At 33.4% G+C, this 51,498-nt stretch overlaps 6 protein-coding genes and 1 long non-coding RNA gene across 10 annotated transcripts; 4 read left to right on the top strand and 3 right to left on the bottom strand.

Annotated features, from left to right (window-relative positions):
• The first annotated feature begins 2,135 nt into the window (after positions 1 to 2,135).
• LOC121125442 (uncharacterized) lies at positions 2,136 to 5,014 on the top strand. The gene is made up of 2 exons (XM_040720645.2): positions 2,136 to 2,610; positions 3,283 to 5,014. Exon 2 carries the CDS (start codon positions 3,295 to 3,297, stop codon positions 4,648 to 4,650), a length of 1,356 nt encoding a protein of 451 aa, XP_040576579.1. The 5' UTR covers positions 2,136 to 2,610; positions 3,283 to 3,294; the 3' UTR covers positions 4,651 to 5,014.
• A 264-nt stretch (positions 5,015 to 5,278) lies between these two features.
• LOC139906096 (uncharacterized) lies at positions 5,279 to 8,047 on the bottom strand. The gene is made up of 2 exons (XR_011781359.1): positions 7,932 to 8,047; positions 5,279 to 6,118 (listed from the first exon to the last, which is right to left on the bottom strand). It is a non-coding gene; the product is annotated as an uncharacterized lncRNA (long non-coding RNA).
• A 5,506-nt stretch (positions 8,048 to 13,553) lies between these two features.
• Positions 13,554 to 46,561, top strand: bif (protein phosphatase 1-binding protein bifocal). 3 transcript variants are annotated; one of them, XM_071889186.1, is made up of 7 exons: positions 22,640 to 22,799; positions 37,298 to 37,495; positions 40,168 to 40,349; positions 40,419 to 42,717; positions 44,940 to 45,152; positions 45,776 to 45,869; positions 45,937 to 46,561. In XM_071889186.1, the coding sequence occupies exons 3-7, from the start codon at positions 40,171 to 40,173 to the stop codon at positions 46,170 to 46,172; spliced, it is 3,021 nt and encodes a 1,006-aa protein (XP_071745287.1). In that variant the 5' UTR covers positions 22,640 to 22,799; positions 37,298 to 37,495; positions 40,168 to 40,170; the 3' UTR covers positions 46,173 to 46,561. The 3 variants fall into 3 exon arrangements, with proteins under 3 accessions (XP_040576455.1, XP_040576462.1, XP_071745287.1); XM_040720521.2 differs by lacking the exons at positions 22,640 to 22,799; positions 37,298 to 37,495 and adding an exon at positions 13,554 to 13,944; XM_040720528.2 differs by lacking the exon at positions 37,298 to 37,495 and having other exon boundaries at positions 22,603 to 22,799.
• On the bottom strand, positions 14,240 to 16,097 carry LOC139905859 (WD repeat-containing protein WRAP73-like). The gene has a single exon (XM_071889645.1). It carries the CDS (start codon positions 15,678 to 15,680, stop codon positions 14,343 to 14,345), a length of 1,338 nt encoding a protein of 445 aa, XP_071745746.1. The 5' UTR covers positions 15,681 to 16,097; the 3' UTR covers positions 14,240 to 14,342.
• On the top strand, positions 16,132 to 19,606 carry LOC121125372 (uncharacterized). The gene is made up of 2 exons (XM_040720544.2): positions 16,132 to 17,561; positions 17,624 to 19,606. Exons 1-2 carry the CDS (start codon positions 16,241 to 16,243, stop codon positions 19,297 to 19,299), a joined length of 2,997 nt encoding a protein of 998 aa, XP_040576478.1. The 5' UTR covers positions 16,132 to 16,240; the 3' UTR covers positions 19,300 to 19,606.
• Positions 46,562 to 47,614: 1,053 nt separating the features above from the next.
• LOC121125395 (LETM1 domain-containing protein 1) lies at positions 47,615 to 48,541 on the top strand. Its single transcript, XM_040720593.2, has 2 exons — positions 47,615 to 47,945; positions 47,997 to 48,541. Exons 1-2 carry the CDS (start codon positions 47,762 to 47,764, stop codon positions 48,539 to 48,541), a joined length of 729 nt encoding a protein of 242 aa, XP_040576527.1. The 5' UTR covers positions 47,615 to 47,761.
• A 248-nt stretch (positions 48,542 to 48,789) lies between these two features.
• On the bottom strand, positions 48,790 to 51,152 carry LOC121125374 (uncharacterized). 2 transcript variants are annotated; one of them, XM_071889527.1, is made up of 6 exons: positions 50,726 to 51,152; positions 49,846 to 50,669; positions 49,721 to 49,781; positions 49,275 to 49,650; positions 49,169 to 49,207; positions 48,790 to 49,108 (listed from the first exon to the last, which is right to left on the bottom strand). In XM_071889527.1, exons 2-6 carry the CDS (start codon positions 50,438 to 50,440, stop codon positions 48,905 to 48,907), a joined length of 1,275 nt encoding a protein of 424 aa, XP_071745628.1. In that variant the 5' UTR covers positions 50,441 to 50,669; positions 50,726 to 51,152; the 3' UTR covers positions 48,790 to 48,904. The 2 variants fall into 2 exon arrangements, with proteins under 2 accessions (XP_071745628.1, XP_040576510.1); XM_040720576.2 differs by having other exon boundaries at positions 50,846 to 51,150.
• Between the last annotated feature and the right edge of the window lie 346 nt (positions 51,153 to 51,498).

Genomic DNA, 51,498 nt, shown 5'->3' with positions numbered 1-51,498 from the left:
CACAAAGATTAAAAATTCCCCAAAGTTTACTAGGGTATTCATAATTTTGAGGATAAGTCTATATGTTGCGTCATTTACTGGAGACAGCTGTTGACTGAATTCCTCTAATTTAATTCATTTATCATCTTTCGGTATTGATTTGTTTTTTATTGTTTTACTTCTATAACGTCTCAAATAATAATGAACAGAGGTGTATAAAATATGTTCTAAAAAGCAGGAGCAGTTTTTTCGAGCTGGCAATCTGAATAGGGTTTATAATTTCTAAAGCTGTTATCATTATTATTTATAATTACATCGGAGCTATGTAAGAAGTGCGACTTGTATCTATTTCCTTCCTCTCACAGCTAAGCTGTTCTTCTCCCAACCATTCTTCAAATTGTCAGGATTACCAGGTTCATTTTTGGTTTCTTTTATTTTTACACACCAGGAGATATATTTTATGTATCACTGTATTAATGACCAATATAGTTAAAAAACTACAGTCAACAGTTGACTTAATTCTGTCTCCTAACACACTCTGTGTAACTCTTATTCCAGAGAGCAGGTATGCCGTATGATCCAATTTTGATTTGACGGTAATTTATAACAACCAATTACATAGTGGAAACCCAAAACTTGCAGTAGAATTTAATTACGATTTTATCCACGTTATTTCTAATTACGAGGTTTTATTACGCAATCAAAAGATAGCTGGAAAAAAAATCAACAAGTTTTGTATTTTATCTCATGTCTCTAAGTGTAAAAATGTCAAAACATAACAAAAAAGGCAACGCCTGTACGATCTCCTCCGCGTCTGTGTCAGAACTGAGAAGCCTACAGAGTCCGTTAGCATCTCCATCTAGACACCTTACAATAGCCTACAACATCAACAAGTCCATTAAGGATGGAATGGTGTTAAAAGTTCCCATATAGCCAAGAAAAACCAAAACTTCTGGAGCAACAATATGCTTGACTTCTGGCCTGCCTTCAGCTCTGACCTTAACTCCATGGAGTTTGGAGCGTCTTGGAGAAGAATGTCCGTCGCACTTCTTATACAAATTTAGATTCACTTCAAGCTACCATCATGATAGCGTAGTACTCCATGGCCTCGGTCTTCATCGTCAAGAGCTGACGATCTGTTCACCAGCGTATCAAGGCTGTAAAAAAAAGACGTTTTGAATAAAATATAGCTAAATATAATATTTAAATTCCATAAGAATCACATTTGTCGTAATTTAGTGATGCTTCTGCAGGCTTTGGATCCCCACTCTGTAGATTTGTTATCATGTTAAATGAAATGTGGTCTCATATACATATATACTTTCATGTAGGGAGTTATGTGTGTTATTCTCCAATAATTGTAGATCGATGGTATAAGCGAGCGCTCAATACTTATTCACTCGATCGCTCACTAGCTGTATCATCATGAGGAATCCTATTTATCATTGTGTTCTTGCCCAATCATATGGGAATTCCCTTTTAAAAAAATTGAATCATTTTAAAAAATATGGGTAGGATCAAATATGAGAATGTATGAATAAGCATATACTAATTAGATACGGGGGACAATTTTGAGTGAGTCACTCACTCGGCCTCCTGGATGATGAGATGAGCGTTTATCTAACTCTATTTATTCCTCGTACTTCTTACCATCAATATACAGCTTCCTCATAAAAGAATAAAAAATTATCCTTCATTTATTATGTTAGTGTAGTATTATAAAAGAGTCATCCCGTTGCAATGTATCCCTACCCCACAAATGTCAGTAGCCCCAGAACTTTCTAATGATAATTATAAAAACAGATAGACAAAGATATTATTATGTTAGAGATTGTGTATCAATGTGCAATGCTTTTGCTATTGGACAAAGTCCAAGGAAACAAACAAACAAACACAATGGCCGGGGAGGAGGGGGATGCACTTTAATGATGATTAAAAACAACAACGGAACATCCGGCTTTTTACTTACTCTGGTATTTCTTTCTAGAAGAAAATATACATATTAATTATTATATATACTGTGGGTGACTTTCAAATCCATCAAACACCCGTTATTTTTTTATTCTTTTTAAAGAAAAAACACCGGTTAAACACATTAACAATTATACCGATAATAACAAAAGTTATCAAGAAAAGTACGTAGTCCTGAATCACTTAGGCTCCTTCTCCACTAAAGAGTTTGCGTGATACATTTTCTAGTCTCTTCTTTCAAATGCTTCTTAGCCCTAGCTATATAATCATGAGTGACTCATCTTCTCATTAAGAGGAATTATATATAGTACTTATATCTATATATTTAAATATTATAGTCTATGGATTTACATGGAATGAAAATGCTCCCCACGCTTCCCGGCCTGCCACCCTTAATGTTCCTCTTTCTCTCTCAGCCTATACGTACTACATTTATACATATATATATATACGTATACTAAACTTCCGTAATAATGAATCCATGACGGTAACTTGACTTAGTAGATCTCTATCCTTCACTTTGATAAGATACTTCGTGCTCCAGGATTTGTGCACTTCTCTTCCTATTGTGTTACATCTATAATTCTTCATACCAATAACAAGGGTTGCTATTGAGATAACAACAACTACAAGGACTTGAATTAATTATTTTCATAAGCTGTAAGTTGTTTTATAGAATTGTATTATTATATGAAATATCAGGGATTTGCTCCTCTCCCTCTTTGTATGATCCGCATCCTGCATTGATGTTACCCTCATTAATTATACTTATTTATGTATCATCTGCCTTGAATATGTGTCTGTCTCTAATTTGACGATCCTGATTTGTTTACTTTATATTTATATATAATATTATTATTTCGAGAATGGGTTAACATTTGACAAAATTAATATTAAAATTACTTATAATTTAATTTTGTAAGCGTGCCAAATTATATTATTAATGAGATGGATGGACAATGCACTGATCAGGAAGGGAGAACGTATGGGGTCAAAGAACACGGAATCTAATACACCTGAAATATTTAACTTTAACTGACATATATATATATATGTATATATTGTAGAGTACATTCCCCCATAGTTTCTTAGTTTAAAAGAAATTCTCTCCCTTGTATCAGGAAGGGGAAAGTCTATTTTTGTTGTTTTCGTTATTATTTTCGTGTTTTTTGCATGACTGCTCAATTTGTTCCCCTTTTCAAAGTATCCACTGAGCCCAACTATTTTTGTTACACAAATTATAAAAAAATTATTCATAATTAGTAACTTATATTAATATTTACATTTATTATTACTTTTAATTTTTTATTTTCTCTGGAATTTTTTATATAGATAATCATTATCATGGCCCCAACAGCAGCAAGAAACGTGGCTCTTACAAAAAAAGAGGACTTTTTCTCAGATCCTTTCTTCTCAGATCTCTTGACAGAGAGCGATGACTCCTTTCAAAAGCGTATAACTGTCTTCAAAGACAAGGGCGGAGCCCTTGCTCTCTCCAGAGGACAGCCCGAGACAGCGCACAATCTCCAAGTCTCTTGCTCTAATGATCAATTCCTTATTCAACTCGAACTTCCTGGTTTTTCTCCTGAGGACTTTACACTAAAGACCCGTGATGATGTTGTCATACTTGAAGCCATTCACTCCTCTCAAGGGGAAGTATCCACGTCTCGACGCTATGAAAAAGAGTTCAAAATGCCTCAAGGTGTTCTTCGGGATCAGCTCGCATCAGCTTATACTCCTGAAGGCGTTCTTACTATCTCTGCTCCTCGACAAATTGAAGCCCCCGAGGGTGCTACCATTGCTGAGGCTATGACGGCTGGTTCTCAAGCCTATACAACAGAGGATGGCACAAAGGTTGCGAAGGACAATCAAGCTAGCTCTCAAATGATGACTGCTACCTCGGAAAGTCCTGATGGAACCACCAAGTCCTCCATGTCTGTATCTAGCTCCTCCAGCAGCTCATCCACCATGAAGAGCTCTTCCAATATGCCAGGAAAAATGAGTGGAGATTTCCCTTCCATTGCTATGGGAGGAGGAGGTAGATCCAATGACATGGACTCTATGATGCAAAAAATGATGAGCCAAATGGACATGGGTGGTGCAAAATCCTCTTCTCCTTTTGGAGGCTCAAGTTTAATGTCCCAAATGGGTGGAACATCTTCGATGCAAAAGTCATCTTTCTCTTCCTTCTCATCCTCTTCTTCATCCACTTTCCAGAAGTCATCCTCTTCCATGCTTTCCTCAGCTGAAATGAATCCCTCTCTCAAAATGCAAATGCCTTCCTCTGTTGGAGGACTCAATATTGAAGAATTGAGCACTGCTGGCACGGATGTCTCCTCAATGACTGCTCCACCCCGCTACACTGTTACATCCCCTCCTCCCACATCCGAAGAAATTAAACACTCTGTATCAGGACCATCCACCCGAAAAACGTCCGATGCTTTCGCTCCAGATGCCTCTATTCTCCTTAAACTCAAGGAAGGAAACGAATACAAACTCGTTTTGAATATGCAACAATTTTCTCCAGAGAACATAATTGTGAAGCTAAATGACGAGAGAGAACTCACAATTTCCGCTGAAGAGAACAACGAAAAGTTTAGCCAAAAGCATCTAGTCCCAGAGGGAATCGACTTGGACCAATTGACCTCAAGTTTCTCATCAGATGGAATCCTTGTCATTAAGGCACCCAAGAAGAAATAAATTGATTGATTCCTCTCTATTGAATCTCAGTCAAGTTCGTGTGTTTTTACAAAGTAATGTATATTATTATACTGTTTAATAATATGCTACCAATCCCGTCTAATTAATTATAATTAATGTGAATTTTGTACATTAAGTAGTAATATATTTATATATGATTATTATGATGTCAGTATGATGTCCTCAGTTTTTAATTTATTTCCATTTGTTTTCTTGCAAAAAGTGATCATTCTTTTTAATAAGAAAGATTTTGATTCCATGTTTATAAATATAGAATGAATGTACATCTTAATTTGATATTCTTATTATTATAATATGACCATTTATGAAATAATATGATAATAAACCATAAAAGTAAATATCATCCAACTCTTTTCTTGCTATGAGTTCGTACATTATACATGCATAATTTTATAATTTAATTAATGGGATCAGGGATCGATCTATTATTATTTCAATATATACATATGTATTAGGTAGAGGTCAAGGTTGTTCCTCTTAATAACTAAAGAATAATACTTTATCAACGGACAGAGTTAATAAAGAAAATACCTTTCTTAACACGTAATTTCCATTCTCAATTTATAAATGACATCATTTTAGAGGAATCATACATAAATAGATATAATTTGTGGCTAATAAAGTATGCATTATTTGATTAATTTAAAAACAGCAACATTTTTATCAATTTGTACTTTTTGAATACTCCTGTCTCTTACTTATTTAATGTGAAGCTAATTTTTGATTTATTCATTTCCAGGGACAGAATTTGATAAGTGTTAATAAGAAAAATAAATAAAATAATTTGGGAATCATTTATCATCATCTATCAAAGATGGCGTTTCAGTGCTTATGTATTATTAGTTTATAGATTGATCGCTAGATGCTACTTCTTGTATTATTATCATTACTATTAGTCTATATATATGTTAATACTACTTAATCATCTTTAAGGTACGTGTATTAATTATGTCGTGGTTTGGAGAAGTACATTTGATGCAAGAGGTGGCAAATCTTATTGACTGTGAAGGAGGACTAATTATTTTGATTTTTTATGAGTGTACTATATACACTACACTACCACCCACCTTATTAGTTATTACACTATTTTTTTTCATTCTTAAAGCGGAGAGGCCCGACTGAGTAGGAGGATGTTGATAATATATTTCTAGAAGGAGCTAGGTGGTGGAGGAATATATACTGTAGAATTTGTTGAAGGTCGGAAAAGATACTCATGTAACACTTAATTGGTAACTCGCAAGTAACTATGATTGACATATTATATATGTGGCCATAGTATAGCCCATGGGTGCCGAAATCAAATGACCCTCCCCCCTTTTACTTTTTCGAAGACTAAGATTTAAATAAATTATGTTATTTGTTTGTCATCAATATATGATGACGTCATTTTGATAACTTTTGAATTGGTTCCGGACAATTCAGCGTGATGTGTTAGAATAAAAGCAACCTGAAAACAAAAATAAAATTGAGTAAATATTTGAATTTAAAACACTTGACTTATACTATTTATCAAGCCACCCAATCCCGCCATAGCCTAATGTTAGATAGGTCTTCAGGCTGAGAAGATTTGTAGGTCCTTTTACAATATACAAATCTATCCTAAATGAGAAATCCCCAACTTTATAGGGTTGGGCAGCAAAACGTGGACTGTTAATTAAAGTGTATTTTCTTATTACTATGAAAAGGTTTAGTAATTATTTTTTGATATTCTATTTCCACCGTCTTTTTACATAAACAAACTATACTAAGATCGATTTTTCTAACCCAATCTAGACCAAACTTATTTAAAGTACCAAATTAGTTCGATGCACTAAAAATTATACCGGTCTTAGACCAGTGCAGAACGCCAACACTACTTGGTACCTTACAACTAAAGAAAATAAATGTATTTTTATCAAAAAAAAACAACCTTGATTAGGTTTCTAGTCATTTCGTTATCATGAAGGAATAACAAGCATCTCAGATCTTCTAGATACTGGAGTTGATATGATGATGATTACAGACATTGTTAAGTGTTCTAGGAGCCTGGTTTTTAAGTTGGACAAGAAGGAAAAAATGGAGTAGACCTTCCCAGGATATCAAGAAGTGGAGGGCATAATTTAAAGGGGGATAAAAAGTTCTTCTTATAAAGGAGGGTCCCACTAAGTCGATGAATCGCCTCGCCAACGACTTCTCTGTGGCTTCTAGGACCATCAGGAAGGCTATAATGCACAACTTGGGATTAGTTTCTTTCGCAAGGACCCCACGCCACCTTCTAGAAAGGGCACGAAAGCCAGTAGACTCGAGAGGTGCAAGAAAATCCTCACATGGATCAAGGCAAAGGGGTGAATTGTGAAAATTTTCTCCGAAAAGAAGATTTTCACAGTCGATCAATTCCATAACCGCTAGAACGACCGCTGGCTTGAAGAAAAAAAGAGGTCTAAGGGGCTTATCACACCAAATATCTCGTCCAAACAATGGTCCTCGGTGTTATGGTCTCTTATTGAAAGAAGATGCCTCCGTTCTTTTTCAAGGCTGGATAGAAAATCGGCCAGGGAGCTACTATAAAGTGCTTAGGTGCCATAGATGAAGACCAAGTACATGGAGGGGAACTACGTGTGGACTCAGGACGGCGTCCCCTCTCACACGTCTACTAAGTGCCAAAATTTCTGCGCAAATAACATGGCTCGATTCTGGTCCAAAGTGATATAGTCAGTTTTTCATCAACTTCTGCTGCATGTCCTTCATCCGACGTGTAAAGGCTGTGCTGATAATGAAGGTACCCATATTTAGTGAAAAAAGTATTGCAAAAACTTTGTCTACATATTTTATTAACATTATTTTTTTGCCTATTATAGAAAATATAAAATTATTGATGTATTTCTAAATGCATCTTTAGAGTCCACATTTTGCTGTCTTCATAAATAGGTAGATATAAACGGCCCAATATTTCATAGACATATTATTTCGGTCAAATATGGACTTTATATTCAATTTAAAGAATAGTTTGATATGAATATCTTTCATTTGGTTCCAATATGCGCTTTCAAATGGAATTATCCACAATTTGTCTTTAATTGCGACCTAACTTCAATTTACGGTGCCTTTGAGTGATGGATTATATTAATTTATTCATAAAATGGAAATAACTTATTAGGGTAAGAATAAAAAATATGTAATCCATGCTCAATTTTGATGATTACATTATTACAAGGCTTGGAATGTTTATTACAACATTGAGCCGTATTCTGTTTTACAGAAATCTGAAAAAAAAAACTTACGAATTTGATGAGAATACAATTTAAATGATTACTCCTTTAGCTTAATACACCATCTGAGTCATGTATTTTTCCACCTAGAGAGACGGCCTAGAAAATAGAGAGAGTCTACTTTCATTAGAAATCATCATTATTTACTTTTTACACAAAACGTAGATGAGAGTTGAACATCCATTTTGAAATTCTTCAGTGGAATCGAAGATGTGGTCATAATAATATGTAAAAGGAGTGTTCTGTGTTCATTATCTAGCTCTCTCTAGCTCAACGTTCGCTATGATAAATGAAAAGGTTGCGTAACTGAAAAAGTAGAAAATGTCTTTAAAAAATTATCTATTGTAGGAAATATTTTTCCAGAAAAAAAAAATGTAAGTCAATAATTATAATATAAATAAGGAATTGTGATCTCAGACCATATGTAGACTCAATTTTAGAAGGAAGGCCGGATCGTAGGTATATATATTATTATTTTTGAATTATCTTCATACACAAATATTGATTATTATTTTAAAAAATGAAGTCGAGGAGGTTCTTCTCTCCCCCTATAAAAACAACCGAAACACACCCATATTCTGTAGGATTTACATAAAATATCTTCTAATAACTAACATGAATATAATTTTTGTTCAAGGTATTGAGAAAACAGTGCTCAAATTACTCATTAATAATCGTCGCCTTAATCCCAAATCGATTATATAATGCATTTATGAATGAATTTGTGCATTTTTAAAGAATAAAAATGGACAGGCTCCCTCGCGTTGTTGTCGGAGTTATTTTTAATAGAGTGTTATTGAAGAACACTTGAAATTCCTTAGCAGAGACTAAATAGCAATTTATATTTGACCTTATCTCCATAATAGTATATGTGTCAAGGAAAGATAACTAGTCGCATAGCAAAGATAAATTTTCTTACATACGAGGGATTAATACAATAAAATCAATTCATTATCAAATTTATGTTTTTCTATGACATACACAACAATATGTACATTGTACACGTATTTAATATACTTACTGGTGCGTCTGCAAGGAGAGAGCTGGAGGGGCTGTAGCCCCACCCCCAAATTGAGGAATTTTTTATTCTTAATATAAAATTTAATATTTGAAAAAAAAATTAATTAAATTTTCAAATTTTTTTGGAAATAGCTATAGGTTATTTAATTTTTTTTAAAAATAGCAATGGATTTTTCAAATTTTTCTCCGAAAAATTTAATATTTCAAAGTTAATTTTAGAATTTTTTCCAAAAAAATTCTATAATTAAATTTCAAATATAAAATTTTTTGAAGAAAAATTTGAAAAATTCATAGCTGTTCACAGAAATTAAATTTTTTAGGAAAAAATTTGGAAAATTTAATTTTTAAATTTTCTAGTAAGAATAAAAAAAATCCTTAATGTGGGGGGGGGCTCCTCCAGCCCTCCCCCTGCGGACTCACCTGAGGACCAACAGGCTTAAGACCGGCCCTAAGACTGAACTGGACCAAATAGATGAGGACTGACACTACTACATATGTCTGTATTGTTTGAATCTATTTAAAAATTAATTTAGTTCGTTTTCCCCCCAAAAACTACATTTGATTGCAACCTGTTTAATGTTGCAATCCTCCCCCAAGCCAGGGATGATTACTACAATTTAAAAATAATATTTGAGTTAAAAACTAGAATGGGCACTCAGTAGAGCGCAAAACCTTGACTAAAATCCAATTAAGTTATGTATCTCATTTTTTTCCAAAGTTATGATCAATTATACATTTTTACATTTTGTGTTACGTTGACCTTTGTCCTTGACCTTACAAAAATATTATGGCCTTTTACGGTGACTATAATTAACGTTTATCGTAAACCTGGTAAAGAAAACATAACTAATGCTTTTAACATCGTTGTGGAGGTATTTTAGAATATTAAATTCAATAATTATTTTTGAGGAATAAATCACTAGACCTTTCAAGGGGTTATATTCAGTATTATCGGTGTAATTCACTCTCACATATCTTCAGGGTCCTACTCAAACTAAAAAAAAACTTGCTTTATGTGAAGTGTTATTATTAGTGTTGGATTTTGGTTTGGAAATCCTAGGTCAATCTGAGACCATTATGATTTTTGTAACACCAGAATAACTCCATCTTTTAAATAAGTTCAGTCAAGATCGCTCCAAGGAAAAAATTGGTTTAGTTCGGTCACAAAAAAAAAACCTTATTTAAAATTCGGTCTAGACCAATTTTACATATACATTATTTTTGACGTCATATCTGCTTTCAAACTACGAACAAGGTACAATGATATCATACGAAGTTTAAAGAGGGATAGTTCAGAGAAATTTTCATCCTGTCGTCGTCCCTGAAATATGGAACTCCGAATTTGGTCATCTCTTGAAGGGGATTATCGAGTTAACAGTATATTTATTTGATTCCCTTTATCGTCCTTTGATTCTAACTCTTGGAGAACACATAAGTCCACTTGATCCGATTGTTATAAATTAAGAATGATCATACCTAAGCAATTCTCAAATTAAAAGTATATCTTAATTTCAAATTGTTATATATTTTAGTTTTATGCTTATAATTTCATATTGTAATATATGGACGGATAGGTTCTGAATGTTGTAATATATATACCTACAGTATTTGTTTTAGAACATATTGTGTACCTTTTAAGATTTTCAAGGTTATCCCGATATTTATAATCTATGTAAGATCTTTGTTTAATATAGTGGAAACATCAATTGACTGTCGATCTAGAAAAAAAAAAATAGTTATCTCATAATAAATGAGACCGAAACATATCGGTCTACGGTCCCTGAGTTCAGCTTGGAACAAAAACGATTTAAAAATATCACTTGAGACCGAACCAAAAAAACAAACCGGTGCTGGACCGAGCCTTAACAATACTAATTATAAAAAATAATTAAGAATATTAAACAATATCGGGATAACTGCAACACTTGTTGCAACTGTCCGTTATGTACAGTATGTGTAACCGAAATCTGAACAGATGTTAGTACAGTAATATTTGATCATATATCCCAAGAACAATAAGAGATAGAAGTTTGAAATTTTATTTAATAAATCATCATATAATGAAGTTATAATTTATTTATTATGATTCCCATTAGCTGCCACAGCAGCCTCCAAAGGGATCCTAAAGACTTCCTGATATAGACCTAATCCATTTTGACCCAGGCTGCAATGATGGAAGCCTTCAAATCATCCAAATTACTTTGGAAGGTTCAATGGACTTCCCTCTCCACAACGCTCCATTTGCTCTAATCCAATTGATTCAGATCCGGTGATAATGGAGGCCACATGGATGTAGGCCAAAATCACATAAATTGGACTCAAGTCAAACATTGGACTTTAAGCCTTAAAGTTGACCCAGAGTCCTCAAATCTGTCCTTAACTGCATATACAGTGGTGCAGGAGTACCAGTATCTTGGAAGCAAAATCAGGATGACATTTCCTTTTGTTGTTTCATGATTTAAACCAAAACAAAATGTTAAAAAAGTTACTCGGAAATTTTCTACATAAAATCATATTCTTTAGAAGTTTTAAAATTGTGACTCTACTCCTAACTCTCGATTTTCATAAGATTTCGGTAACGCAAATTGTACTAAGCGTTAAAATTTATCCTGAATGAGTGAATTTGGATAAATTTGTTTTAATTTACAGTAAAGTCCTTTTATTTGTTGGTCCGATTTTGACATTTTAATAGCTCACTGTTTTCCTTATTATTAACGAAAAAAGCGTTCTCATTGTTATAAACATTGGTAAATTAGCCCCCAAAATAGCTGACATTAATAATCCTGACATCACTTTGAAAACGCTCTTTTGTTTTTTGATCAAAAAAACAAACAAACAGTAATTAAAATAATTGTTATGTAAATTTTGTGTCTGTATATATAGTCTTTTAATATTCGAGAAACAGGACATATTAAACTATGTCCGGTCTCCCCTACACAATAATGTTCATATAGCATGGAACTTCAGTATTTGAGAAGGTTTTTCTCTCAGTGGAAAAGAAAGTTTCAGGTACATTAATGCTTCTTCTTCTATTCATGAGTTCATAATAGGTGTGATCAACGTTCAAATGTACTTATGTAGATGGTATTTTTTTTTTTTTATATTTTCAAATGAAATTCATTAAGAGAACAAGTTTGAAAGAATCCTACGAATAAACATTAAACATACACAAGGTGTGCCGCACATAAAAAAAACACATTAACGCCCAGAGCATTCAATTCCTTATTCTCTCCTGAATGATAGTAGGTTTTCGATAAAGAATTCAACATTATGAATGTAAAAGACTCTAAACCGTGTAAAATAATAGTTTACTAATTACACAATATAAATATATATTTAATCTTGTAAGACTAGCTCTAAATTCCATAGCTAAACAACAAAACTAGCGAAGCATTATCTTTTGTACCTTCAAATAAAATAATAATATTATATTAAAAGACTGTGTATAATTTGAATATTATCTCTAAAACCTATTAAACATAATTATCAGACTTGTCGTCCGAATTCCGTGAGATATATCTTGTCCACTTGACAATTTGGACATACTTTGTGATCATGAAGAAATCGTACATTTGGATGAAGTTGACATACTTCTAAGATCCTACCACATATATTACAAAGTATATTATCGGGAGGTCTTCTGCAAACGCAGTAAGGTTGATTCTATGGAGCCTTACTAATCTTTAATAAGCGAGAATACAAATTTTTATTCAAGCATCTCTCTTAATATGTGCTGTGTACAATTTGCGATTTTTGTAATAGTTGTTGTAAACTTGTATAAGCGAAATTGTACAAGTTACAATTTCTAGCCTTTATTTAAATACAAAATCAGCCATTTTAATTATTAACTATGAATGTATGCATTCATTTGATTTTGTTCTATTAAATATCAATGCATTTATTATGTATAACAGAGTAATAGAATTGTAGGAATTTGAACTTTATAATGTACCATAGATTACTTATCATTTTGTAATTTGCATCAAAATAACATCACTAATATATTGACCATCTAAGGAATAATCAATTATTGCATTATCTCCATCACAAGTACTATTAAATTATTCATCCTGTTTGTAACTTGTACAAATTCGCAATTTGTACAAGAACTATACATTTATAATTACAAGACTATGTCAATTAGGTATTTTTGCAAGAAAATAAAAGATCAATTTGTTAATTTTCTTCTCATTACAGTTCTTTAGTAAATATTAATTCAACTTCAAAGGTCCGGCTGATCAAACTCCACTTAAAGTAATAAAATTTAGCTTAAATGTAGTGATGCCTTAAGTTCTTAGTTAAAATACCATTCAATTCTAAAAACAAATAAATAAGTATCTCGCTTTTGAAATCCCTCTTAATCAACGGATGCAACTCCTGTTTTAATTGGTACCATGCCAGGTTCAAAACTAGTTCTTATACGATGAAGTCTATCTTGAGCTGGAGTACCTCTTTGGAGCCTCTCTTCATTTGACTTGTTAGATTATTTTCGACTCATTCTTTTTTTTAAATTCGTTAATAACGCATACACCGGGTCTCGCACGAGACAGCTGAAGTAATGACCAACAACAAATATACATATTTATTCCAAAGTTGAATGATCTTAACCGGATCAGAATGAGTGAAAAGAACTCGAATTAGACAACCAAAAAAGAAAGAGGAAATATTCCAATAGCCAATCCAGTTTATAATTGAACATTAGATAACTCTGGGACATGCAAAAAGTCCCAGAATAATTAATATCTTTGAGTCAGAGCCATAAGCTGGTTCCTAGTGCATTGTTGGGTGAAATAATGCTATTTAGTTACTCTAAGAATATTGAATATAGTTATTGAAACATTATAACTAATTCAAACTAAGCAACAAAAACTTGATAATGGCACAAATTGTTATCTTCCAAGGAACCTAGTTCATGCATTCAATCAATTCATCAAGCAAGGTGACCCATATTTTGATTCCCCAAAAAAATAAAGACAAGTTAGAAGCCTCATCTGTTTTCGAAAATGTAAGATAAAATTTTGATTAATTCTTGTTTTTATTGTATTATTTTTTAAAGGCGATATTAAACTGTTTATCCCAGGAATTGATAAAAAAAATCCTCGTGTGTAAAATGGGGTTTATCAGAGGGAAAGCGGTCACACTATGCAAGACCTACTAGAGAGAGAAGTCTCTCTAAGTTCCCACCCTATGTTAAAAGTCACAAGTTACACATTTCTCGAAAAGGTCACAATGTACTTAGGACATTTTAACTCGATCTAAGAATCTATTTTTCACCTGAAACAATTAAGTAGGAATCAAAATCGAAGGAATAAATATAATTGTGATTAAAATCATTGGGGAGAGGAGACTAGAGTTAACAAAATAAATAGTGATAATAATTAAATAAGATTGTTGAGGATGAATTCATTTACAGCAAATGAACCTTTCTGTTCCGACACAAGCAACGACTTTACCCAAAGGGTTCCATTTGACAGTAAAAATATTGATCTCAGACTCTTCATACGGAAGACGAGCATTTACCATTCCCATAGGCGTCCATACATAATGAGTTTGATTATGACCTGCTATTGAAAGTCGTGGTTTGTGAGGTTCCCATTCAAAGGACGTTATTCCTGGTCGCTTAAGAACGATTAAACCTTTTAGTTTGAGCTTTTGCACATCCCATACCCATAGTGCAGAGGCGCAGGCATCATTTTTGGCTGCAAGGTATCGGCCTGAGGAAGAAAATTTGATATCCCCGATCCCTAGAGATTTGTTGGATGCTTGGACGGAAGAGGGATTAACTTTTCGTGTACTTAGAAAAGCAGGACGGACAGAAACAACATCCATGTGTGTTTCGATACCACACACTTTGGAAGAGAGCTCAATAGCTGCCTCAGCATCAATATCACCGAGTGGTACATCATTTTCTTCATAAATATCCATGTCATTGGAGTCTAAATAAGAAGAGTGATCGAATAGCTCTGTCAAAACACTCCAAGAAAGAGCGTTGATTAAACGTATCTTTGCATCAAAGGATCCGATAGCTAGGATTTTCCCACTAGGATCCCACGATACAGATTTGATTCCCAAAGCTAAGTTGTATGCCGAATAATCCAAGAGACAGCGTCCATCGATAGAATAGACCAGGATGCGATAATGGAGGGATGATTCCCATAGTGCAATGACATCATCATGGGGAGACCAAGCCAGACCCACAATGTTAACACTGGGTAATTCAATGGAACGAAGGATTTGCCACCCTTCCAGAGAGTCGTATATAGAAAGGATCTCCTGTCCCTTGGATTCCACCACTGCTAGAAACTGTTTAGAAAAAGAAATGAGGTCCAAGTTCTTGGGGAATTTGATGAACGGCACGGATTTATTGAGGCCGGTTAAGTTCCAGATGGAGAGTCTAAGGTTAAACTCCGAGAGTGTGAGCACAGAGGAAGAGTCGGGAGAAAAGAACGAATGTATAACTTTGAGAAAGGATCCTTCACTGATTTTAGCATTCCAATCCGGATCATTCACGCGGAAAACTCGAGTGACACCTCCTGCATTATAGTTCATGCCAAATAGCTGTGAGTTTGGGGACCAAAATAGTTGGTCCACGGACTCCGAACTCACATAATTGGAAATTACTTTGAGAGAGGATGAATCTCGAAGAATAAGTCGATTTGCTGTGGCTGAAAGAAGGTAAAGGCCATTTGGACTCCATGAAACAAGTCCATTCATACAAGGAAAGGAAGAACTAAAGTTCATGAGGCTATCTATCCATGTAAACTAAACGAAATTTACTCTCATTCGACACACGATCCAAATTAAGACAGCTTTTGTAAATAATAAATATAAAATAAAAATATACATCACCAATGGCAAAATAAACGAGAAATTGTACATAAATAGTCAAAATATTGTACAAATAAAAAAATAGCCCTTAATAAAATTACAGCATCTTTACAAAAAAACAATTACTAATTAACACAACCTCCTTGAATTCAAAAGGTAACTAAAGGATTTGTTTACATTTATTAATTAGTTAATATGAACTTTAGCTGTATAACTTCATAAGAACATAATCTTATAAATCTATTTAAAAATTAAAGAATTAAATTTCTTGTACAGAGGTTGAATGTTAAGTATAAAATTGCGTGCTTGTATTGTTGGATAAGATTCCTCGAGGGTAAATACTAGCTGTATTTGTAGCTAGTACATAGTAACTTAGCTAGTGATTGAATTAATTTTAGAGAGAGGAGAAGAGAGTCCGCCATTTTGGTTGACAGATTTAGTAGTGGAGCAGTCCGATTGCGAACCTATAATTGATGGATCGAGACGAGCAAGGGACAACATTCAGTTTGTCTGCTGAAAATGAGGTTGGTAATTTTCGTCGAAGAGGCGATTCCGACGATGAGGAAGGGTTCTGCCTCGCTTGTGATGATTCTTTGACGCTGACAGAGGAGGATATGCTTCGACATCTAGTGGAAAAGCATCCTGAGGCTCAGAACAGAAGTATTCTTACGATTCATGAGGGACGAGGAGAAAAGGAGGACGAAGATGGGGATGAGGGTCTGGATGAGGAGACGACCGTGTTGATTGTAGCTAAATCTCCAGACAAAGAAGAGGGCGATGAAGAAATTGTAGATGAGGAAGGGATCCAATCCTATTTCAAGGAAACTGAATCCAAGGACATGATGGAATGTCGACTTTGCTCCGTCGTGATTCCCTCTTCGGATATCCTCAAGCACATTGTGGAAGTGCATCAACAAGTGGAAATCCAAGATGACATGGAAGAAGAAACTGCCAATTATATTTATCAGGAGGAGTCTCTTTTTATGGACCGCAAACGGGCCTTCCCAGATGAAGAGGATCATCAAATTTTTGAAGAGGATGAGGGAGAAGAAGGGGATTTCAAAAGAATGAGGCTTTCCGATGCAAAGCATAAGGACACTCGAAGTCTCACATGGCAATTCTTCGATAAAGTCAAGGGAGGGGACACAGAGGAAGTTCGTTGTCATATCTGTGACAAACGTTATCATACTGCAGGAGGATCAACAACTGTCATGCATCGTCATCTCAATAAAGAACATCCAGAGCATCTCAAGGAAATCAAAGAAGACATGCTCTCTGATGACCCTACCAAAAAGTGTCTCAAAACCACTTCTAGAAGTGTGGTTTGGACTTACTTTATCAAGGCACATAGTAGTAATATTGTTCTCTGTAAACTTTGTGGTAGGCAATATTCATCAACAGATTCATCTACTGGGATTATGCTTCGCCATTTGAGGAAACAACATGTTAAAGAGTATAAAGAAGAAATATTAAGACGTGAAGCAGAAGAAGAATCTCAGGAAACGTCTAGACCCACTGCCCTTCCTGCTAAAAAACCTCCTCGAAAAACTCAGAGCTCTAGAAGCTCTGCTTGGACCTATTTTACTCGAATAGGGCCCAGTTCTGTCAAATGTAACATATGTTCCAAAGATTATTCCAATATCGGGGGATCTACAAGCGCTATGATCCGTCATTTACGAAAGTCTCACAAAGATATAAGTATTGATGATCATATGAGCACGCCTAGTTCATCTAAGATGAAGTCAACTATTGATTTGGAAGGGGAAGATGGTAAAAAGGACGAAAGCCTAGTTGGTAATGATTATATTACTCTTATATTCTTTTTTTTAAATATTTAATTATCTTTATTATTCTAGATGATGACAGTTCTGTGTTTACTGTTGTAGTTAAAAGTAGTCAAGAACCCGTTATGGAGAAAAGTGCTATGTCCAATGATGTGGATAAATTTAGTGTTTCCGAGAGAATATTATTAGAGGGTATTGCACTTGAAGGCAAGGATTTTATTTACTCTGACGTACAGATAATTTGCCGGGAAGGACAAGTCATTCGTACTCATAAATTAATTCTGGCTTCTACAAGTTTATTTATGTATGAGTTATTAAAAAATATCCCTGAAACCGAAGAAGATGTTATTATATCTGCCCCAGACTTTAGTGGGGATCAATTAAAAGATTTTTTGGATAGAATCTATATTGGAGGGGATACTCTCACTGAAGGAATGCTTGAAATTGTTAATAACTTTCAGTTTAAAATGGATTTTATCGACTACCCAAATAGGAAAATGTTTTCTTCTGAATCGATGAAGGTATATGGCCAAGTTGATTGTCAAATAGTAGATATTCCAGATGTAAATGTTGATGATACACTTTTATATGATTCGAAATCTCTAAACGTTAATAACAGTGGAGTTATTCCCGTCCAAATAACATCTCTTGGTACAGTTATTAATGATGGAAATGAAGAATTTTCGTTAAATCGGGAAGTGACTGTTAAGATTGAAGATACTTCAATGCAAGTTCATGATCATACCAATGCGTTTGCTGCACATCCTAAACGTAAAAGTGCTATTTGGAACTATTTCCTTCCAACAGCTAATTGCAAAGAGAGTTCGTCTTGTATCGAGTGTAAAAGAGTCGTTGGATGTAAACAACGATCAACTTCGTCTATGATAAAACATTTGCAGAGACATCATGAGGATCTCTTTAAGAAATTTTGTCTTGAAAACTCAAAAACTAGCTCTTTGATAAAGACTCCTGTCATGACAAAAACTATAACGATAGATCCTGAGAAAGCAATTCTAGATAAAACGTGTTCCATTTGTTTTAAAGTTTTTAGTACAAAAAATAAAATGTTGATTCATCACAAGGCTGTTCATCTAAGAATCAAGGCATATACATGTGATATTTGTGGCAAATCATATTCTCGAGTGGATTCTCTTAAAGATCATGTTGCAAGTACACACTCCTTGGATGTGCCATCTTTTTTGTGCAAATACTGTGGAAAGACATTTAAAAGACGTGCAACTCGCTTTAGACATGAGAGATTTCATCGTAATGACAGACGTCATCAATGCTCATTCTGTCCAAAGAAATTTTTTACTAGTCAAACATTACGTAATCACGAAAGAACACACACTGGAGAAAAGCCCTACGAGTGCCATGAATGTAGTCGTCGCTTTACAATGCAACATCAATTGACGACTCACCTAAGAGTTCACACAGGCGATAAACCTTACAGATGTGTCTACTGCAATGAGGCATTCAAACACTCTTCTTCAAAAAACAAGCACATTTGTCTCTATATGCCTCGAGAAGAGGCCCATTCCATTTCAGCTGGAATTAATAAAAGGAAGCCCTTATCCTCTGCTTTAGGGCCCTCAATGCTAGAAGAAACCACTGAAGTTATTCTTCCAATCACAACAACTGAAATGGTTAATGATGGAGGGGACATAACAACGACATACCATACAGTCGTTAAAGATTCTGTACTGAAGGATATAAGTCAACACATAGACTTGACTGAAAACTCTTGAGAGCCGGAAATGAATTGAGTTATGAATGGCTTATATGTATAAATAGTACACCAGGAATCATTCTTGAAATAATTATATTCAAATTAATATCACTATTATATGTGTTCAGTTACGTATTTTTTATTTCTATGGGGGATGAGAGCTTTGATCAAAAATCTTCTAGACTACTGTGATAAATCTTTCTTTAGCATTCCTATGTGTTTTGATTTGTTATATTTTCCTCAACAAACTAACTGACAAACAAATAAATGGAATACCTTTGAAATTCTTTATTATAATAAAATTATACTACATAGTACGTACAAAATTTATTTGTGACCCACTTATTGTTCGTATATTCGTTGGTTTTTACAAATTATGTATTATTACTATATACACGTCTACTGTACATATATTTTAAATCTTCAAAAAACAAGTATAACCTGCTAAAAAATTAGTCTTAGTCTTGAAGGTCCCTCAATATTTTGATTTAAAGTTAAATAAAGCAAATCCTAATCTCAATCCATTCTCTAACAACACATGTTATCCTCATACTAGTATAGTTATTATAGGCACTAGGCAACATACAGCAATCAATATTTTATAGCGTATCAATAAAAGAGTGACAAAGGATTTGCAAGTAACTGTCACGTTGATGAATTTAAAAAAGTTCAAATAACAATATTTGAAATATTATTTTGTTTTTTAACACACACCTATTACTCCTACTTTTAACAACTTTGAGGGGAGCTTGCAAGTCCTTGACTCAATATTTACAAAAGTAGATCACAAATATGAAATTTCATATTTTAATTGAGGATTAATTGTATATACATATAAGTATTTGAATATGTACATATACAGAGATTTATGCTCGTATACACTCATCTACGAAAGCTTTATAGAGAAATGAATGATGGAACTTTCCTAAAACAACATATTCAAGGGTATTGAGTATAGGCAGTTAGAACATTGTACTAAGGGGGGTAGCCAAGTTTAAAAAAATACATTTTTGGTTTAGGTATATATAGTGAACCCCGTGGATAAAAGCAACTCCTCTGTTCTAGCACAAATGTTGCTGTTATCCGAAGTGAAGAAAAATCCCCTTGGCTGATAAATTAAAAACATTGGTACCCTACACAATGAAATAAGAGTAAATTATTTTTCTCTGTTTTTTGGCTAAGAAAGATTAATTATTATTATTTTCAAGTCAATTATACTGAACAAGACTACTTCCAAAATTATAATAAAGTAGACAAATGGCATAAGAAAACCAAAGATGCGTGGGAATTAAAAAAAATATTTTTATCAACCGATAATTTTTAAGAATTTTCTTCTCGAAAGTAAAGTTCAAACGTTGCACTTATCCAGATATTTTAGGCTCATGTTGCTTTTAAGCGAATGTGTCTTTAATAAACAGATTTGAGTGTATATTTATTTAATAAATCTTAAGAGCCAGGGTCCCTCACCTAACTACCTATAATCTCGGAATCTTATGAGTACTATAGTATATGCAGTACTACACCAGCTGTTATAGGGCCTATAACTTATAAGTTATAGCACAACCTCATCGTTAGGTTAAATAACATTATCAGAAAATAATAAAGTGGCATATTCTTAGTCAATATGTAAAATTAATGTTCTCTTCAATACTATATTGACAATACTATCAGCATGCATTGTCTCTTTTTGTCATTCTTTATTTAAGAAGTCGCGTCGAATAATGTGTATCTCCACAAATCATTTAAATTTTAATACTAAAATGATAACATTTTTCAGTTGAAATAGATACTTAGCCAGATTATTTCGACATATAAGCTTCAATACAAATTTCTACATAATCCCATAACAAAAAATTGGTAAAACAATAAGTCTTAGTAAGTTGTTTTATACTACGAATTTAAGGATCGATTCTTAAAGGAGTATGTACATTATCAATGAGTTCTACTAATATCTGGAGTTGACCAAGGGTCAATTACTTATTAACCTCATCAAGGGGGAAGTGTATTTTTTATGATTAAAAGTTTTTTTGCAAAATCTTATTGACTTTCTTCAATGTTTCTCCGTTTTTATTTCATCAGTATCCGAGAATTATGTGAAGTCACGTGCTACAATTAATATATCTCCCACAAAGACAACATTTTTGAACTGAAATAAAAAAGTTTTTGATTAAAAAAACTTGGGTAGAATGAGTGCTTTAACCTGTGAGTGGTACATATTTTAACATTTTGGTACAAGTCAATTACAAAAAAAATTACCAAAAATGATGTTTAGATCGAACATTATATTCACATAAGTGAGGCACCATTTTTTTTCGCAAAGGATATTCGCAATATATACATATATTGACATGATGTTATAATAAATATCTTAAAAGGGATTTTGAGATAACTCCTTAAATATGGTGAAATAGTCTCATGAATATGTATCTATATTAATTGAAAAATGTTCTAAGAATGTGCTACTCTATTATTTTCTTAAAATATAATTTATCCCGCCGACGAGGTTATGTAATTAGAGCTAGTGGTACTCCAGTTATTTATAGTACTCATTGAAAGAGTAGTACTTCCCCTGTAATTTATTTCCAATCTATGTTTCTTAATTCTCAAATTTAAAAAAACCCAACGCTACCAAAACTAGACTTAAGACTTCCACAAAACTAAGCAGAAAACTAAACCTTGGGTAAATATAATATATTTTTGTGAGCTGTCGATTTTTATACTGAATTCTCTTCTTTTTATTACTGATTTAAATATTTATTGGTGGAATCCGAATTAACTCTTGTTAAGCTAAGAACAATTTACTATTGGTTATTAAATTAAATTCAATAGTTAGGCGGGAAGACTTGACTAATGGCAATGTAAGATATGTATTACTTTTTTTCCTTCTCGTTTCTGAGTAAAAGGTTGTGAGATACAATAATAATAATAACCTAGTCAATGCTAGTTAAATTATATTACCCGGACACTAATATATATGCTCCATATATATAAAAATATATTGTCCCATATAATACGGGACACTTAATCTACGCTACATTGTAGCTACTTATTACTATTTGTTAGTCTTTGATTCAATGTTTAATCAATGAGAAATCATTTCCAAGAAGATATATATCTATAAGGGGATTATCTTAAAACATAACATAATATGTTCTCTGATGTATGTGTATGTTTGTGAATGGATGTATATAATAATTGCTATTTATTTTATTAGCGGTATATGTTATTTATAAATTTAAGATTAGAGATTTTTATTAAGTAAGTAATAGAGAGCGCGCGCTCTACGTTGATTTTTTTTTCTTTTTTGAAGCTGCGAGTGCGCATTCTTTCGCAAAATGAAGTAACAATATTGTGAACACACAGTAAAATAGCCTCAATAAAAAACATAAGAATTACATCGTCGTACTCCCTGTTTTTTAGTATATTTCTTAATGTTGTAGGGCTTGATGGCTCTCCATGTTTTTTTCCTTCTTTTGTAGTGCTTGAATTTGTGTTTGTTTCCAGAGACTCCTTCCTTGGGTAAGTATCTACTCGTGTTTTTGGAATTTATTCCTTAACAATAATTGACAATTTTACAATTATATTATCGGTCCGAATAACGTATATATAGAATAAAGCTTTAAATCAAATTTTTCTTTTTGAAAAAGAACACTCTTTTTTTTTAATAATTAAATTAAAGGCAATTGAATGTCGTGGCTCATCTTTGCTATCCTTACTAATTCAATATTATGTACTGTACTATAAGTACTCTCTCATAAATCAAATGATGATTACATTACATATTAAATAAAAAAAAATGTACATTGAAAAATGACACTATAAATTGAATGATCTCAATCCCCCAGCGTCGTCTTCATAAAAAAATTTCATCCTTGGCATTATGATAAGGGAAGCATTCAACCTTTTCCTATTAAAGAATTTTTAAGAGCTATTGCTTGTAGTATGTATGTACTATCGAGTATATTATATATATCTTTTTATAATTACATAATTGTTGAGTACTACTATAAAGTATAATATCTATGTATTGTATAGTAGTAAGTTTGTAGAAGGGTAAAAGTGAGTGAAATTCCATTTCAACGACATTTGGTTCGCGTTATGATACCGACATAATATTATATATATATATAGTAAAGGAAATGAAATCCCAGGGAACAGGTTCTATGTGTTTTGTTTTGTTTTTGTTAGAGGAAGACTCTCATTACTCTAATATAATAATGATGATTATACATTATATGTTTATATTCCATCCCCCCTTCCTCATTCATTTTGCTTCAAACAACCCCATTGTGTGATATAATATAGCTTCACTCACTCCTTACCTGGTTCTATTCAAATGTTTGTTTGATGGTTATCAACCCTTTAGATTCTAGGTTGATCCTATGTTCTATATAGTATTTATTTGTTTTATACATATATGTATATATACTAATATAATCCATTGAATGACACAGATCCCATTTGTTTCCGCATATTTGTCCGGTACAAGTTGCGATTTTGCACATATAAACAGATTGCTATCATACAAGATGAGATGAAGGATTTAGAGTATTTATTTCTGGTAAATATCTATGACTTATGAAATGTTGGACGTCCCGGGTATTAAAGGTATAATATTTGATTTGTTTTAAATCCTTCACGATTCGATGGGTGGAATGAAATCCCACCCAACAATTAATGTATTAAATAATATGTCAAAATGATATATTTTTAATAACAATAAGGTATTTACTCAATTACTATTAACTATATATCCTAATAACGTCAATTATAAATATAATGCTTAATGTGCATGGATAAATTAAGAAAATTATGTGGAAGGGAGATACATTTTAGTCTTTAATGATGCTCAAGGATTCTTATTACAACAATATATCTCTTACAGACCAAATGTAGGAATATTGTGAGACTATTATATTTTAATTGATTATTATTATGATAGGTGCCCCCCTAATTGAATAAATACACTGAGTGATTTTTAAAATTTACGGTTAAATATGCAATCAAAAATTCTTAGGATTTTTAAAATCATTCATATTCTCAATTTTCTTTAGTCTTTCTTCTTCTATTCTCTGAATATACAAAATATTAGCATAAAACAAACACAAAACTACTCTAAATATAAATTGGCCGTTTTGGACTATTTAAACAATGGTTCAAAAATTTTCAAGGAGAAAAGTTAAAAGTATTTTGTGTCACTGAGGCAGTATCGGATTCATGGTGGACAATTGCCTTAGGCTTCGCGCTTGATTGTAAAAATAAGGATAAAAGTGATCAAGATTTTCTATTTTTATTAAAAAATAGTCATTCGAAATATCTCAAAAATGGATTTGAAATTAAATTCAAATTTAGAAAAAGAAAGAAAAGAGACACCCTAGATTTGCCATAGACCCTTATCAAATGTTCATTTCTCTCTTAAACGAATAATTATTAATTAATACATAATATCCCTTTCATCAAACTTAAAAACTTTGATAGGAGGGTGCCATCAAATTATATTCTATTACAGAACTCACAGCTTTTACTTTTTTGTTTTGCTACCCCTATCAAAAATTTATAGAGGCTTAGTCTTTGAGTGCTTAATAGAATGATAATATTAGTGTTTAGACTCGATCCAACACCGATTTTTTTTCCGGTTTTGTGTTAAGGGATTTTTTTCTAGGCTCATATACAGGGTGCAGCCTCTATTTAACAACCAACACAATTTTTAAAAAAGATGGATTTTCTCCAAAACTTATCTTCCGATTTTAATAAAAACCAATACCAAATAAAAGTTGAACAAATAAAAAAATATCCTTATTCAATATAATCATCTTTGGCGTCAATAACGGGGCTAGAATCTAACTCGGAAAGGGGAACAGGTCTTGTTGAGAGATTCCAGAATTCATTCCGGAGCCTGCTCTGATTTTGTCTTGCAAGAGGATATGTTGTTGTGTCGCTCAACTGCACACCGCATAGAGAAGTCCATGGAGTTGAAGACCGGTGAGCTTGGAGGCGAAACAATGGGTCCAGCAAAGAAAAAAAAAACAAATAAGACTACCAGGTCAATGTTTACTTTGCAGTGTGGCATGGAGCAGAATCTTATTCACCTCCAGACTCTCCAGATAAAGGACCTATCTTGGTTTAAGAAGTTTTCTATCAGACAATTGTCTTGTCCCACGCTGGTCGCAACAAGGGCACTCTGCCCTTTCCACGATTGTGGAATAATTACTTCGTTGGTCGATGCCACTTTTTAAAGCTGAAACCAAACACGTCGGTTCTCTTATTTTATCACGCAACCTTTTCCCCAAAAACAACCCGAATGAAGGTCTTAAATCAGTTGGCAATGAGACCATTCTTACCAAATGTGGAACTATTATTCAACCAATCATTGTTCAGAACACTGATTAGGAGAAAAGAAGCTAAAAAATTGATAGCTGACAACAAAATATACCGTATATGTATGTGTTAACGTGGTATCGCCGGTCAAATACTTTTTTCTAACAATTTCCTAACTGCGCATGCGCTCAAAGTTGTTGTTAAAAAACGGCCGCACTCTGTATTTCGGGCCATGTCTTACAAAAATTATAACGGTCTAACATTTTCCAACCAAAATCCAACACTTAATGATTTCCGTAAAAGACTAAGGGCTATCTTTATTTCTAGGATTTAAACTCGGTAATGATAAGTAAATAAAACTACTTCCGTTTTTTGTGTTTTTTCATTTTATTCTTCCCACTTCCTTATGAACTTTTGCTTGACTGCTCCTTCTTCTCATGAATTAATTAATATTCTAATCCTTAGAATTAATGACCTCATTCATAATATATGTCATTATAATCCATCCTTTAAAGGATGCAACTTACTCCAACTTTTAAACTCCTTGAGGCTCTTTTCTTATTTTTTTAATAGAATCATGGACTTCTTTTTTAAATGCTTCCTGTATATTTTTGTTAAACCAATAAACCACATGATAATATGTGAAATAAAGTAATTACAAATATAATATTAGCAATTCCTTTTTTTTGTATTATAGACGTGTAATCATTAATTATATTGTTTACTTAGAAAGTAACTACTAAGGTACTAAGTGTACTTAAGGTTTATAAAACCTTGGTGAAGGATAAGATATAGCGTGGAGTAATATAATAGGACAACATATTATCACATTAAGCTATGTTTAAAGACTCCCATTAAAAATGTATGAAATATCTTATGTAGTAGGCATCTAATGTGGGGCATCCGCAGGAATTTAAATATATACATTTTTTTTTTTGGGTGGTTTCTTATACTAATAAAAATTTGTTTTTCAAAAATTAAATTTTTCCCTCCGCCACAGGATTTGTTGAGTGACCTTTTTTTTAGAAAAGTATATCCTCTCGCTTTTTGTTCCCAATTTTTCCTTCGTCCGAGGAAAAATCCTTCCTTTAATAGTTTTCTGTTTCTCCATTTAAATTTTTTCCCCAATCGATAATTTTTCCTTTGTCAGGAACAAAAATTTCCACTTTTTTGGAAATTTGATTATATGATTTTAATTTTTAAAAAAATCATTTTTATTATTTATTTTCCAAAAAAGTTAATTGTCTATAAATAGCTATGGATTTTTGAAATTTTTCTTAAAAAAATGTAATATTTAAAAAAAAAAATTAATTTTCTTTGAATAGCTATGGATTTTTGAAATTTCTCTCAAAACTTAATTATTTGAAAATTAATTTTAGAAAACTTTTCCAAATAGATGATAATTTTTGTGATTTTTTTTTTCAAAAAAATTAATATTTGATATTTAATTTTTAAAATTTTTTTGTTAATAGCTTTAGATTTTTGAAATTTTTTTTCAAAAAATGAAAATGAAAAGAAATATAGTCCTTTCTACGCCCCGGCTGATAAAATACAACGGAGTTTTATGCTCGACTCAAACGCAGCCGTTCTATTTGATTTGTTGTATGAAAAATTTAGCTACACGTTGTTTTTTGTTTTTTAAGAGTTGAGGTTACGTGATTTCTCACGTAGGAAATGTTACGCTCTTTGTACTTCCAATTACATAAATTATAATGTTAATGCCCCGTTTGTACATAAAAACTGAAGGGTTGGAATTAACAATTTAGTGATTTACAAAGACTCCGCGTTATTTTATAACATGATACACACACCGCATTAAGTCAATAAATATATCATTAATAAAAGCTATTGTTATTAAAATAAAGTTGATTTTTTTTTGTAAAAATTTAAAAGTAACTTGATCCATCATTGTTGTATTGCTAATAATATGTTATATACATTATAATAGGATCTATATCCTTATGTGAAAAAACAACTAATTTATTGATTCATTCATCTCTAAAAAGCTTATTGACGGATAATGTAAAATAAGTATCTACGTCATACTATAATATAGTTCTGAGTCAACAACAGCTCGTAGATAAATGTTATAATAATTGCACTAAATTAAACAACTTTCAAATTTTTATTTATCTTCGATAATTGAATTAGACAAAGGAGTGGTCGATAATTGTTATTACTCAGTTACTTGACAAACTAATCTTCTATATTACTAGCTAACTACCTCTAACTGGCCTCTTTTTCGTCGTTGACATAATAATATCTTCCAAAATTTGATAGCTTCTAAAATAAAAATGTTATACAATCTTATCTATTGAATTGCTAGAAAGCAAACATCGTATTTCAAGGAATAGAGTTGAAGAAAACAGTGATATGATGACTAAAAGATAAGAAAACCTAATGCCTCTCATCTTTAGCAGTTTGTTAATTCCCCTCTCCTTAATTTTGACATAATATTGATTTTTATTATGATAACTTGTGATGTCCAAATAATGCATAATGGAGCTAAGTATGCAAATACAAATGCTAACAAAAAACTCAAAAATGCAGAAATAGGCCGAAAATGCGAATAAATCTGGTCAAATAGGACGTATTCTGCTAAAAAAAAAAATACATACAGAGTGCGACAGGGAAACTTTCCGCCTCATTAAAATTAATTTTTTGAGGTAATTAAGGTTTCAGGTGGCATCTTAAGCAATGTTCCGATACATGTGTTGTTTTTCTGGGTTATTGTTTTGATTTGAATAAAATCGGACAAAAAATGAATAAAAAAGGCGTGGCCGTGAGGACAGTCTGGCACATCACAGTAGCCGAGAAGAATGGGAAAGGAGTAAAAAGAAATGCAGTAAGTGGATGAAATTCTTTAAAGAGAGATGAAACATTTTTCAAGTCCTTGGAGGCCATGATCCAACATCATCAATGCCCCGTTTGGGTGATGAGTTCAATGTGGACGATATCACCATCAGGAGGGCAGTTCATGACGACTTCGACCTTATGAGACTTGTTAGGACTCCAAGACAGGATGAAGGCCTTTAGGCTTGAGAGATGCAAAAAATACCTTAATTACTTGAAGAGTTATCTGTCGACTGTGAAGATCCTCACAGTCGACTTGGTTTTGAACCGCAGAAACGACATATTTATAGCAGCAGCATCTAAGGAAGTTTAGGACACCTTCAGGACAAAACATCCGATCCTAAAAATATACATGGGAGTCGTGCCCTCTGATGGAAAGAAAATGGACCCCTTCTTCCTCAAGCCCAATGAGAAAATCGGGGCTGAGGCCTACTGTAATGTACTGACGTAGAAAATCTTGCCTGGCTGAAGGCTAACTATCCTGAGAACAACTATGTGTGGAACCAAGACGGTGCCACAGTGCCTTGAAAACACAGAACTTATACAAGGAGCACTTTTTGGGACAAGACCTTCTCGCCCTCTCCCACTCCTGGTCTCAATCCCCTTGACTTCAGTGTGTGGAGCGTCTTAGAGGGCAAGGTTGGGAAGACATCACACAGAAATCTGCAAGAGCTTAAGGCCAGCATCAATAAGCAAGGTGCCAACATGTCTGCCGATTATATTTTGTCAACCTGCCCCAAGTTCAGACCTCGTGTGGAGGGTGAAATAAAGGCTTGAGGCGGTCATATTGAATAATTCTTGCCAAGATTGATTGCTAAAAGTTTTTTCAATCACATTTTTTCATTATACTTTTCTAGTAAAAAGTTGTTAATGTTTTCTTTTTGCTTCTTGATCGCTTAAAATTTCCCTGTCGCACTCTGTAAATGAAATATCTAAATCAAGCAGGTCCTTGTTCATTAAATTATTATCTTTTGCGGTTAGGCATCGTCTTCTTAGAGTACTTTTCCAAGAAGTCTTTGAATTCTTCTGTTGTTGATCTTTGCAAGAGGGGTATTTTAGAGACCAAGGTCGGTATTGAAGATGTCATCGGTTGTATCGTTGGATGGGATGACGTTGAGCACCCTCTGTGTAGCTTTGTATCCGTTTTTGTTTAAATATACATTCTTCTTGTAACTGGTGCACTGTCCATACTGTTCTAGGGCATACTTCCTATCGGCTGTAGCGCTAAAGTTGCAATGCTTGCACAGCAAATACTTTGTTTCAGGCACATAAGTTCAAATCTTGGTCCCACCGACAGTGGTGGCGATAGCAAATTTTTGATAGGAGTGCCATGGAATACTAGAGGGATGCTTACTATAAGTGAGATTTTCTGCTAATAAACATTTTATATGTTTCATGTAAAGCAACAATAAGAAAATATATAAACGTATAAAGTTTTTATTTCAATATTATATTGCTTTAATAAGTATAAGACAACACACACAAAAAAAAATTGACTAATTTTTTTTTCTAAGTAAATATTTATTTACATAAGTATAATTCGTCTATAATTTGGTCATTATCAATAATCCTTGCTCTAAATACAACTATTGATGGCATAGCCAAATCACGATTATCCCCACTGCTAATTCTCAATTAGCTTTTTAGTCTCTCAAGGCATAAAAACTTTTTTTCTCTGTTAACTGATGTTACAAGAAGGGTTAGAGAAATGGCAATTTGCTTAAATAAATCGATAAAAACATCTCTGTAAGGGTGCATGAGATGGAAAAAATCTTTAGAAATGCTAATACATTGTTTTCCCATTCTTCCTGTGTTCTTTTTCCGATAGTGTATTCATATCAGAATGCGCCAAATCATCAACTCCTGTAAGGTCAAAATTAGATCCTTGTAGCTGATCCGACATGAACTTAGGTGTCCTAAGAACCTCTTCAAAAAGAATAAGCTACAAAATAAATTGTTCATCAATAATAAGAGACATTATAGCCTTTGACTCTGCTCTTCTTCGCACATTTGATCCTTCCACGTTTCTTCTTAATGTTACTTGTTTTGCCGTAATTCTGTCTTTCATCTTGATATTGACATGTTCACCTTGTATCACTCAGTCTCTTAAATTCAATCATGGGCATGTTGGTTTAAGATCCTTCTGTTCTGTTTTGCTTTAAATAGTTCGAAAACTACATGAGGGAAAAGAACTTTCATAGCACTCCAACGATATCAAAAAAAAAAAAAAAACGTTTGCAAGCCTCACATTACGAAAACAATCTAGCAGGACTAAATTGAGTCTGTGTGCATAACAATATATATCACTTGAGGAACTTCCTTCCTAAATTTCTCATGAACGCCATTATTTGATCCTGACATAAGAGAAGCTCCATCATAAAACTACCGAACACAACGATTTATATCAATATAAAATTGGCTAAGAGTGAGTTCTATTGATGATAAAAGAGAATCAGCGTCAAGGCCTTCTGTAGAAACTCTTTACGTATTTCTCCAGGCCCTGGATGTAAATAACGAAATACTATTGAGATTTGTTCTTTTTTAGAGATGTCTTTACATTCATCGACTAGAAGAGCAAAATGTTCAGCGTCTTTCACCTCACAACGGACTTGTCTTCATAGGATAGTTGCCTTCACATGAAATATTTCATTCTGAATGTCGTGGTGACTATATTTTCCCTTTTGAGTGACGGTTTTATCAAATTTGCGGATAACATTCATAAGTTCCAAGAAATTTCCCTTATTTGAAGATTATTCATTCTCTCTATGAGGCCTTGCCAACCTGGATAGCGAAGAGCTTCAACTTAAGCTCCGATATAACTTCTGTTTTTTTTAAACAGCATTGAGTGTCTCTATCCAACAAATTGTGCTTAGTGGATCCTTGATATTCTTTGATTTTAAATTTCCTCCATTATTCCATACGAAACTTGTCTTTCTTTGGCTTTCCTTGTCACTCTTTAAAATTTAAATACCCTTTCTCCAGTTAGAAAATCCGGTGTCTATAAACGCAGGCTCATGTTGATCCCTTAAATTTTTATTCAGAAAATGACTGCATGCGAAACAGAATATACAATTATTTGTAACACTATATTCCAGCTAAGCCAGCCTTTGTTAAAAACAACGTATTTGAGTACCATATTGTCTTGAGGTATATTTTGGAGGCAAATGTTGTCAAAAACCATCTTTTCAACAATAAAATCTTGGTTTAATATACAATCATATTTTTAATTACACAAAATGGATTGGAAATTTTTACAAAATAATTAATGAAATAATCACCATAATTGATAACTAGTTATAAGCAAACAGATTCAAGCTCTTCTCGGGAAGATTCAAGCCTGCCCAATCCTTTATTATGATTTGGTATCTTCTATTTAATTGTATATGAAAACAAGCTCAGGTCTACTATTTGTTTGCCCTTGTTAGTGAAGGCACATTTCTCTAGAGAGCATATAGTGAACAATGTACACTGTATAGGCATTCTGAATTTGTCATTAGTTAAATGAATTGTCAATCAATACGTTAAATTATATTTATTGACTTTTGTGAACGTGTTAAAAAATGTTTCTTTTTCTGGGGATGCTTGAGTACCCTCTATCGCCGCCATTGGGCAACGAACTCCTTAATGAGTACTGAGGGGTGTACTATCTTAGGAATGGTCAATCTAAAAAGATTATCTTTCACTTCGAATGAATAAAAAAATATTGAAAAGAAATCTGGCTGAATGCCCGTTTATATCTATTGAGAAAAAACGGATTGAAAAAATCTAAATAGCTTTGGTGCCAAGATGGATATTATCATACATGTAAATCCAGTGTGTTTTTTAGCTGGCCCGTTAATTTGTAATCGATTGTATAAAAAAGGAATTTTCTTTTCCTTAGCAATTTTCGTTCTTATTTAATTCCTGAGTAGTTGTCATATTTTCCTAAATAGATTCAATCCTATTCAAAACCAGTTTTAACGTTTTTGTGTGTGCTCATAAAAGACGGAGTGTAATCTTGTGGATTTGTTACGGAGTTATAATTGTAAGTCCTTGTTTGACTCAGAGTAGAATTGAGGATTGTCATCGGAATAATTTTTGCTAATGTCCTTTTTTATTTTCTTCTGCCTCTCCTCCCTTGTCATAGTTGACTGTAGCTTATCTAATTAAACGTCATGAGCATTATTCTTTCTCTCCTCGTAAACATTCTTCAAAATGTTTGGGTTGCCATGTTGATTCCACACTGGATTTTCACCTTCGGATATAATATATTTTTGAATATCCGAGTACTTTTCCTTTATAATCAATTGCGCTAATGGATTCATCCTTTCCTCTTCTTTTCTTCCTCAATTTTCGCACTCAATCTTCCCTTTACTCTAATAAGTGAATACTTTTTTACCTAAAAATAGCTGTTAAAATGCAGATAAATTTGGGGATCTCAAATGATAACATTCCAAAATATAACGACTCATATATTATTCATAAATGAAGCAACCCTTATTGACTATTATTATAACAACCAAGGATACATTTGTCATTATATGATTTCTCCTAACTTTCCTTATTCTTTGTTGACATAATATCTTCCCGAATTTGATTGCTTCTAAAATAAAAATATTATACAATCTTATCTATTGAATTGCTAGAAAGCAAACATCGTATTTCAAGGAATTGAGTTGAAGAGAACAGTGATATGATGACTAAAAGATAAGATAACCTACTACATCTCACCTTTTGCAGTATGTTAATTCCCCTCCCCTTCAATTCGACATAATCTTATGATAAGATTTCAAAATATAATGAGTCATATATTATTCATAAATGAAGCCACCCTATTGGCTTTTATTATTATAACCAAATATAGATTTGTTTATTATATGTTTATTCCTAACTAGTATTAGGTTTAAGATATTTTTTAACTGGATCTAGAATTAAAAAATGGAGGTCTCCCTATTTTTGTAAGGGTGGAAGCAATGAGCTGGGAGGTAAAAGAATAATAATGAGTTTTGGAGCCGCAGAAAGGGCTGTTGTAAAAAAATTGTTTTGAAGAATATCCTGAGCCATCATTACCTGCTAGCGGTACACAAAGATGAGGGTCCTAATAAATATATTGAATATCAAGTAGCTAAACTACTTAATAAGCTGCAGTTCCCCATTGTCAGACGAATGCAAACATCTTTTAACTTAAGCCTACCTCCAGAAATACGAAGATCTGCTTTTCAAATCAACTTTAAAAGAAGTTTTTACAAATTTAGAAATGAGTAGTACCCTTTTTTAAAATGCATTGTGCCAGCTTGAGAGAGAAGGAAGGACAAGAAATATAATAAACATTTTTACATCTTTAAAAAGTGTTGGGGATGGAGTGTGCAGAAATTTACAAGCTCATATGGACACCAAGTCTTTGCTATGCAATTATTTAATTGTATGAGAAATTTATAGGAAAATTTATGTCCCTTTAAATGTGGAAAACTGGACACACAGTTACATATTTTTTCAGATTTGTGATAACAATGGATTTCAGCAGGCTTGGGACAAAGTTTTTAGGATGTTTGGATTTGCAGGAAAAGTCATAGACTTTTCTTTTCGGAAACGTTGAAGGAGGGAGAATGGCGGCTATCGGAAGAAATCTTTAGAGCCCAATTAAAAAATGTATATTGCTTTGTAAAATGGATGGACGAATAAAGCCTTTAGATATATTGAAGAGCTTTCTTGTGTTTTACCTGTTGTCAATCAACTATTTTAACTAAGAACTTTGATATTTAACTGGCCTGTAACACCTGGCATAAAAAGCTCAAAAGAAGTGTGTAGTTCTATTGGGAGAAGAGCAGCTTAGCTGTCATGATGTGTCATTAAATTAGCTGTGAGCAGATATGAATGGAATGAAAGTTTGTGTGTTGATTAAACATTACTTGATGAAAGGCAAAACGCGTCAAGAGACTAAAAATAAGCTTGATAAAAATTATGGGGACTCTGTACCTTCAATTAGATCAGTTTATAAGTGGTTTAAAAATTTTCGGAGTGGCCATATGGGCACAAGTGACGCTGAACGTTCTGGACACTCTATTGAGGTTACTACTCCAAAAATAATGATAAAATCCATGATATCGTGATGGATGATAGGAGAATGAAGGTGAGTGAGATTACTTGTAGAGTGGGTACCTCGATTTGGAACCCTATTTTCATTAATTTTGCCACCACGAAAGCTGAGGTGTGAAACTGGTGCATTGTCATGATGGAAAATAACTTTTTTTTGTGGGCCAATCATGGACGTTTTTCTTGAAGCTCGGGTTTCAAACGGTCCAAGAACGATAAATAATATGCACATTTAATAGTTTTATCCTTTTATAGATAGTCGATGATGATTTTTTCTTGAGAATCCAAAAGACATTTCTCAGCTAAAATATATTGGTGTAGGGGGACCTTGGCATAGTAAAGCTTGAGGTATATTATATAGCCCCAACAAGCTTCGTAGCGGACCTGGATCCATAATCTTCCCCACCACGTCTCTCTTTTATTTACACCCTCTAGTGCCTAAAACCACTTTTCCAGATGTAAAAGAAGCCCTTAGCTATTTGGAACTCAGATACAACTTTATCACCCTGGCCACGTAAAAAAAAATCATTGCAAAACTCAGGAAATTGATTTTTTGATTAAAGTTAATTTATTTTTTATTATATATGTATATTGTTTTTTCATTATTTATCCTATACTGGAACAAAAGCACAAGAACCGATACCGATAAGCAATATATTGCGATCTCGGTTCGAATTTGTCAGTTCCGGTTCTAGCGGGTCAAGAACCGGAACCGTCAGACCGATAAGGGCACACCCTGGATTATAACTGTTTAAGTCCTGTAAAACGTGTCAGCAGATGCAAAGCGCTAGTATGGTGTGAGAAATCAAAAGGATTTTAAACTATAATTCTAACTAAAAGTATCATGAAATGTGAAAAATCCAAACTCGAAGTAAAGTTTATTTTACAAGAAAGGGATATCAATGAGTCATTTGAATTGACTTCCTCTTAATGTTTAAAAGTTGAGTTCCTCTCAGGTATTGACTGGATAGAGGGCGCCCTTGTGGCTATTCTAGTAGATCAAACATGAATCTGCTAGTTCCCACCAAGTAGAAACTATTTCCCTTAAGACTAAAAAAAAAAAAAAAAAAAAAAGAATATAACTACAAATGTAATCTTATAATATCATGTTTGTTAATTTTTTTGTCAAATTAATTGTATACATTTTTGTTGATTGAACATCTAAGTTCTTAGAGGTTCTTGACCCCTTTATTGCTAATAAAAGAAAAATATGTATATAATAATAAATGGTGCTGCTATCCGATCCAATTCATTCAGGAAAATATTATAAATAATATATGTTGAGTAATATGGCACTTATTTTTATGAGGTAACAGACCTTCAATACTATTTTTTAAGTAAGAAGGATTAAACAATTAAATCCATCCGGAAGTGATCAAAAATATAATATTATGTTTTCTTTTTATAGTTATTAGTTTTTAGTAATAATAATTAATATATAAATACGTACTATTTACACTGGTTAATTAGCTCGAGTGAGAGATAAACGTAGAATATTCCATTTGATTTGATTTTGTGTCATTATTACAAGAGTTATGACATAAGAGACCAATTAATTGTATGCAGGACGTATAATATGTATGAATTACAATTAGTCATGATTCCATGAATTCCATGTACTGCGCAAATGAAACGAGATTAGAAAAATTGTTGTTGTTGTATGGAAATACTCCAAGTACTCATAGCTAATGTTGTGTCGGTCCAATACAGGCTTAGGACTGGTCTTATCAGTCCTTAAGTCTGTGGGACTGCCTCTTAACTGTTTACTTTTCGAATGTTTCCTATAAATATTGATGGTTTATTAAGCCATTTATGTATGAAGGATATTACAGATATCTTGCAAAAAATATTCATGTTTTCATTATAATGCACTTTTCACTTAAGTAATTAGATTTTTAAGCCTAAAATAGTTTAATACTCTTCTCATGGCATCATTGGAGTCTTGAAGCTTTCAAAAGTGGTTAACACGTGGCAGTTGCTCTAAAGATGTCGAAGAAGCGACACCAAAGGCAACGAATTGTTGATTTACTCTACGCCGATGTGGGTTTATCTTACTCTCAGATAACAAGCTTTTTACCATGGATCCGTCTTACAACAGGTGGTTTGATGGGTCAATAGAGGAAGTAGAAGGAGTCACGTATACCAAGTTTCCAGTCTCGGTTATTAATTTTAGTGTCATCTCATCAGATGGTAAAGTCATGCCAACCCACTTTTTTCCTGTCAATGGCCCAAGAATTGACTCCAATGCCTATATTCAGGTGATCCAGGAAGTTGTCAAGCCCTGGACTGAATATAATTATGATATTTTCCCTGCACTAAAGATATTTAATTGTTGAAGGTTCTCCTCTTTATAGCAGTAATTAATTCTCTCTCCCTAAAATCATATAATAGGCAGCTGACATTAACAAAGGTCTTAATTCAGTAATACCACATGTCTCGCTCTCGCCTTCTCTTCGATTATATAATAGAATTTTATTTTTTTAAACCCTCAATGACGTTATCTTTTCTAAGTTTGAGGGCCTGCAAGTGGAACTGAACTGGGCCACTCTCCTATGTAAGGACCTACACAACACTACTTGTAGCCTCTAGGTACTGCATAATGTTTTGCAATATTCTCGAAAATGGAACAAAATCCAAAATTGCTAACAATACAATAAGAACATGTTCAAAATTGTAACAACTGTTAACCAAACTTTATTATTTCAAATTATGCAAACTTCTTTGCACACGGTACAACCTTAACAAAATACAAGTGTACACTCTTTTGTTTTCAGCTATCGATTTTTCTGCTTTTTTCCTCCCATCTGTGTTTTGATCAAAGTTGATTGGTTGAATTTGAATTAACATTTCCTACAATGATTGAATGATACTTCCATAGTTGGGAAGAATTGGTCCCGAATTTGCTTACTACCAACTGATTTAGGGCCTCCCCTTGTTTCTTTTTGGAGGAAGGACTGCGTTATACAATAAAGGTAACGACGTGTGTAGCTGTGAATAATTCCCAACAATACTAATCATTTAATAATTCCAGTATTTGGCTCGATATTACCTCACTTACTCCAAAAGTGTCACTGTATTTTGTTGTCAGCCGTCCATGTATCCGCTTTATCGTTAATGAAATAACATTGATTTGTTGAATTAGAATTAGCTATTGCTAGTCTGTGATCCATTTTCAACAATTATTGAATAGTAATTTCATAGTTGGAAAGAATTGGCAAATTACCAACTGATTTGGGTCCTTTTTTTCCAATTCATCTTTTGGGGTAAAGGTTGCAAGATACTATAAAGTTAACGACGTTGGCACCAAATGGATTACTTTTTCTTGAGACTTTCAGTCTGCAACACGATCAAAGAATTAGGAAGCTGTTTTCCGATGGAATTATGTAGAATACAGAACAATACCACCAAAGAACCATCATGTTTAACAGCGTTTTAGTGACTATATGTCAGCATTATTTAGCCATTACTTCACTCCTACTTCTACTATTATTTTTTCGAGTTAGGCATTCAATTGTTAGTATATAATTAGTTATTAATTTTTTAGTCAGTATTTGAACGCGAGATATAAATAAACTATCCTTCAAATTTTGGCATATTTTAGCTATCTATATGCTAATTTTGAGCATTCCAATGTTTGCTAGAGTGTTACCTTTATCTTCATGAATATGAGACTATCTACGATATCATGCGTAAGCTATCGAAGCCTATGGTAGTAGCTCTCTAAATTGACTTTATTTAGTTCCTTTATTAGTCAGGTCACCTGATTAGATCTTCCTCCAGTTAATTTTCAATATTTCTGTTTTCGTCATTTCGACTCTTCATATTTTCGATTATTAATTATCGAAAATATTTTTTTTTGCAACTATCAATATCGATAAGGAAGCTGAACATTGTCGATTGCAAGCGTTAAAACATCATATAACATAATATAAAGGGTGAGCCATAATTTCAATTCTGCCTTAACCTTTATTTACACCATTGGGAAAAGCAGAGTTTGCCATTTTCAAAAATTGATTATTTTTAAATCACCGAAAAGTAAGCAATTATTTTCTATAAACTGTAAAGTGCTCTCCAATTTTATAGCAAGCGCCTTCCCATGTCCTACTGATATTGTCCTTGAGAGCCTAAATGTTGGCGTTCCTCATTGGTCGAAGACCTCGATATTACGGCCATTGGCCTTGAGGGCCCTGATGATTCTCTGAAATCTCTTTACTTGGTACCCAATCAGGGGCGTCCACAGAATTATATTTTGAGAGTTGGCTTCGTTTTTTAAAATTTTCCCCATGTTTATGTATGTCCTTGATGATTGTACGGTTGGCCCAGACTTTAGCCTTGTTACTGTTGTGGGTACAAGGTGTCATACTGAAAATGACCAAAATGCTAGCCATGGGCGTAGTTTTGGCCACAGAGAGCCCTGGTACGGCTCATTATAAAGAAAATTATTTTTTTCTGAAATTAATGATAGTTAAATGTACATAAGATTAGCCACTTTCCGTTGCTGAATTTGATCTGGCCTGGCTCAGAAATATTGTGTTGCCGTAAAGCAATTTTTTTTTAAAGATATCTTGGGCCGTGCGAGATTTCGAGATTATATATTCAATACTCTAAGCGTAAATGTAAATTGTTGGAGAATTGGAATCATGGGGGGCCCTATACTTAACATAATCGTAGATGAGAGTTTTTACAGAATAGTTCTTGATGGCCTATGGTTAAATAATTATAGTTTCTCTCAGCTCCACAGCTGACTCTATTATTGTATGTGCATAATATATTGTTTGCAAACTAGACCTACAACTATCATCATTAACTGGTAGGTAATGATGAGTATTGAGTAGTAGTGTTTGCAAACATCTGATTCGATAAAATTGCCTTTCAATCTATAATAAATCAATGAGTAATAACATAATTTTATCAGGGAAGGAGAAAGTTAAAAGTTTTAAATATATCGATGGATATCTATAAATATATACATATTATTTAGATAGAACTTCTAAATATATAATAAATATGCGTCTCTCCCCTGTGTAATTCAATATGTCCAATTCAAAATGTATGTATGTATAAGGTTACCTACACCTTGAATTTGTATACCTAAACCTGACCTTCAGAGATGATAAGTGTTGAATAGTACTAAATAGTAGGTAAGTTACTTAGAGCTGGAGGTTTTTTCTTGCTGCTGTAACGTACTATTGTATTTCAGTATTAGTAATATGATCAAAATATTAATTTCCTACTCTTTTCAAAGAGTAAGTTAAATTGTCATAGCTAAAAGATGAATGAAGGTCCATGATGATTTCCTTTGGGTTCGTTGCCTCCCTCTCTTCCCCCTATTAGTATTGCTTGAAAAAGGACTTTTCTTTGTGAAGGGGTTACTACATATATGGTTATAAAATATACCAACTATACATATATAGATTCAAACAAGAAATGATAGGAGCAACTACCAAGAACAATAACGCCTTTAGACCTGTCTGGCCCAGGTACAATGATTTGTTGTTCGTTTCCCTGCATATTTTTAAAGAATTTATGTTACACATATTATTTTCTAAATACATATATTCGTATATAATATTATCTATAGCTAACTTAACAACCATTGTTTAAAATATTGATGCATGATTTTTCATTTTGTACTTATTTACAGATCATGAAGAATAACATGAGTGGGATTTCCTCGTCCTCTTCATGTTCCTTACCACCCTGGAAAAAGGAGTTATTGCTACGTCGAAATGCATTGGCTAAAACCGTGGATCCAAATGCTTCTGTGATTGCTGAACTTTTAGAGTCTAACGAGAAGAAGGAGCCATCTCCGGGATCAGCCCATCTGTAAATAATATTGCTATAACTTTGTTTGTGTCTTGCTTAGTTAATCTATTTTTTTTTTTTTTTTTACAGTAAGAGGCCAAGTAGTAGTCAACATGAACCAGCAAAGAAGGAATTGCTGGTCGTTAGTAGCTGTAGGAGCAGAGCTGATTCCTCTATATTGATGGTTGAAAAGCAGGTTGGGGGAGCAATAGATCGCAATGTAGAAAAAGAAGTTAGTAGTGCTAATTGTAGTAAAAGGAGGAGAGAGGAACAGTCGAAGAGCGCGGATCCTGCTGAGGGTGAGCAGGAGGGTAGTAGTAGACAGCAGCAACGCGCTCGAGCTAAAGAAGAACAAGAAAAGGCGGAGGAGGGTGCGGAGGTAGACATGAATTTACATGAACGTAAGGGCAATGACGCTTGCCATATTTCCCGGGAAGACCGTCAGTTTATTTTTTCACCAGAGGAAGAGAGGACTCGCGAGTTCTTAGTACCCTCCTCCTCTCCTTCTTCTTCTCCTTCTTTACGAGTGACAAAGAATATTTCTTCAAGTGGTGTGGGTAGATCCTACAGTAAATCAGGATCATCGACAAGGGGCAAGTCCCTTAGTACACTGCATCCTCTACTTAAAAGAAATAAATTATCAGGGTATTCCATTATTGATAGTGAATTAAAATCCTCCTCTACTTCTTCTTTCAATTCTATACTCTCGGGGATGATCCTTGCTTCCCCAGCCATTGTGGTCACAGACCAAGAAGAGAGCCTGATCTTGATGGATAAATCACGCCTTCCTAAGGCTTCATCCTCTTCTCTCGATAGCGACGACGGAACCTCTTCTTCTACATCATCCACTGAAGAACTTCGCTACGGACCTGGATTTGTGTCCAGACTTAAATCCCGCTACATGAGTGCTGCACTACGATCTACACATTTTAATAATCTTCGCAGAACGGCAAGTCTTGAGGATTTTCTAGAAAAAGACGAGGAGGAACCTCCACTTCTTCCTAGAAGAACCTGGCTTCCCAGACAAAGTCACATTAACAATCCACACCAAAAAAAATCATCTAGCTCCACTTCGCATTATATCAGATCCAGAGACTCTATGAAGCGATGTAAAAGTGTGGAAGTTTTAAGTCGAAATCGATTGCCCGCGGATCACCCACCACCTTTACCACCTAAAGTGACTCATAGAGCCGCACTTGATCTTAATGCTACCAAAGCACTTATACCTGAGAGAGTGATTGTCAGGGACAAGAAAACCAAGGAGCTGCCTGCTCAAGACATTGTTAAACAAACTCGAAAGTTATTCGAATCCAAAACCTCCTCTTCTAGTCCAAACAGTGTCGTTTCTGCTGCATCTTCCTCTAGAGTTATTGTATCCTCTAAACAAGAAGAAACTCCTCCTGCATTACCAGCTAAAAATGTTGGCAAAGTACTGCCATCTCGAATTGTTGAAAGGTCAGAGGATCCTCTTAAACAACACAAGACTTCTTCTAATCCTCTAAAAGTGGGTACCAGCTTTACTAATAATGCATCATCCTCCAAAAATCATTTGGAGCTTCCTCCTAAACAAATTGGTGTGATCCGTCCAATTACAAGAAGTAATAATAATACTAGCAATAAGAACAGTGACACCTCTGTTAGCGAACGAAATCAGAAAAACAAAATCCAGGAGCCGGAAGTGTTATTAGTCAGTGATAAGACAACTAAAAATGTTTTAAGTAATAATCCTGCTCCGTCAAATGTGACTACTACATCCAACAACAAACCCATCGCCAATAAATTTTCGTTATCTAGCTCCTCTTCTTCTTCTTCAAACAGTGGATCTAGAGTGTCCACCAAGTCCTCTACAATTGGTAGTTCTGGTGATTCCTCTCAACCCAAGGAAATGTGTGAATTCAAGTCCATTGTTCTCAAGGAAGTTAAAAAAGAATTAAATAATAATCACAACAACAGCAGTAGTTGTAATCCTAAATGGAGTAGCAGTCGTGGCGGCTCACTGACTAGTAGTAAGGAAGAGCAAGAAGAGGATGTAGTGGACTTCACAGGAGGAATATCTTCTCTTCAATCCATTCATTCTCGCTATGAAGCCCCTACTCCTGTTGTTGCTACAACAAAGCAGTCTGAAATACATAGTGTAGATAAACAATCAGAGGATTCTGGGATATTGGGAGAGACTGGGAGGCTTATTTCTGACGGGGTGGGGGGAGGATCCAAGAGCAAGCATTCCCAATCTCTGGTGGAGAGTAAAAACATTACATTCCGAGATAGTTGGAAACAGAGGAATGAAGGAAAAAATACACTGGTTTTTAACTTTATCAATTCCAAAAAAGACGTTTCCCACATTGAAAATGACGGATTGGATTTTTCGAAAAGGAAAACATTGTCAAAGGTGAATATGAATATATTTTTTGCGTTTGATTATAGTTAGCCTACTTATAAATATATTTGAGAAGATTCTATTGCGACTTCTAATGAATCCCTTTGATTCATATATTGCTCATTTACACAATAATTTAGTTCCCCTCCCTTTTTTTTTTTTCTAAAGGCAATGGCCTCATGGAACTCATTATGACTCTTGCACACAATTTATATCATTGTACTTATGATGCATGAATTATCCGTCAAGTCGATATATCCTTGATACATTTTATTACATGTTTTGAGATGCAGTATTAGAGACTTACTGTTTGTTCTATGAATAGTCTCTTTGTTTTATCAAGGGTAAAGAAATAGGAAGAATATTCTCCTCACTCCTACTACATATATATCTTTTTTTTTGTAAGAGGAAGTTTTTTGGTTCTTCAAAACCACAGTCTATCTTATATTATATTATTTTTTGTGTTTATTAAAAATAGTTATCTTTCAAATCCATTCAATAGAAGTAAAATTTCACTTTTTTATTTTCTCTCCCGTTTGCATCTTCTTTTTGGGAGAGGTTTTATTATAATTTGAGCAATTCCAAATCCTCAGATTTTGAATTGATTTTTCTGGCTATGAGTTACAGTAGCTGTTGCACTTAGCATAACCATGTCATATATTAATAAATAAGACTCCCGTGATGATATCCATGTCCGGGCGGCGTGAGTTGTGTATGAATATTTAAGTGTATTTTTTTGTGGTGGTAGGAGAAAGTTTGATGTGTGTGTACTTCACATCAAAAAAAAAATCAGATAGGTACTTTCTTTATTATGATTGCTACTATTCATACACTCTGTTAGTTGGAACGATTTAATAAAGGCGTAATTACAAACGTTATATACATAACATTGATATAGAGAAATCCCTGGTGGTGCATTGATGCATGCATCAGCCCTCCTTAACCTCCTCTTAAATGCACGTTGCTGTTTACTTCCCTCTTTTAAAGGCCTTGCATTCATGTAAATGCATACATATTGGTAGAGATGTGAAAATATGCGCATTTTTAATGGTACAAGTTATTATATTTGTATTATAGTTGTAACTTGTACAATTATATCCCGGCGCACTTAAAAATGGGCCCATTTTCACTTCTCTACAATTTAGTGATGCGTGGGTAGACTTAGTGTTCGGGGGTTACCAGTGCTTAGTAAAGTGATTCTCAACCGGGACTATACAGTGCATTGTCTAGAGCTATAGGTAGTGTAGTATCATTAAAAAGAAGTTTAAATCCATAAATCTTTAACCCAAAATAAGGTGCTCCCTCAAAAAAAAAAAAAAAAAAAAAAAATTTATAGAATTACTGAATTAGTAGTTCAGTTTTATATATATATATACTTTAAATGTCATACATATTTAGTGTCTTGACATAACGGTTGAGAGTGGCAAATCCGTCTTTTCTGTGACTAATTGTTGTATTAATTGCTGAAGGATAGAAAATCCTGATAAAAAACTTTACTGGCACACAAAGTAAATAATTTGAAAGGTGATTTCATTATGAGGAAAATATTTATGGGCAATTTATTAAAATAGACATATATTTAAGTTAAATATAGGGCTCATCTTATGTAGTAGTACACATTTTATTTTTTTCTATTCTTCGAGAGTAAAATTTAAAAGAGAGCTTTTGTGGGGACATTTATTTAACAAAATCATATGAAAATAGTGATTGACACAACTTTTATGGAGTAGCCCAAGGGTTTTGCATCTGGAGAGGAGGGTGGACACATGTAGATGTCCCAAAAGGCCGGAAAATTGTCTCTCAGGAAGGCCTGGGTCTTAGCTGTGCGATGACACGGATCCTTGAGTGAAAACAAAGTTATCCCCGAACTTTTTTCTGGACCAAGGTAGCACTTTCTTATCGAAAAGTTCGATGTAAGCATCTGCATTGAGCCGCTCTTTCTTTCCACAAAATGGGATGGCAGACTCCACAACGTCTAAGACTATGGTTCCGGCTGGATCTTTTGCTCTGAATACATTCTCACTGAACCTGAGCCATTGTATGGATGTTCAGTTGTGATGTAGTTCTGATTATTCACAGTGGCATCAACGGTGAATCTTTTTAAATCAGAAGAAAGCAAAACTTTGACCGAATTTTGGGGGCGGGTTATAAATTTCAAAATTTGCGATACTCCGACGACTTAAAAATAAATAATACAAAAATAAATTATCTCATTTTATTTTTTCCCATTTCAGCCTCAGTCTGGCGTTATCATCCTCGATTCCGTGATATCTGATGAATCGACGGACGACGACGGGACTGGAATTAAATTAAATTCAGAAGATGAAGACGAAGAAGAATTAAGTCGGCCACCCTCTCCCTGCTCTATTATCTTTGTGGGTGGAAATATTATTTCAGGAAAATCCTCTCTTCGATCACGGGCATCCCACAAACAATCTGAGAAAAAGGTAATTGTTGTTGCAGTAGTAATTGAATATTCGTGGGGAGTTAAAATACATCAATCTTTTCCAAGAAGAAAAGGTGATATTCACCCCCCCCCCATGTTTCGTAGTTCCAAGTTTTCGATAATTTCCTCACGTTATCCCTTGTGGTTTCTTCTTTTTTAATATAATTACAACTTTTAATATAGTGAAAATGGATCGTTAGTATTTTTTTCTATCCTTTTAAGTAGTGATATCATAAATTTTTACACGAATGTTTTAGAGTTCTTCACGTTAAGTCGAATTCTGCAAAAAATATTTCGGGCGAGTTCTATTTTACTACTAAAGCCGATGATTGTTTTTTTTTTAGTTTGGAGTAATACTAGACTCCATTACTAGTCAATTAAATACCTTGATTTCAAATTTATGGGATGAGTTGAGAAACCCAAGAAAACTATAACTATAGTTTATAATTTTAATTTGTCCCCAATATGGCCTTTCAAATACATACATATTTTAAATTTTAATTATTTCACTGTAACAATAATTTATTCATGTAAATAGAAGATAATTAGTTAAAGAGTCAGCCAGACTCAATTTTAAGAAATATCTACCCCCGATATTTATTGCATCTGTTTATTTATTTGCAGCTATACATCAGCTTTAGTTCGAGTTTAGAAGAAGTGTTTGAGTATCCATCCTTTGAGTCTTCCCTTTCGGAAGAAACGTCTCAGTCCAAATTTGGTAATATATTTTTTATATATTTACAATCATTTTTAAAATGAGTTAATTAAATGATTAATTTCCATAGGTGGCAGTGGCGGATTAGGAAGTTACACACCCAGCAAAATACAAATGAGTGAAGCTCCATTTCAATTGGGAGTATCACGTCGTCCACCCTCTTTAAGTCGAGGGGCCAGCGAATCCTCCTCTGGGAACATCACTTCCAAAAAAGATGGAGAGGTGGCAGGAGAAGATCAAGTCCTTCGTCCCGTTGAAGATGCAGTCTCTTGGTCTGGAAGTTTTTCATCTGATATACTATTTTAAGACATTTTTGAATGCAAAGACGGGGAAAAATCAACAACTTAATGACAATGAACTTTCGTATAGTTGTTCCACTTGTTAATGGAAAATATATATATATAATAACACAATATATATAAAATCCATCAAATATTGCTTAACTTTTAGGTCTTTTTATAAACAAAATCACACACTAAAAAATGAAAGATAAAAACCGATTTATAGTATAAATGAATAAATAAATATTCTATCTGCTGTCTTTAAAGTGTAAAATAAAGGAACTATTTTTTTTTTAAATATATTATTATTATTTTTTTTACTTATCTACAGAATCTGTGGCTACTCTTTATTTTTTCATTATGTAAAATGACGTACAAATAAATATAAAAATATATATTTTAACTTTATCCTAATATGTATGTATTAACATAATGCCTTTAAAAAGAAAAATAGTTTTATTTTATGAGTCAACTCAAACATCTTGCATATTATTATGTCATGGAATATAATTTTTGAAATTCCTGTTCGAATAGAGAAACGTGTTTGTTTCCATCTGCCTTTCGCACAATAATGAATGATATTATTTTATCAATGCTATATAGAGAATATGTTACTCATGTGACGCATTATAATGGTGTCGCTAGAGTTCAATCCATCCATCACTTATTCCTTCTTTCCACTACGCTTTCATAAATTATAGTAATATAATGTATGAAATAAATGAAAAAGTGAATCCTAAATAACTATGACGTAACGAGGTGTGCAAGAGATTGTTCCATTGTCTTCAGCTGTTAATTTTGGTATGTATGGCGGAAAGTGTTCCGCCGAAACAGCTATAAATTAACTATGCTGATTTTCAGGGTCTGGCTGGATCTTAACCATCGCCTATATATAGATCAGTTATCTTATAAGTTATAAATTGTAACACACAATCTACGAGTAGACCAAACACAAAGGTTGTATTGAACTTCTTTTAGATCAGATCAATAGTTAAAATCCTTATTGTCACCTAGCTCTATATTTTATTTTCTTAACAAAATTTTAACGTATGATGCAGTTCCCACGTTGTTTTTATAATAAAAACTGTTGTCTATTAGTGACGTTTTTATTGTTATTACTTATTAGTAATAAGTTATTACTATTAGATATGATAATTTAATGTTGGACCTTAACAATACGTGTCTTCAAAACGATAAAAATTAAAATTCCTTTCATCATATATATCCGTACGTAAAAAGTTTTCAATTAGATGTTGGTATTAATATCATATAACTAATGTAATTATATATTGGCAAAATATTAAATAACATTATACTATTACCTTAAAGAAAATGTTCTAAAAATAACAACGACAGAAACAGAGACCCATGAAAATATATTATAACATATATAAACGGAGATATTATTTATTTAATAATAAAAATGTATAAATATGGATTAATATTCAAATGACGGTCGGACTCAAGGATTTCCATGCTTTTATCGACATTTTCAAGCATTGAATTAGGATGATAAAATTGTGCTTACAAGCCTACAATCGAGCTCTATTATTGCTACTGCAACTCCTTCTAAATAGTATACCAGTTCTTTAATTGCAAATAATATTGCTCATTATGCCATTTTCCTGGTCCCATATTCGTTATATTCTGGATAATAAGATTAAGGACTTAACAAAGGATGGAAAGCTAAGTCAGATCCTTAGTTTATTCTCTACAGGATCAAAGTCACTCATAAAAGATGGAAAAAAGTATTGGCAAGTCCATTCACACCTTTCTCATTCAAACAACTGGGACAGAGGTAGTCTGTACAATAGCTTAAGTAATGAAATCACCAAAGCCCTCATTTCAGATTGTCAAAGCTTGACCAGAAAGGAACTGCAGTTATATATTACTTTTCCATCAGACTTTCTCAGAGTCCTACCAGTCCTTATCATTTCTACACTTCCATTTGCCCAGAATATTGCTTTTCCATTAGCTCTGGCCTTTCCCAAAAAACTTCTTTCATCGCATTACTGGACAAATCAAATTAAAAAAGAATACCTTTTGGAACACCATTCGCTCAAAGAGAAATATTTCCATGCAGTTGTTCGAGAGTTCCAAAGCAATTTATCTCGTCATCTATGCTACAAAGGACTTTCCTCTCTAAAAAATCTCATAGCTATCGAACAAAGAATGGCAAATGGTCAGAGACCTGATATTTTCCTTCTCATAAACTCTAATCATGCCTTCCAATATCCTAAAGGAACTTATTCGCTCATGAATCTTGATAATATTTACTTACGGTGTTTAGCTAAAGTACACGGTCAAACAAACATTTCGTTCGGATTCATTAGAAAATCATTACAGCAGTACAGTGCCATACTTAATCAAGTAGATAAGGCCATTGCCAGGTAACTAAGTATTGACTATTTAACCATGATGAAAAGGTCAAATAGCCTTTTTACTTTTCTCTTCTCATTACAAGATAACTGATTTGATCCACAGTTACTAAAGTGAATTTATTTTATAGAGAGGGCTTAGCCTCACTCTCTGAGGAAGAACTTTAAGAGTCATGCATACTAAGGGGATTTTCATCAGAGAACAAAGATGAGCTAAGTATATATTTGGACAATTGGATTAGAATATCAATGACTATAGACGGATTTTCTTCTTCATTATTACTGCATTTGCCTATTTTTCTGTCAACATCTCTTCCAGAAATGAGAAAATGAGCAAAACATAATATATTATAAAAAATTATCATAATTACTTTATCATTTAAATTTGAAATGATTTGACGTTATTATAATTGTTATTTTTCTCTGAATCCCTTGGGGTTTCTTTACCACTTTTTTTCTTTTGAGGTTTTTTCCCTCCTTTTTTATCAAAGTTATTCGGAGTTCTTCTAGTCCTAGCACTGCGATTTTTAGATTTATGTGTCTCATCTGATTCAACTGACACACAGTCCGGAACTTCTGTTGTCTATAGTTTTAAACAAGTATAAATAAATAAATAAATAAAAATCTGTAAATATTCGCTTACATTCCAGAAAATTCTTTTCTTAGGAATGACTGGACCATTCTAAATTAAAAAAAGAAAAGAAAATGACACAAATTCAAAAATTATGGGAGTTACTCATAAGACTTACACTCGCATAAATGTTTTTGAAGTTAAGAATCTTTTGTTGAATACAAACATCACGTAGTGAGTTCAAACAACCATCTTTTCCGATAAAAAGCAGATCAAATTCATTAGGATCATCTCCCTCGATATGATCAATCCAATAGGTGAAGCTTGTGCCGGGTCGAGTAATTTGCGTAAACTGTTCTAATTGGTCTTTCTGGTATCTGCAATCCTTTGAGCAAGATAATGAAATTGCATTAATTAACGGTGGTTTCGATTGGAACTCATTTGTGCTTAGGAAAGAACGAAGTAAATCGATGTATATGAAGTTTGTTTCACCAGTATCCATAAAAATTACTCGTACTTTGGGCATATCACTCCTACAGTTGACTACCATGACCCTGTATGAATTGTTACGCATAATTATATATTTATATTACTCTGATAAATTAATATTGAGTCTTATTATACCTGTACCAGACTCCATTACTGTTTAATGCATAAATTCCCCCCTCTTTCACGTTTTTGACACCTAATAAGTAAGGAAAAGAAACGTTATATGTAATAGTTATTCAATTTCATAAAATCATCAAGACCTTCATTTGAAATATTTGAGGATATGCTTGTACTCATTTCTATGAACTTATTTCCGTCTTGTATACGACGCACAAAGATAGATGAAGGTGTTTTGATATGGATTATATAAACGCGATCCCCTGTTTTAACGCCCATTTGAGACGACGTAGGCTCATCATCACTCGCAGAAATATAATCATGTAGATTATGATTAACCTTAATTTGTGGCTCAGATATTTCTATAGAGAGAAAGGGAGGTTTCCGATCAAGAGAGATTCGATCCGAACTGGGAATTGTACTTTTAGCAACATCAATGATTTTGTAGGCAAACCCACTTTCTGGAATACCTCCAGAAGTTTGCATAAAGTTAGCAGATATGGTTATTTCATTGAGGACTCGCAAAACTGGGTTTTGCTCCTTCATCATTAAATGAGTTTTCACTCTCTTGACTTGCATAACGGAATGTGCTTCAAGGAACTCTTTATCAATCGTAGTTTCAAAATAAGTGTTACCCTTTCTTCGGGGTAGAGACTCTTTATAGACATTGATATCCTTTATTATGTCCTCCAGCTCTGAATATTTGCTCTTATTGACCTGTTCCAAGGGAACAATCATTGTTTCCTCTAAAGAGAGATCCTTTTCTGGAATGCAGTCCGCGCAAATGAATTGAGAGTCCTCTTCATCAACATAATGAACGACTGACTTAGGATGTTCAGAACAGAACAAGGTGTTGTCAACGAGACTCTTCTCTTTTTTTAGGCTTATTGGAGCATAACCTTTAGTGAATAAACATCCTATACGATAATGATCGTAGGTCAAAGCCTTTCCTTGACAAACGGAGCACCTAAAATCACGATAAATAAGGAGGAAGGGTTTTAATGATAAATAATTATTAATTACTAGCTATTATCAAGTATATTATAATTTGTTACTTGGATTATCTATACTAATTTAATATTTATGGCATAGTCAATAGATAATATAATTAATCAAATATAATGCTATGTATTAATTATTAACTGTTGGCACATGACTCCATCTCCATTCGATGTAGTATTGCAGAGTTGGCAGACAGGATGCCCACACAGAAGGAGCCAAGGGAGCCGTTCTTGCAAATCAAAAGTCTTCTTGCAATTGGAGCAGTTCATCATCCAAGTGTAATTACTTTATCGAGTTATTACTTATTCCACTCGTCGATGATATGATAATTATTAACTCCAATAGCAATAATAGCCAATACCAGCACTACTACTGTACTTCTAACTTTATAGCCAAATCTAACTACACCTACCTAACTCACCTCATGAATCATGACTCTAACTTCCTTGAGGACGCTAGTATCACATAGTTTAAGTTAGCTGATATGTTACCCCCTTATGATATGTGTTATTTTATGCGCATGCGCTTGAGAAAAAACAAACAATATATACATACTATATTAAGTTCCCTAACTATAGCTGATATGAAGCTGTGCGATAACAGCGTCCTCAAGTAAAACTATTTTGTCACTTTACGATAAAGAATGATAGCTAGCAAGTGACTAGCAACTTTGATAGTTGGCTAAAAACACTCGATGGCATACAGCATACCTACATATAAACATTGTTAATCGACCTCCTGTAGAATGAGTTGCATTAACATTAATTTAATTAATTTTTTGCTTATACAATTAT

This window comes from Lepeophtheirus salmonis, chromosome 1 (assembly GCF_016086655.4).
Source record: "Lepeophtheirus salmonis chromosome 1, UVic_Lsal_1.4, whole genome shotgun sequence".
Taxonomy (NCBI): Eukaryota; Metazoa; Arthropoda; class Copepoda; order Siphonostomatoida; family Caligidae; genus Lepeophtheirus; species Lepeophtheirus salmonis.
This window is presented reverse-complemented; position numbering and strand designations above follow the sequence as displayed.

What these genes read in the sequence shown, in the direction of transcription:
- LOC121125442 (XM_040720645.2), top strand. Translation starts at nt 3,295, where the DNA reads ATGGCCCCAACAGCAGCAAGAAACGTGGCTCTTACAAAAAAAGAGGAC.
- bif (XM_040720521.2), top strand. Translation starts at nt 13,852, where the DNA reads ATGCATTCAATCAATTCATCAAGCAAGGTGACCCATATTTTGATTCCC. An exon ending in TCTCCGGGATCAGCCCATCT is followed by an intron (nt 40,350 to 40,418) that starts GTAAATAATATT and finishes TTTTTTTTACAG; the next exon opens with TAAGAGGCCAAGTAGTAGTC. An exon ending in AACGTCTCAGTCCAAATTTG is followed by an intron (nt 45,870 to 45,936) that starts GTAATATATTTT and finishes TAATTTCCATAG; the next exon opens with GTGGCAGTGGCGGATTAGGA.
- LOC139905859 (XM_071889645.1), bottom strand. Translation starts at nt 15,680, where the DNA reads ATGAACTTTAGTTCTTCCTTTCCTTGTATGAATGGACTTGTTTCATGG.
- LOC121125372 (XM_040720544.2), top strand. Translation starts at nt 16,241, where the DNA reads ATGGATCGAGACGAGCAAGGGACAACATTCAGTTTGTCTGCTGAAAAT. An exon ending in AAAGGACGAAAGCCTAGTTG is followed by an intron (nt 17,562 to 17,623) that starts GTAATGATTATA and finishes TTATTATTCTAG; the next exon opens with ATGATGACAGTTCTGTGTTT.
- LOC121125395 (XM_040720593.2), top strand. Translation starts at nt 47,762, where the DNA reads ATGCCATTTTCCTGGTCCCATATTCGTTATATTCTGGATAATAAGATT. An exon ending in TTCAAACAACTGGGACAGAG is followed by an intron (nt 47,946 to 47,996) that starts GTAGTCTGTACA and finishes CCCTCATTTCAG; the next exon opens with ATTGTCAAAGCTTGACCAGA.
- LOC121125374 (XM_040720576.2), bottom strand. Translation starts at nt 50,976, where the DNA reads ATGATGAACTGCTCCAATTGCAAGAAGACTTTTGATTTGCAAGAACGG. An exon ending in GATGGAGTCATGTGCCAACA is followed by an intron (nt 50,670 to 50,845) that starts GTTAATAATTAA and finishes TCGTGATTTTAG; the next exon opens with GTGCTCCGTTTGTCAAGGAA. An exon ending in TCAAAAACATTTATGCGAGT is followed by an intron (nt 49,208 to 49,274) that starts GTAAGTCTTATG and finishes TTTTTAATTTAG; the next exon opens with AATGGTCCAGTCATTCCTAA.